This window comes from Neovison vison, chromosome 7 (genome assembly GCF_020171115.1).
Source record: "Neovison vison isolate M4711 chromosome 7, ASM_NN_V1, whole genome shotgun sequence".
In the NCBI taxonomy this organism is placed as follows: domain Eukaryota; kingdom Metazoa; phylum Chordata; class Mammalia; order Carnivora; family Mustelidae; genus Neogale; species Neogale vison.
This window is the reverse complement of record NC_058097.1, coordinates 99,665,852-99,737,940: the sequence shown is the minus strand read 5'-3', so window position 1 is coordinate 99,737,940 and position 72,089 is coordinate 99,665,852.

Genomic DNA, 72,089 nt, shown 5'->3' with positions numbered 1-72,089 from the left:
TGCACAAACCACAGGCACGCGTGGGGAGATCACACATCAGGGCACATCACCCAGGTCAGATTCTAACCATTTTCCCATGTGACAATTTTATGTGAGCTGTAGAAGCTGTTGTAGAACAGACTGGAAAGTTCTATTCCTTCCTCAACCAACAGTATTTTTCCAGTGAACAGATTGGCAAGATATCCTACCTCATCCAGTTTTTCAGAAATCCAGACTTCTGGATGCTTCCAAGGTGACCTTGGAATGATCTCCATTTCAAGCAGTCAGGAGGAAAAAGGGCTCTGAGAACCCTTTGTAAAGGTTTTCCTGGGCCAACCTTTGAGGACTTGCTTATTACTTTCTCTCACACATTCCATTGTCTGGAATTTAATCTCATGGGCACACATAATGAAATGGAGCTGGAAATAAGGTCAGCCCTCCAGCCATGTTCCCAAGAAGATGAGAAGAACATGGATTTGGGGGCCAGTGGCAATATTTTTTGCCACAAAATTATAACTGAAACTGATTTTATTACAAAGCCTAGATCTGGGTTCCTCCTCTCCCAGATGATTGAACTTGCTGCTCTGCAAAAATGGACTGTCCCTACAGGGTTGGTTATAGTACCGAGTGCTTTGTCCAGAGATGGTGGTAAGGTTAAGACTCATGTTCTTAGAGAGGTTATTCATGCACATTTACAGTGTACTCTGATGGCAAGAATTTGATGTCGTAAAAAAAAAAAATGGTATGCTTATATTTAACATCTTTTGTTCCTAAGAACTTCTATTGTAATAACTTAAGGTTAATACTATGGTTTGATAGATGAGGTGGCATGCTGGATAGAAAAAGCCTGAGATTACACTAGAGAAAGTGTGACTCAAATTCTGACCCCACCGGATTCCATCTGTGCAATTTGGGGCAAAAGAATTGATTGCCTTGTGCCTCAACTTCCTCACCCATAAGAACAGAGATGGAAACACCTACCCCATAGGAAGTCAGCTTTATAAATCACAGGCTCAGTAAGAACACCAAGGGCTTTGGAACATGAACAAATTACTTCAAATCAAGTGATGTTGATTCCAGATATGCCATTTCTTATTTGTGGAGTCTTGTCCAGATTATCTAATCTCTCTACACTTCGGTTTTCTCATCTACAAAATAGCAATAATGAGAATATGGTGTATCCGCTCTTAGGATGGATGGTTGATGTCACCCAGTAGCATGCCTGGTGCTTTCACCCATTTAGGAAGCGTTCATCAATTGCCCACAGGCAGAACAGAGAACAACTGTTCTCTGTAACATGAAGAAGGATAGTAGCCATATCTTTTGTGGAGTTTACCTTCTATGGAATTACGGAAGGGGAGTGGTGGATATAAAATAAGCAAATAAACAGACATGAAAATTTTCAATAGAAATTAGTAAAGAAAGAAAGAAAATACACCAAGTGATAAAATGCAAAATGACTTGGGCTTGAGTAGGGCTCCTTTCCATAGGATGGTCATAGAAATCATCTTTCCAGAGGCCATAGTTGATCTGAAAACTGAGTGATGTGAAACAGTAGAAGAAGTGAAATTAGGAAGAGGAATTTTCCAGGCGGAGGAAAGAGTCCATGCACAGGTCTTGAGCTTGGAGGGAAAAGGCCATTGTGGCAGAAACCTATTTGCAGGTGTGTGAGCAGGAAGACCAGAATGAGACTGGGCTCTGGTCCAGGTCAGACGCCCTTGGTGTTCTGAACTAGAAGGGTGCCAGTAGAGACTGGGCCAACTGAGAGGATACAGGGATGCCTCGTGGAGACGTTGCTCCTAGAGTATATGTGAAAGCTGAAAGGGCACATCAATTGAGGATGACTGCTGGAGTCTGTAGGTCAGTTTTAAGTGGTAGTTACGTATCAGTGCCGTTTTTCAAAAAATAAAGACCTGATTCACTCAATATTCATTTTCCTTTCTGAATAATTGCCCTCTCTCTGTCCCCCTTTATTTTCCCGTTCACCTTTTGAGGATGCTTGGAAGCTTCTGAGGTCAAATGTTTAATTTTTCTTCTCCTGTTACTTCCTGTGGGGAACTGGGGGTATCGTGAAGTTGCTACAGAGAATAAAGAAGGTTTTAAAAATAAACCCTAAAGGAAGGGACTTCCAAAGACAGTGACATCTGTGTCATGATCTGTGGAGTGGGAATCCATCAATTCTTTGAAGTTAAAAATAAAGAAGGTAAAAATGAAAGTGTTCTTGGATTTGCTCTCAGTATCTTTAAAATAATGCCTCGGACAGTAACCAAAACCTGCAAACAATGTTCTCCACCCCCCCCCCCCGTTTTTGATAATTGCATGCCAGAGAAGGAAAAAACAGAATTCTTCTGAATATATAAGTAAGAAATACCAAAAGGAGGAAAAGAACCACTAGTTCTCATGATTTTCCCTTCTGCAAATTTTCCATACTGTTCCCCATTTGGCAAAAGTGAGAAAATAGTTCTGAATGGGGAACAGCAGAAAATAACATTCAGGTCCCAGAAAACCCACTTGAGAATTAGAATCCTTGCCTTTTCCTGTGCAACTATGGGTTTGCTATTGCCTTCAAAACAACTTCATTATGCTAAGATCTTTCCTTCTCAAAAGAAATGTGTTAGTGATTAGATAAATACAATTATAGTTGAATGTGAGAGGGATAAAGTGAACAGAAGGTACTTAATTGTGGAAAATAGACTTTCTTTAATACCTCAATTCTCCTCTGTACAGTCTACTAAGGATAAAACCATCATAAAACACACTCACATAATTCAATATGACCCTTCAGGATTAATATAAATTTCAATATAGCAAAACATTAAACCAACTTCTTCTAGCCAGTTTAAGTGGGGGAATGAACAAGCCCATTGCAAGTAATCATGCAGAAATATCCACAGATATATTTGACCATAAACATATCACCCCAGAAAATGAAAATGAAGTACTTGTCTGGTCCAGATAATTGGAGTACTTTGCATGCCAGAGAGGCAGGCATTCGACCTAGATAAATATAAATTATTTATGTCTAACTCAGGGTCTCCAAACTAAGCTTTGTCTTTAAAATAGTAGTTTCTTAGTGGAGGGAAAATGTATTGGCTTCAAAGCCTTGCACCTTGCAGAGCTTTCTACTGGACTTCCATGTCTTTACACAAACAGCACAACCATTTTGCCCTGAGGTGATCATGTGGTCCTCCGGAATTTACTGTTGTGAGGCATGAATATTGGTGATTGCTATTCATGTCAGAGACATTTCTTCTTCCCTTTCTTTTTTTTTAAAGATTTATTTATTTTGGAGACAGAATGCAGGGGTAGAAGGTGTGTGGGGAGGGGCAGAGGGAGAGGGAGAAGCAGACTCCCCAATGACCGTTGAGCCCAATGTGGGATTCCATCCCAGGACCCTGAGATCATGACCTGAGCTGAAATCAAGAATTGGAGGCTTACCTGACGATGCTACCCAGGAGCCTCAAGATATTTATTCTTCTCTATCAAATTATGAAAACAAATGCCTCCTTGTGGATAATGATATTATTAAGTATCCTACTTTGGTTAAGTTCAAAGTTCATCATGCATTTAAACAATTTAAGCCCATAAAATGTCATGTTGATTATTAAAAAGTATATTGTAACAGTATCCTGGCACTTTTTTTCTCCATGATTTTATTCTGTTGCTTAAAATTTCTTTAAAGCCAAAGAGAAATTGGCATAAAGAGATCGTGGGTTGCTGAACCAACACATGTCCCATCAAAGGACCTGGAGTCCCTGGGGAGAATGTGAATGAAAACCTCTTCATAGACATCCAGGTAAAAAAGTTACAACTCCAACTGATGATCAGTGCATTTCTCAACAGAATCCCTTCCTTTCCTTTCCTTTCCCTCCCTCCCTCCATTCCTTCCTTCCTTCCTTCCTTCCTTCCTTCTTTCTTTTCTTTATTTTTTTAAGATTTTATTTATTTATTTGAGAGAGAGAGAGCGCAAAAGCAGTGGGGAGAGGCAGGGGAGAGGGAGAAGCACACTCCCCACTAAGCAGGGATCCTGGCACAGGGCTCCATCCCAGGACCCTGGGATCATGTTCTGAGCCAAAGGCAGATGCTTAACGGACTGAGCCACCCAGGTGCCCCCAGAATCAGTGTCTTAACAAGTGGCTGTTTTCTCAGAAATGTCCTCATCTCATTCTATGCTGATGGAACTGAGAAAAAGCTTCAGTATGGCCTGTGTAGGGCAGTGAGAACCACTCATGAATGTTGCCCAGCTGAAGAGGGGCCCTGCTGCCTGGAAGTGAGTGTCAAAAAGAGGCCAGCAATTATGCAGTGATTCCAGGGTGGGAGGGGGCCAGATATAGACAGACACCTGCCTTGGGGCAACTTCCTCCCACATTCTCCTACGGGCCTGGTCCTAACTTACCATTCCAAGTACCAACTGAGTGTGTGCATGGGATTAGCCCGCAGCATTCCTGCTAACACTTTAGGGTATTGTGTTTCTCCGTGATTGGCAGGATCATGATTTTCTGATAGGAAATTTGTTCCTGATCCTTAAATTTTAAAGGGCAGTGAAGAGACTCTTCCACTTCTTCCTTCTCCCTTTTGGAAACAGTGATGAACTTTTACTTGAAAAAAATCAAAACCTTTCCCCCTATCTTATGTGTTTGTTCATGGATGCAAAAGATAACCAGAGGAAAACTCCCTTGCCTGCCCACACACCCAGATTCCCAAAGCCAAGGTAATATTCATGTCCTGGTTGGTATATTTTTACAGGTGTAAGTAATAGAGACCCGTTTAAGCTTGCTGGTGGGGAATCCCACACCTATCTGAGTTCGGGAGTGAAGTGTCCTTTGGCCTCCCTGAGGTGGAGCCTGGGACCTGGGAAGTGGGCGACAGAGGCCACTTGCCTCCTGCGGTTAGGGTCCTGCAGCATCCAGCTTCTCCTCATCTGTCCCCAAAACACCTCCCCCTGAGATTCTCCTCTTGGGCAACTTTCAAAGATTTGGGGCCTTTGAATGGCCTCCATAGCCTCAGTTCTATAAACATTTCAGAGCAAGTATTTATCACTGCATAGGCCTTCCTGTGGTATCTGTGGTTCCAGCTGCGGATGGACTGTGTTTGGTGCACTTCTGGAGCTGGAACTCTTGAAGGTATAGGTCAGGGCCTGTAGGGAGGAGCCTCATTTGCTAAAGGCCCTGGGTTGGTCTGATCCCTTGCCCAGGAAGTACTCAGGGTGAGTGTCGTCCAGAGAAGGGTGGGGGGCAGGGAGAGTGACTATATCCAGTCCTTTGTTGTCTCACCTGAGGCAGTGGGCTGGGTCACTTCAGGAAGATAAGAGCAGAGCAAGTAACTGGCATTTTGAATTTAAAGACTTCAAAATTATGCACTCAGCATTTCATCTCATGGCAGCTATGCCATTTCTTTGTATTTCATTTCATAATAGAAATCTAAATTCATGTTCTATTTGGTATAGTCATTGATGCTATAAGACAAATCAATATCCATAAACACATTTCCAGAGGGAATGATAAATTACCATTTTCCCAAGGTTTTCATTGAGTGGGATGCTGAGCTGGGTATGGGACATCCTAGCGTTTGCCGGTATGTAAACAAACAATGCAAGGGTGGACAGGTGTCCCTCTGAAAACTAGGATGAGATTACTTCCTGTGTTCATTAGTTTTGAAAGAAAAGATGGTGGTATGTTTTACACGTGTTGATGGATAGGTCATATGAGGTCAGCCCGCGCGGTATGAGAGTGCATTATTTATTTGAGATTATGTACTGACGTAGCTTTGAGAAAATGTCAGAGAACTATACTGATTAAAATACGGGTGTGCTTGTGTGCGGAGTCTTACGCTTGCCGCTGGGGACTCACATTGACGCTGTGGAAAGAACCCGTTGGTTTAACTTTTGTTCTTTAACTTGTTAGCAGGATGGTGTTGAACAAGTCAGTTGACCATTCTGGGTGTCGGCTTCTGTGTTTCTAAAAGGTTGGATCAAATAATTTGGTGTCTATTTAAGCACTTCGTGAGCTCTAAGGCATTACCAAACAGAAAACACTTAATTGCCTTTCGAGATATAGGTAAAGGGACAGTGATCAGAAGGACCGTCTCATTCAGTTCCATGCTCTTATAGAGACCGTTGATAAATGGGTAACGTGTTGTCTTAAGATCACTACGAGGATTGAATAGCATAATTACACCTATGACTTGTGTTACTTATTTACTGCAGCATTGAATCTTGTGTTGTTGGACAGAACGGATTTAAAAATATGTATTTGGGTGGAGTTTTCAGAGCTGATGCAGTCTTCCCACAATGTTTTGTGAGGAAAAAGAACAACTAATGAAAAAAAAAAAAAGATGTCTACCACTGTGCTCTCAAACATGAAAGTGTTCCTCACTAGGTCAGTGTGATCGGGGAATGGCTAAATAGACAGGGCTTTGCTTGGTCAGCCCAGATTTAATCTTGTTTCCACAGAAACCTCCAGTATTCAAATACACTGCTTCTTTTCTGAAATATACTTACATACAAGTCAAACATTATGATGAAAAGATGAGGAGAACACTTTCCCACTTAAATTCTAGAGACTATCACATCTCTATCCTGATGCTGTTTCTTTCTCCGTCTTTTATTGAGTTGAGTTAACCATCATTGGTTATTTTTTTTAAAAGATTTATTTATTTATGAGAGAGAGAGAGAGAGAGTGCAGGGGGAGCGGAAGAAGGAGTTGGGGAGAGAGTCCCAAGCAAGCTTGGTACCAGTTGTGGAGCCCAACACGGGGCTCCTTGCTGGGCTGATCCCACAACCCCGAGATCACAACCCCCGATGAAACCAAGAGTCAGAAGCCTAACCAATGACACACCATCCTTGGTCATTTTTTAGCATCTCATTCAGGCTATGGGACTAGACAAATGGTAACCTATTCTTTAGGCTCTTACCAGTTTGTTCCAGATGCCACTTCCACAAGCAACAGAACGTGCAGAGCCTGGCATGAGGAGTCGATCCCTCTTGTAACTTAGTGCATGTCGCTCTTGTGGGCTGTGCCTGGCTGGCCTTTGAGAAGCCCTGCATGGGATTTCCATATTCTGCTGTGAAGACTTCCAAGAGGGGTTGCCCAGTCCTTGGACAGCAAAAGGTTGAGACCCATGACTTGGATGTTCTGTCTTTGGAGACAAGGTTGCTGAGGTGTAAATTTAGGGTCTTATGCATTAAGTAAAAATAGCGTCCAGTGCTAATGGGACTTGGGGTTGTACAGGGCAGAAAGCGTGTGATTCCACGTGCCTCTGCTGTGGTGGGCATCCTCTCTGTGAGGGCTGCTGCGAACCCTGAGCCTGGGCTATTCTGCAAGATGGACGAAGGCCACAGGGAGCACACTCTTCCTCCCTCATCTGGGTCTTTCGTTTTCCTTTGCAGGAGTGCTTAGCCTCCTTGGAAGTAAACCTTGAACTGGGTCCACGTTGTCATTTTTATCCTCCTTGATCCTGGACCCAGACACCAGTGTGCTCTAATAAGTTTAAGTATTCTTCAAGTTTATTTTAAGCTACTTTAAGTTTATTGTTTAATGGAGGCATGAAAAGAATTCCTGGAAATATTTCTCTCCATTCCATCCCTCTCCTGCTTTTGGCAGTTTTCTATGTCAGAGGCAAATCTATGTTTGCTTTTGCTCTGATATACATTTTCTGGTTCGGGTGGATCACTGAAGCAACACGTATTTTTTCAAGGGCATATTTCTTTTAATGGCAGAAGTAATTCATTTTGGGTAAAACATGAGCAGGGAACCTGTGGGCTGAGAAAAAATTCTAGCTGGATGCTTTATTTCATTTAGGCTGGGGATTTCTAAAAATACAGACCTATGGCTGACCTTTTCATTTTAAATAGCCACATTGTTACTTACTTATTCAGATATGCGGATGGTGGTGTGGGCGGGACGGTAATATTTTTATTGGCATGAAAACTGAAAGTTCTGAGATATATTTAGCTCTATATTGCTGCTTATTATTTCTACGTGGCCTGTGTCCCCTCTTAACCATAAAGAAGCAATCAAATGGGGGAGGGAGGCTTCTCTATTGGTAATTTTAATGACAGCCAATTTAACTCTAACCTTTATTCACAATTCAATGTGTAGAGCACGCTAGGTTGAGTAAGATGTAAAAGATGTAATGACCCAGAAATCACGGTCTCAGGTTAAAATGTGTCAGTAACTTCTTTTTGCACTTACAGTGACATCAGAATGTCTTAATGTGGCCCAAGGCACCCACCATCTGGATCCTGCCTTGCTCTCCAACAGTGGCTGTTCTCATTCTCACCCTTGCTCTCCACACTTGAGCCCCACCACGCCTCACACACCTGAGCCTTCTCACAAGCTAATAATCCCTGTGTGTGAAATTATTCCTTCGCTATTTTTTTAAAAGATTTTATTTATTTATCTGAAAGAGAGCGCACAAGCACGGGGGCAGCAGACGGAGGGAGCAGCAGGCTCCCCACCAAGCAGGGATCCCAATGCCGGACTCAATCCCAGGACCCTGAGATTATTACCTGAGCTGAAGGCAGACGCTTAACCCTCTGAGCCATCCAGGTGTCCCCTCCACTCTTTATTTAGGGGTTTCCAGTCTTTTCCATGTTCGTGTTATTGCAGTGTGGAAGTCTCCCTGCTAGTGTCTGGACAGGCTCCAACCCTTCTCCTCACTACTACCTTCTGAGTTGACTCTATTTTCCTTACTGTGCAGTCACTCCTGGTGTGTGTTTTATTACTGGTCAACTTTGTTACAGTTCCTTCTCTCCAAGGGATAGTACAGTGTGAACAGTAGGGGTCAAGGTCCAATTCTAATATGACTTCTACTGCTCATACAATTAGGGGATAGATATTTAATTCTTCTGGTTTCAGTTCCTTCACCTGTAGAGTGGGGAAAATAAAAATCCCCCCAATATTTTTTTAACAATCTGTACTAATTTGGTAATTTTTTTTATTAGAGCATTACAGTGAAGACATGAAATTACAAATTCACACAGTAGATTTAGTCATTAAATAATGAAATAACACAAATACTTTTAGTGCGATGTGCCAACAAAGTCTAAATGTTTATCGTTGATTAAGATTCAGATTTTAGATCAAAATTGAAACTAAAATTGAAATAATTTGGATGATTCTGTGATGTGCATAAAGGTTGAAATGAGCAAGAGAGGAGGAAGATATCTGCATATACATCATTTCGTAAACATTTTAAAAATCAAAGAAGATAATCATGTTTTTGCATGGATAAGTTAATTTTCAAACCTGTGAGCAACATGGACAGAAAATACTTAAGTGACAGAATTGGGTTTTTTCAAGCAACAGAAACTTTACAAGCAGTAACACTTGCTTGTGTTAAAGCAACATTGTGTTAAGACAGACAGTTCTAGGTTAAAAGAGTTGCAGAATGATGTGGAGTTCACTACTCATTTGCCCAGTACAATTTCCACTTACCTACTTCCTCCAGTTTATTAAAAACCCAGACAAACACATTATTTGAATATTAATTTCTCAATATTTAGACTATATGAATTGACTAATTATTTTCCATATACCAGAAAGACATAAAAATACCAACATAAAGTATTCTGTAAAAAGGTAGAGATAAATGAATTAACATATGCAAAGTATTGAAAACAGTATTTCACCTACCTTGAGACCTCAACCAATTTCAGCTGATAGTATCAGATTACTGGCTATGTGAGTGTCCAGTGTCATGAACAAGGCCTGGCACATCTCAGCTACTCAATAAAATTTGTAAAGTGAATGAACAAATGAATTAGTGAATGTTTGAGGCACCAATAAGGGAGTAATCCCAAGAGCCCTGGTGTGGCAGTCAGAGCTCCTCAGTGCTAGGTCCATTTCCACCACTGTTTTCTATGAATTGGCTAATGACTTGACTTTCTTTCACATCCATGTCCTAATTAATAAATGACATGTTCAGACTAGATGACCTCTAAATATTTTGTGACTCTACATTAGTCACATAGACCCTGAGTTGAACAATTTGCTCTCCTTAGAATCTAAGAATTCTCTAAAAAGACTTACAGCATCTACCCTGCCCTGATCTTCCTGGGTTTCTAAATGATTTCTGATCATCTGGAATCTACTGTAGGCACACAGACAGAACCGCACCTGACTAAGTCCACTTGAAGAGTAGTCTTCTGGAATTGTCTAAGGGTTGATATGTATAAGAACTGTACAGAACTCAACAAACGAAAGGAACTGCTACTTTTCAAGTGGCTATGATATTTCAGTTTCTACCTAGGGTCCCTTGCATATATTTTGCTATTTAATGCACCATCCCTATGGTATAGGTATCTTATACCCTTTTTACAGATGATGAAACTGAGGTATGTATTAACCCATTTGCCAATGCTGAAGGTGAATTAAACCCTTGGGAATTTATATTTTATTTTGTTATTTTATTTTATTTATTTTTTATTTTTTTAAGATTTTATTTATTAATTTGACAGAGAGAAATCACAAGTAGACGGAGAGGCAGCCAGAGAGAGAGAGAGGGAAGCAGGCTCCCTGCTGAGCAGAGAGCCTGATGCGGGACTCGATCCCAGGACCCTGAGATCATGACCTGAGCCGAAGGCAGCGGCTTAACCCACTGAGCCACTCAGGCACCCTGTTTTGTTATTTTATTTTAAAATTGAAATATAATTGATATAATAGCCTTCTGTTAGTTTCAGGTATACCACATCATGATTCCCTATATGTGTATATTGTAAAATGATCACCACAGTAACTCCTGTTATTACTGGAATTACTGTAATTCCAGTAATTCTGTACTTGTAATTACTAGTAATTAATTACCACCTGTAATTACTAAATTCTTTTCCTTGTGATGAGAACTTTTTGGTCTATTTTTTTTAGAAACTTTCAAATATATAATACAGTATTATTAACTATAGTTACCAGACTTTACATCATTATTATTTTAGATTCTACATGTAAGTGAGCTCATGGTATTTGTTTTTCAATGTCTGACTTATTTCACTTTGGATAATACCCTCAAAGTCTGTCCATTTCACAGATGCCAGAATTTCCTTCTTTTTGGTGGATGAATAATATGTCATTGTGTGTGTGTGTGTGTGTGTGTGTGTGTGTGTATACACATCACATTTTCTTTATCCATCCATCTACTGGTGGACACTTAGATGGTTTCCAGGTCTTGGATATTGCAAATTTGTAATGAATTTGGGGGTGGAGATAATTATAAATAATGCTACAATGGACGTGGGGATACTGATATCTTTTCAACACAGTGATTTTATTTCCTTTATGTATATTCTCAGAAGTGGAATTGTTGGATCATGTGGTAGTTCTATTTGCAATTTTTTGAGAAAATTCCATACTGTTCTTCACAGCGGCTGCACTGGTAGACATTCCCATCAACAGTGCATGCGGGTTCCCTTTTGTCCACATCCTTGCTGACCCATGTTATTTCTTCTCTTTTTGATAGTAGATAGCCATCTAATAGTGGTGAAGTGATACCTCTTTGTGGTTCTGATTGGCATTTTCCTGATGATCAGTGATGTTGAGCACCTTTTCATGTGTCTGTGCCATCTGGATGTCTTCGGTTTTTGCTATTGAGTTGTATGAGTTCTTTATATTTTGGATATTACCACCTTATTAGCTATACGGTTTGAAAGTCTTCTCCCATTCCATAGGCTGTCTTTTCATATTTTTGATAGCGTCTTTTCCTTAGCAGAAGCTAAAAAGTTTGATTAGTTCATTTGATTGTTTTGCTTTTGTTGCCTTTGCTTTTGGTGTAAGAATCAAAAAAAAATCATTGCCAAGATTGATGTCAAGGGGTTCATACCCTTTGTTTTCTTCTCACTTCTCACCCACCCTTCTCACTTGAAGGCTTACCTTCAAGTCTTTAATTCACTTTGAGTTTATTTTCACATGTGGTCTAAGAAAGTAGTCCAGTTTCATTCTTTTGTATGTGGCTGTTCATTGTTCCCAGCACCATTTGTTGAAGAGGATGGCCTTTATCCATTGTGTATTTTTTACTTCTTCATCATAAATTAATTGGCCATAATATGTATGGGTTTATTTCCAGGCTCTCCATATTGTTCGATTGATCTATATGTCTGTTTTATGCCAATATTATACTGTTTTAATTACTATGCCTTTGTAATACAGTTTGAAATGAGTAAATTTGATGTTACAAGCTTTGTTCTTCTTTCTCAAGATTGCTTGGACTATTCATGGTTTTTTGTGGTCCCATACAAATTTTACGTTGTTTGTTCTATTTCTACAATCTACAAAAAAAAATGCCATTAGAATTTTGATAGGGATTGCATTAAATCTATAGATTGCTTTGGGTAGTGTGGTCATTTTAGCAATAGTAATTCTTTCACTCTGTAAGCGTAGAATATCTTTCCATTAATTTGTGTCATCTTCAGTTTCCTTCATCAGTGTTTTATAGTTTTCAGTGTACAGTTAAGTTGGTTCTTTTATTGGTTAAGTTGAATCTTTTATTTGATTTGTTTTGAGAGAAAGAGAGAGCAAACAGGGGGAGAGGCCGAGGAAGAAAGAGAGAAAGAGAGAGAGAATCTCAAGCAAACTCCACACCGAGTGCAGAGTCCAGGCTTGATCCCATGACCCTGAGATCATGACCTGAGCTGAGATCAAGAGTCAAACTCTTAACCAAGTGAGCCACACAGGCACCTCTGGAATCTGCTTTAGAATGAGTGGGTGAATGAGAAATTATAGGAATGAAGGAGTGGACTAAACACAGCAGCTGTAAGCATATTCTTAGTGAGAAGCAAGGCATCTCTTGCCTGGAGTTCAATAATTCTCCATACACTCAGTCTTCACTACACTTCACTTCCACCATACTCTTCCCTTTGATACGACTTTTGAGACTCATACAAGATTTTCTATATCTAGGAGTGAGAGTAGAAAAGTACCAGGGAATGTAATTTAGTAAACATCTAGCTATCTTATATACACCATAATTTGAGACCCATTAATCTAGTCTTTTAGTTTCTTCCATTATTTTTTCCTACCTCTCCCCCATTCAGTCTAACTGTACTTCCCAATTTACACAGCTATGAAGAAGCATTTTATTATACTAAAGACTCTCTTGCCACTGCATTCATTCAATGTTTTGTCCTTTTGTTTTATCTTTTCATAAAATGTTGAATCAATGTCACCTGGCTTATCTTGCTTTTACACCTGATCTCACGGATGTTGTTAGAGAAATTGCCAGGTGGGAAGCTGGAACCTACTAATGAGCCATGGTCATCAACCCACCTGGATTCTCAGAAGCAATTTCATTCATCCTTAATCTAGTCTATCCCATTACCCATACACTTTCAACGCAGAAGCATTTCCATCCTCTTTAAGCCTCCTTCTTTCTGCCATCCTCTTCTCTTCTGAAGTGCTGTGCTTGCTTGTAACCCTGAAGCTTGGCCTCAGTGCTCCATCTGCCTGAAGTGTCCAACCCTAGTCTCCCTTTCCTAGCTCATAGCTACTTATGCATTATATTCCCTTCAAACGTTTCCTCTGCGTGAACTCTTCCCAGACTCCCTCAGATGGACTTAACCAATTGTATCCTTTGAGACACTATTCAGATTTCTATTGTAACACTGCATTTATTGTCCCACCGGGACACTTGGAAAGTGAAAGGATGCTAGGAAAATTACATTATCCAATATGTTTAAAATTAAGACTATCCTGCAAAAAATGGAATGTGTGGTCCTTCTATTTATAACTCATATATCTCTTTATGTGACTGTTTTCTCCTATTAATATCTTCATTGACAGTGCTGTTTTTATCTTTTACTGCTAGCATAGATCCTGGCACCTAGTCTGTGGTTGGCTGAGTGAATGAATGACTATACTTTGAGTCTGTAAAGAGCATCAAAGAGCAAAAAGCACAGGGTCCAGACACCCTATGGATCAGGCTGGGTGGTGCGTGGAGCGGGGGTTCTCGGTTTCTGTTCAGCCATCTTCTTGCCCCTCACCTCTTCTCTGGCACGTTACTCATTCTGTTTATTCTTCATCATTCTGCTTTTGTTACTTGCTCTTAAGCTGGAGATCAGGAGTTGAAAAAGATATAAACAGAAATAGCTCTTAAATGTCAAATAAAAACATGCTTCTCACAAGAGCTTTCATAACATCGAATATTTCTTTTACTTTTGTTCTCCTTTGCCACATATTTTAGAAGAAGATCAAAGATATTTTCCCCACAATTGCCATATCTAAACATATTTTTTACTTCTGTGCTTGCTTTGAAGCAGAATTATCAAAAATATGCTGTTAATCTTGGCCTCCTTGTGCTCCGACAGTCATGCCACACTCAGTGAGTAATTATAAAATAACTTAAATTGTTGGCCATGTTTTTCTCTGCTCTCATGGTACCATACCTTCATCCACTCCCCAATTTACCATGCGTTGAGTCCTGAAGTTAGGACACTGTGGTAGATGCTGGGGATTTAGAGATAAATGAGATGTAGGCTCTGCCTACAGTGAGTTTACAATCAAGAAAGCAGTTGCCCCTGATGGTGGAAACCACTCACCCAAAAACACTGCTTTGTGCTTTTGTTGTTGTTGTTGTTTTCATTGCTTTGTGCTTTAACTTTACCCTTCACCACACCCTCCCTTTACCTCACTCTTCCTCCGGAATATTAGAACGTATCCATCAGCTACAACACTTGCCAAAAACTTCTTCGGGAACTGACATATAACTCGTGGTAATAAGTCATAATATCAGCACTAGTTTAGATAGAGGTTCAGAAAGGCTATAAAATGCAGTGGTTGACTGGTGATGGGTGGGAGGCCGGGAGGAGGGGCACCAGGGGACAGAGAGAGATGATGGATTTATTCGTTAGTGTGATTGTGGTGACGGTTTCACAGGTGTTTCCATAAATCAAAACATATCCAATTGTAGAATTTAAATACATTCAGATTATTACATGTCAGTCATATGTCTATAAATCTGTTACAAATATTGAGGCTTTAATAAGATGGCACTTTATTTCTCTCGTATGTATATTTGTTCTATGTAGTCGTTCATAGTTCTACTTCTCAGGTCGTTCAGGGAGCCAGATTCCCTCCATCTTTTTGTTTCTTCATCTTCCTTGAATGTTACCCTCATCTGTGTGCTCAGAGTTGGTTTTCTGCTATGCCTTCTGACATACCTCATGGGGAGAAAAAGCCACGCTTCAGGGAGAGCCAATGATCTTAAATCTGAGGTAATATGGAAGATGCACTGGTCCCTTCTACTCATATTTCTTTTCCTAAATTTAACCGTAAAGCCACAAACACCTGTCTGCAAGGAATTTTAGGAAATATGGATCCTAATCAGATGGTTCTGTATCCAAGGAAAACTTGACTAGAAAGGAAGAAAGTGAGAAGGGGATTTGGTGAAGCAACTAGCCATCTTCACAGTAACTTTATTTATTGAGTGCATACTCTGTGCTAAACCAAGTTTTAACTGACTTATTATGTTAGCTAATCTCTTCTTCTCAACTCTTCTGTGAGAAAGCCACGACTATTTGGCTGACCCAAAAGTTGAGTAAAACACACAGGGACATACAGGTTGTACGCTGTGTAATTCCATGGCCTTCAATCACGTAGACTATTGGCTGGAAGCAAGTGCTGGAGTTGTTTCATGAATGCTCTTCACAACTGGGCTGTATGGCCAGGTCTAAGACTTGGGAAAGGTTAGCAAACTTCTCCAGTCACTTGCATAGGTGGTACGTGGTGGAGCTGGGATTCCAGTATGGCCGGGACAGCTCCACAGTCTGTGCTCTTACTCACCATGCCAAGCCATGGGCCGCCATGTTGGCAGAGACCATACCTTCATTTATTCCACTACCCCTTTATTTGATACCGACGCTGAAATTTGTTATTTTAACTACCATTCACAATGGTAGTTAACATGAACAATGTGGGGTTTAGGGCACCAGCCCTGAACAGTAAAAACCTTGTATAACTTTCATCTCCCCCAAAACTAAACTGCTAATTGGCTACTGTTGACTGTTGATGTTACCAATAACATCAAAGAGTTAATTAACACATTTTTAAAAGATTTATCCATTATTATATATATAGAGAGAGAGTCTGAGGAGGGGTAGAGGGAGAGAATCTCAAGCTGACTTCCTGCCGAATGTGGATCTCATGATCCTGAGATCACTACCTGAGCTGAAACCCAAGAGTCAGATGCTTAACCAACTGAGCCACCCAGGCATCCTGACATTACTATTGTCCATTATGTGCATTATAATTCTGAAAATGAAGTAAGCCAAACAAAATAAAATGTTAAGAAGATCCTAAGGATAAGAAATATACATTTACAGTATTGTAATGTATTTATGGAATAAATTCAGTGTATCCAGTAGACTGACACAGTTCAAATCACATTGATTCAAGGGTGAGCTGGAATTCAGCTAATTCCACTTACATTTCCTCCCTATACTTCTAAATTTTTTTTTATTAAATGTATTCAAACTAAAAAAAATAGTTTACCCATGCCTCCACTTCCAGACTCTGCCTTTTACAACCACCAGTCTGTTCCCCATTATCTGTGAGCTTAGTTTGGTGGTTTTGTTTTTTGTTTTTTGTTTGTTTTTGTTTTTTTTTTTCAGATTCTACATGTAAGATCTTGTTACTTGTCTTTTTCAGTCTGGCTTATTTCGCTTAGCGTAACACCCCCAAGGTCCACCCATGGCAAGATTTTATTACAGTTATGGCCGAAAAATATTCCATTGTATGTACACCACGATTTCTTTATCCATTCATTTACTAATGGACATCTGGGTTGTTTCCATATCTTGGTTATTGCAAATAATGTTGCAGTGAACATGGGGGTGCATGTATCTTTTCAAATTGACATTTTTGTTCTCTTGGGATAAAAACCTAGAAGTAGAATTTCTTGATCATAAGGTAGTTTTATTTTTAAGTTTTTGAAGACCCTTCATACAGTTTTCACAGTGTCTGCAGCAGATTGCGTTCCCACTAATTGTCCTCAAGTCTTCTTTTTCCTCAAATCCTCGGAAACTTGCTATTTCTTGTCTTTTTGATCCAGTCATCCTAACAGATGCAGCGATAGCTCATTGTGGTTTTGATTTGCATTTTCCATGATAATTAAGGATGTTGGCCATCTGTATGTTGTTATTGGAAATATGTCTAATCAGATATTCTGCCCATTTTTAATCATTTTGTTTTCATTTTTGTTTCTTTGTTGTTGAGTTGTATGAGTTCTTTACATATTTTGGATTTTAGCCACTTATCAACTATATAATTTGCAAATATATTCTCCCATTCAGTAGGTTGCCTTTCCATTTTTTCAGTGGTTTCCTTTACTGTTCAGAAGCTGAAAGTTTTATGTAGTTCCATTTACTCACTTTTGCTTTTGTTGCTTTTGATTCAAAAAATTATCACCAAGACCTCCATTAAGGGCCTTACTGCCTAAGTTTTCTCCTAGGAGTTCTGTGGTTTCAAGTCTTGTAGTTGAGTCTTTAATTCATTTTTAATTGATTTTAGTGTATTGTGTAAGTCAGTGGTCCAGTTGCATTCTTTTGCATATGGCTGTCCAATTTTCCCAACACTATTTATTGAGGAAACAGTGCATTCCCTTACTGTATATTCTTGCTTCATCACCATAAATTAATTGGCCATATGTGTGTAGGTTTATTTCTGGGCTTTCTACTTTTTACTTTTTAGGTTTATTTGTCTGTTTTATGCCAATACCATACTGTTTTAATTACTGTCCATTTGTAGTATTGTTAGAAACCAGTAAGTGTAATGCCACCAGCTTTCTTTTTCTTTCTCAGGTTTGCTTTGGCCACTTGAGCTGATTTTTTCTTTAATTGGGACTTCATAGGGGAAAAGTCTTACTTGTCAGATCAGTGGTTGGAAGTTCTTTTTCTATAAAGGACACATAGTAAGTATTTTAGGTTTGCAGATGTATGGCTTCTGTCACAAAGACTCAAATCTAACAGTATGGTGTGAAAGGATCCGTAAACAATATGTAAATGAATTACAATGACTGTGTTTCAGTAAAACTTTGTTTTCAAAAACAGGGACTGGGCCAAATTTGGTTCCCAGGAAGTAGTTTCCATTGCCTAGATTAGATGGGAGTTTTAGTTCAATGCAGGATGTGTTAGGGCACATTGATATTTGGGGCACTCCTCACAGAGAATGATAACAACTTTTATCTACATCTACCATCTTGATTTACTGCTGACCCAGGGACACAGGAGCTGTAGCCCACACCACAGCCGTTGCCCTGAGCCCTGAGCCACCCTACTTTATACCCAAAGATCTTAACTCTGAAATTTTAGACTCAATTTCTAGGTTTGAAACATTCCCAATCCAATCCTGTTAAGTCTTTTACTTTAAATATAAAGAAATTAGGTACACCTGGGTAGCTCAGTTGGTTAAGCATCTGCCTTCATTTTAGGTCATGAACACAAGGTCCTGGGATATAGCCCCATGTTGGACTCTCTGCTCTACTTCTCCTTCTGTGCCCCCCCCAAATAAATAAAATCTTTTTTTTTTAAAAGATTTTATTTATTTATTTGAGAGAGAGACAATGAGAGAGAGCATGAGTGAGGAGAAGGTCAGAGGGAGAAGCAGATTCCCCATGGAGCTGGGAGCCAGATGCGGGACTTGATCCCGGGACTCCGGGATCATGACCTGAGCCGAAGGCAGTCGTCCAACCAACTGAGCCACCCAGGCGTCCCGCAAATAAAATCTTTTTTTAAAAAAAATCAAGGAATTATTGTAAAAAACTAACTCTCCTAAGAGATGTACTTTTCTCTTTTCATTGGGTGCCTTCCCTTCTAGCACATCGTACACTCTATGTCCTTGTTTACTGAGTAAGTCTTTAACATACTTTGTCTTCTTATGCTTCCTCCAGCCCATCACTATTGCCATTGTCTCGAATTTGAAGACTCTGCTCTCCTCTCTGCTTGGTCAGTCCCCATTCATCTTTTAAGACTATATGGCAAAAGTTACTGCTATTCTGAAGCTTCCCTGCTGACCCTTCTCCCATTTCAACAGCAGATTATTTCTGCCTTATATTTACTCCTAGAGAATGTCTTCCTCTACCATTAAGTTAGTTGTGCATTTGTCTTTCCGGTGAAGAGAAACTACCTTGACAAGTAGAACTATGATTGTTCATTTTCATGTCTCTTAGGTCTAGGATAGTGTGGGTCATAGCAAAAATACAAGGCATGCTGTTGGATAAATAAAAGTGTTATCTGTACTCAGCAATGTCCTGTGGAGTTCGAGTGACATGGATTCAGTGATAATTGATAGATGCTTATTTTAAAAAAACTCCATTAATCTTATGAATTTTCGATGAATTGCTATTCTTTATTAAGAGCTGTTGAAATGACTCAAGGATGAATAAAGGAGGGGGTGAACTTGCCACCACAAAGAAAAATATTCAAAAAGAAAAATGATAAGGGGCAAATTTATAAGATTTTATCATTTTCTAATTTAATTCTGATACTTTTGATTGGCTGGTTAAAACCCATCAGTGATTGCTCATTCTCCCTCGAAATGAGGGCCGGACTCTTTAGCACATTGCGGCATGTCAGCATCACTTGGGAAGCTATTGACAGTTGCTTGTGTTGGACCCCAGCCCAAAGCAGTTAAATCAAGATCTCAGATGGAGACACAAGAATCAGCATGCTTTGATTCTCACTGGTGATAGCAATAGGCAGCCTAGTTTATGACCTATAGTTACGATTCACACCCTTAGTTATTTCCCATGGTAAATACTTAAATTTTATCTGTAATGCAATGGGAAGTAGCATGACCTACCTTACATCTTAAAACAATCAGTGTAGATGACAGAGGGGTAGAAGATAAGTGAACATGTTAGGAGGCTGCTGATATAGGAAGTTATCGTAACACTCTATGATTCTAGCGGGAAAAACAAATGTTTTCCTCCTTAATTTTTAGTTACCCATGTAATTCGGTTAATGAGAAGAACACATTTTAAGAGCATTCTAGTAAATCGCTGTTTTATTGTGCATGTATGTCACATTTGCCATGCCATAATTTCCCTTTTAGTTATTGAAGGACCTCATGCACACTAAGCATTACATAATTATGTCTGACTTGCGAACATCTCACATGTGTTATCTGAGACAGCCCCTGCCTTATAAACTTTTATGGTGCATTTTAAGGCATGTAAAATTTAATATGATTTTGAATAATCACTTTCATTTAAAATTTCAGTGGTTAATATGCACACAAATTAAAGTTTATTAAGAAGGTAAATGCATAATCAGCAAAGGGGCAAGATAAAATGCTGCTGAATTAAGGAAGAAACATTTTTATTACACATTTCATTATGTTTCAATGTGGCTTCTGCACACTGATGCTTGTAGCTGACTCTCCTGTTCTTAAAAGCCTGCCAAGAAGTGCTGTGAAGCTGCTTCTTGTCTTTCTCTCCAGATCTAAGTGAGGCTTCCTCTAACTGAAACATCCCAGTGAGGCATGGCTGTCCCCCACCATTTGTTCACCCGCTAAATGTCTAGGAGCACCCGCTTTGTGCCCTGCACGATAGGAAGTCCTGTCGTCGGTGAAACTAGCACACTCTCTTCCGTTCTGGAAAGTGGAATCTGGAGCATCGATGGTCTGGTAAATTCAGGTACTCATTGAATATGCATGGAGCTTCTGCAATATTCAAGGTATGTTTCTATGAGTGTGGAAACTTAGAAACGAACCTACCACACCCACACACATACAAAAAACACTTCAGAAATAACAAACGATAGGGAGTTAAATCAAGTATATGAATCAGTGGCCCATGAAGTCAGAATTGTTGTTTGTGTCTAGGCATAAAGGTATCAAGCTCTGAGAGTGAGGAGGAGAACGAGATGACATCAGATGGAGGTGTGTGTGTGTCTGGGGAGGGGGGGTCAGGGAGGACTTTGAGAAGGCGAGGCATTGGGTATGGACCAGGAAGCATGTGCGGGACTGTATACCCAGACAGAAGGGCAGCATCTTCCTAACAGTCCCACGAGCAAAGGCAGGGAGGCAGAGAAGAGCAGAATTTAAATGGAACTGGTATGATTCTAATAAACTTGTGTGACTCAAATGCAGTCTTATTACCTCAAAAGCTCCATGCTTTCACTTGAGAAACAAGTATAGGGTGAATGACTGTTTTCTTGGAAGGTTTGGCACTTTAGGAAAATGGACTCTGATATCAAAACAGCCTTCCCCCCAACACACAAGGTACATTCAAAATTAATAAAAGGCAGCCCCTTTGCCCCTAAATTATTCATTGACAAGTAAGGGCTTGCTTAATGGTGTTTGCTGACCAAGCCTAATAACTTTCTGTAGCGAGGGTCCCCCTTTCCCCGAGTGCTCTTCCTTCAGAGACTCTCGAGCGCCACATTTATTCCTGGTGTCAGAGCCGTCTCCTGTTTGACGTTGTCCTGTCAGTCCAGACAGCATCACTGAGCGGAGGCTGTGGGCCTGTGGACTGAGGGGCGCTCAGCGCAGAGCTGATGGTTAGGGCATGGGGCATCTCCGGATCATTACAATGGCCACCTTATGGTAGTGTTTTCTGTGTGCAGACGCGCTCCAGAGAACTTGACGCCCGTGAACATGGTCATCGTCACCTCAGCTAAGTGAGGTAGATACCACTATCTCATTTTATTTTCCTTTCTTAAAATATTGTATTTATTTGAGAGAGAGAGAGAGAGAGAATAGGGGGACGGGCTGTGGGAGAGGGAGAAGCAGAGTCCCCGCTGAGCAGGGAGCCCAGTGTGGGACTCCATCCCAGGACTCTGGGATCATGACCTGAGCCAAAGGCAGACACTTCACCAACGGAGCCACCCAGGCGCCCCTACCTCATTTCACAAAGAAGAATATTGAGGCTCAGGCAGCTCTGATGTCTTTATTATTAGGATATTAATAATCATATTAGGATATGATTAAACTTGTGCTCAATCCAGGTCCACCGAAAGCAAATGTTCATATCCAAAACATTCTGCTGTTCCCCATAAAAGTGAAGACCCTGTGCAGAGCTCCAGTCATCTGCCTCAGTTCACCCTCAGGCTTCAGTATTAATAGTGCCCAGCTTCCCTTAGGGGCCCAAGACTTTCTTAACTTCCATTGTCCTTCTGTCTGAATTTAGTATCTCTTGAGAACAGACTTACATGGGCAGTCTTTAGAGCAATGAGGCATTGGGAAGAAGCCCAAACTCCTCCAACAAAGGGAGTCATCAGTAAAGCAGCAAAGCGATGGCCCAAGTGCCTGACTAGCACAATATTCCAGCCGCATTCCCCTGCATCAGGGGTCTGGAGGTCTAGAGCAGAGCCATGCAGATCCGGGGAGAGAGCCCTGAGATCCGGGGAGAGGCTGCAGCGTGTGTACCTGGAACCATGGCATGGGCGGAATGCTGGACAAACAGTGCCGGACAGAGTCAGAGCGCCTTGTGAGAGAGACTTTCCTGCGGGCACACTGTTTCTCAGGACAGGAAGTCGCAGTTGTCCCAACAGCAGAGCCAGAATGAGAGAACACCGAGAAGGAGACATCTGAGGATGCGATGCCAAGTCATCATGGTCCCAGGGAAAAGAGAGCTATGGCTGGAAACAGAACAAGGTCCGGAAGCACTGTGCAGAGACTGAGGCTGGCAGTTCCTCCATCCAAATGCCCAGCCTTACTGAGTCACGGCATCTTGGCCCTGCAGGCCCAGGAAGGGCGTTTGGTAAGCGTTTCTGCTGCGTCATTTCTTCAGCCTGCCCTCGCCTGGCCATCATCCGGCATGAGGCTCCGTATGGCGACCCAGGTCAAAACAGTCCAGGCAGGGCTCCCCCACTTCTAATTCATTTCTAAAGAAGCTTGTAAGGCCTTAGAGACAACACAATCAAGGGAAGAAAGTTTGGTGTTTTTAAGAAAAGTGAAAATTGTCCTTAGGAAAATATTTTAGAGTCTGAGGTCAGTTTGGCAGAAGAGCAGTCATCAAGGCGTCAGCATTTCCATGTCAAAGAGACGCAGAGCTAATGAGGGACATGCTGGCCCATTTCTGCATTGCAATTTTATTTAACCGAGCTAACAACTGTTTGTGGGTGCAGTGAGGTCAGCTCTAAATTTGTGTGAAATCCAGGCAGAGAAAAAATAAAGTCCTAGTAAAAACATTTTTCTAAGTCCCTGGAAAATAACATTTTGCACCCCAAAACTGTTTGCCGTAAAATATTAGTGAGTATGCAACACTGACATCTTCATACCCAATACCTAAATGGAGGACGTGTTTCTCCGTGCTTACCTAATACCGGCACATTCAATGTGCAATGCCCAGATAAATGAAATGTTGTATGTGTTTGAGAATATAAATGGGTTGCCACAAAAGGTCATTCCCTTCTAAGAGGATACACAGGGAACGATTTAAATTGAAGCTCATTTGGGCGGACAAACTTGTAGGAAATGACCTGCGCTACTCTTGAAATGATCTGATATTTTTCTATGACTGCAATTTTTGCAATCATGTTTAATATAAAATAATTATCCCTCAATGCATCTTAATAACTTTTAGTATGACTTCATAAGGATGGGATCTTCGTGTAGGGAAAATTCTATTTTTTTTTTTTTTTGTACAAACACAGAAGTTATTTTAAATGCATTAACTTCATTCCGGAAGTACAATAATTTTGAACTTGAGCGATCTTAGAGATTGAGCAGCACAGTAGCAAACAAGACACAGATTTTAGTCTCCAGGTTTACAGCACAGTGAGAGATAAGGACAAGAAAACAAAATCAACACGTGTGTTGGACATCCAGCATGGCTGAGCTCTCTGCCTCGGAGTAGACAGGGTGGACCTGGCTGTCGAGGTATTTTAGGGTCGATGTGCTAAGAATTTGGATGGTTTGGTTAGAAAAGTGTGCTACCATTTGGGTACCTGTGTGCTAAATAGGAGAAATTTATTTATTCGTCGGTTTTTAATGGCTTTATTTTTCTGACCAGCCTCTCACCAGTTTCAAGGTGAAAACAAGTGACTGCCTTTGTGAGCCCTTAGGAGAGCATTACGCTGTGCTCTAAGGAACACTGGGCTTGCAGCCGGGGTGAGCTGCAGGTGCATAGGAACGGCTGACCCACCACTTCTCATTTCTGCTCCTTCTTCTCTGCTCTTCTCCTGGGTTGTTATCTAGTTTGAATTTTTGTAGTAATGATATGGGGCACAGCTGGGTTGTGGAAACTCTCAAGAGCTGTTACATAAACATTGGTGAGCCACTGTTTTTCACAGAATTGATCTATATTTTCTCTGCATACATTTCCCATGAAACAGTATCTGTGCATTTGAAATCGTAACAAAAGAGAATTATATATGTTTGGTTATTATCAGATGTAGTAACCCATCCATATGTCAGAGAAATACACTCCACTCTCTGCTTAAGAATTATTTCTTGGTCTTAGAAAGAAGGAAGCTGAACAGAAAACGCATGCATATAAATAAATAGCATGGAAGCCACATTATTGTTTGTTCCAGGCAAGTTGCTTATAATAGTAATGAGAGGTACCAGATACTGATAATGCATGCAGAGCTATTTTGCTTTTGCGTCTAATTATTTTCAGTGCCGTGTGACTCATTAATAATGGGCAACCGGCATAAAACATCCGCATGGCTCTGCCATTGTTTGTATTTGAATTGTGAGGACTGACGATCCTTGTCCTGTGGTTAAACAGGAGAAAATTAATTTCTAAGTGGTCCTTAAAAAATGATCAAAAGACATATATGCAAAATGTGTCCATCTAAAGTATGAAGACTGTCAAAACAGGTTCTTCCAGGAGGAATAAGAATATATACATGATTTAGCTTGATAAAAATCTATGTTGTTCAAAGTTAATATCTTTCAAGTGAATGAATTTATGAAAAATGCAAAACCAGAGGATAGTACTAAGAATAAATTAATTCAACTTAATTCAAATTATATATTAAATATGCCTTATGAGTGCAGTACTGAGCTCACGTCAACATTTCTCTCTGTCCTTTACTTAGCTGGTTTGGTTTGAAAAGACCCTACTTCACAGCATTACAAAAGCAGAAGAGGCATTGAGAGGCTGAATTTACTTTTGAAAGTCATGAGGACACTGAGTATAATTATGGGCAAAACATACTGAGCAACAGGACAGCATAATAACAGTAATGGTCGCCGGCACCACCATATTCCGTCACCATCATCATCGCTGTATCGCCGTCGTCACCGTCACCACATTTCATCCCATCATCACCATATTGCCATGTTCATCAGAATGCCCTGCCATAACCTTTTTATCTTCTTCTTCAGCATATTCTTCCCACACACTTGTCGCTGCATTCTTTGTTTCCTCTTTTGTTAGCAAAGTGTAGTTGGCACACAGCGTTATGTTGGTTACAGACCTACAGCCTAGGGATTCCACAAGGTCCATGAGGCCCATGTAAACCCCAGACATAGCCACCCCCTGTCACCAGACGATGCCATTACAGTGCCTGTGCTGCACCTCTTACTCCCCTGACTTGCTCATTCTGTACCCACACGCCTCTGTCTCCCACTCTTCACTACGTTGTTAATACAATCTCTTTAGCTGGAGTAGAATGCTCTTTGGTTTAGGATACCTTTTGTCACCTTAGTGGGGATTGAAAATCCCATTCCAGGGACTAGGAGACAACTCACAAAGGTTAAAAGCCAGATAGAAATGGACTAGGGAACAAAGAGCAAGAACAGGGCAAAGACAGTTGTTCAAGTCAGTTGGTATGGGTTCTGAGTTTAATTTTATTGCAAAATAAATATTATCTTAGCGCTCTGTGAGCCTGGCCTGAGTTACAGGAGGTTGCTGATTGGATCATTGGCTCACTTATTTGCTACTTCTCCCTCTAAAAATATGTTTCTGAAAGTAATGGTGACATTTGTTTTTTGCAAAGGAGAGATGGATGGAGTAGTTCTTGAAACCTTTTCAGAAATAAAACGTAGGTAGTCTGACATTAGTATATAGTGTGTTTCCTCCCTGAACCTCTAGTTTCATTTGGATGCCTCAGGGGAAATGGCCAATGTTTTCCAATAAAACATACATTTTCAGGGGCGCCTGGGTGGCTCAGTGGGTTAAGCCGCTGCCTTCGGCTCAGGTCATGATCCCAGGGTCCTGGAATCGAGCCCCGCATCGGGCTCTCTGCTCAGCCGGGAGCCTGCTTCCTTCCCTCTCTCTCTGCCTGCCTCTCTGCCTGCTTGTGATCTCTCTCTGCCAAATAAATAAATAAAATCTTTAAAAAAAAAAACAAAACATACATTTTCATATCCTTCATCAGTTAGTTTAACAAATAATTCAGTGCTTCCTCTGGGCCAGGCCCTGAGCCAGGTCCTGAAACTGAGTGGTGGGCAAAGCCAATATGCTGCCCTTATGGAAATTAAGTCAGCTACTGGATCCGGATTAAATGTTCTTGTGCTGTGTTATTCAGAGGCCCATATTTTACCTCTTCCTGACCCTCCATTCATGTTACAATTGTTTTCTGCATAATTCCGTACTTTACATAGTCTACTTTACCATTGGTCGTCTATCCACTGAGTTGCTCCCAAAAAGTTTATTTGGGAAAACACGTGGGCTACTCATGAGATGAAGCTAAAAGGGCGTGGTTGAATTTTTCAGACCTTGAAGGAAAATTAAACAGACTGTTCCCTGAATGGCCCTCCTGAGTTTATTTCCCAGACTGATCATGCACTCTGCTGAAAAGCAGAGTAACTTACTTACAGATTAATAATAATAAAATTCAAGAATGATGGGTATGAATGAAGTGGCTGAATAGGAAACACTCTAGGAACCTCAGGAATGCTATAAATGTAAAAAAAAAACATGTTTTGTGGCCAAATGGATAAGCAAAAGGAATTGACACAGCACATTTTTAGGTGATCACTAGAAGCTGCAGGTTTTGTCACATAGCATTCTCGGTCACTTACTTCTTAGAAATATTCTTCCAACCTACTTTATTAATGTTCCAAAATAGAATATATACATGGGATCACCAAGAGATTTCATATCTTCCCCTTCTGTTGGATTCTATTATGAATCTTGATACGGATAAGTCTTGAAAATGCCTAGAGCATCAGAAAGCCCTCCAAACCAGTGGGGATATTCACACGGAAACAGATGAAGCATGGTAGAGTGGTATAGGCCCATTAACCCCAGATCATTTCTTTGACCGTGAATGGCTTATGTTCAGCTGTCCACAAGAGCCTAGTACAGAAGTAAGAGAGTAAGAAGTCCCGGGGTTCGTCGAGAGAGATCTCTCAAGTTAGGTTCTCCAGAAGCAGACCCCGAGGAAGCAGTTTGGGAACAAATAGTTTATTTAGTTTATTTCAGAGGTGAATCTAGGAAATTCTAAGAGATGAGTAGGTTAGTACCTTGAATCCAAATCGCAGAAGGCCAGACAAGGGTGTGCTCTTTTGTAGGTTTGTCCTACACATGAGGAATAACAGGGCTCAATCCCCCTGAAGCTCACAGGAGACACCATAGAACATTTTCTCAAGTCACCGAACCGAAGGGTGAAATAGTTGAGATTCTTTCCAGCTTCCCATCTGTCATTGATTTGATGGCTGCTTGCAAGGACATTAATTTCCTGGCACTTTTGGTTTGTGCTGCATGAAAAGTAAAAATAGCCCTAAGCAACTGCGGTAAGGAAACCTCATCTTTTAGGGTGAGATCTAAGGGCACACGAGCTTTGCTACCACAGCACCTATTGCAGCTGAAATACACGTGTCATAAGGGGTAGCAGAAAAAGTGTCTTTTCTCGTGCATCTGGGTTTGAATCTTGATTTGTTTGCTTACAGGCTATGTAAACTTGGCTAAAGTCCTTGCATTTTTATGGCCTCAGTGTCTTCATTTATAAAGGAAGACAGTGAGCCACTGACTGCCTTAAAGGACAATTGTAAAGATTAAATGGAACAATGGATGTCCAGACTCACGGAAAATGGGGCACTTACAAGAGCCGGACGACGAGAAATCTGTTTATTTATTCAGTAAATATTTATTAAGTACATACTATGTGCCGGGTCTGTAGCAGATTTAAGAGCAGAGATGAATACAAAAATACACAACTTCCTGTAGCTGGGAGAGATACATAATGAACAAACACACTTACATAATAACCTGCTGTTCTTCTCAGGACCCTCCTGTGCTCTCATTCCCCAAAGTGACCTCTGACTCCTTCACATCACTCCTTTCTTTTTAGGGTGCTTGTTCCTTAGCTAGGTCTTCCCCACAGCTCCCCTGGGACCTGGTGCCCTCTCGGTTGCTCAGGGGTCACTCCAAATGCCCCCCCTCCCTCCTGTCAAAATATGTACACCCCGTTGTATTTTCTAGAAAGGTACTTGCCGTTTATTTGTCATAGCAGAAAAGTTTGGAGAAACTCATTCTAACTATTATTGACAATATAGTTGTACATATAGTATAACTGTATGTACAGTATTAGTGTATAAGATACAGCATAATGGTACAGTATAATGAATGTACTATAAGGTATAATATAATGTCTCATCTTCCTTTCAGACTTTTCTGTCTTTAGAATTTCAAGTAGTAGAAGAGGTTATTTTGATCAGAATGGTGATCATCTACTCTTTTGAGGGAATGCAGAAAAAGATTTTATTTTATTTTTTAATTTTTATTTTCTTATTTTTAAAAATTTTATTTAGTTATTTGACCGACAGAGATCACAAGTAGACAGAGAGGCAGACAGAGAGAGAGGGAGGAAGCAGTCTGCCCACTGAGCAGAGAGCCTGATGCAGGGCTCGATCCCAGGACCCTGAGATCGTGACCTGAGCCAAATGCAGAGGCTTTAACCCACTGAGCCACCCAGGCACCTCCAGAAAAAGATTTTAATTGCTCGCCTTTGGATGGGCATTTTACCTCCCTTACTCCTAGAAACCCCCCTGTGAGATTGCTATTAGTATCGAGTATCAGAGGATATGGGTAAAGGAGACAGTGGAGTTTAGAGAAGCATTGAGTTGTCCAAGGTCATGCAGCAATGGTCCTTAAAAATGGGGATTCAAAATGAGCTCTAACTACAGCGCTTTTCTAATTCATGGTACCACCTGCCCAACACATCTGTGAAGAGCTTCTGCTTTTACTTAACTGCTCAGGTAAGATGATTCTGTGACAGGTTTCAAAGTGGGGTCCATGCAGAAAATGAGATTTCTGGAATGAGTAATTAGAGGGCACACTTGCTTGGGAACTACAGGTGGGAGTTGGAGAGGAGGGTCCTTTCTACACACCCTTGTGGATAATGATTGCTGCATGGTTTGGTTAGAATTTGGAGGAGGAAGACTATTTGGCAGAAGATACACAAAGTGAAAGGGGAGATGCCATTTTCCATTAAGCAGCAGAGATGCCATCTGGGTGTTATCTCCAGACACTGTGCTTTTTAGACACAGAACACACACATCGCTGCAAACAGCAGAGGCGCGCTTCTCAGTGTTCTCTGCTGGATGGGCTGAGCTGGCTCGGAAATGGGACATTTTCAAAGAAATGCAGTTTTATTATCTTCAGATATATCTGCCAGAGCTAGGAGCGGGTGAATAGGTGAGGGAAAGACTGTGATACAGGGAAAGAGAAAATTCAGCCTGAAACCATGCTTTTATTTTACTATCACTTTGTGATCTTGAACATGTTTCTTTTACTACTTTGATCTTTAGTTTTCTATAAAAATTGAGATTATATTTGAAATGACATGTACTTTATAAAGCTGGATTTTTAAAAAGATTTTATTTATTTATTTATTTGGCAGAGAGAAGGAGGGAGGGAGAGAGAAAGAGAAAGGGGAGGAGCAGAGGGGGAGGAACAAGCAGACTCCATGCTGAGAAGGGAGCCTGATGTGGGGCTTGGTCTCACAACCCCGAGATCACAACCTGAGCCGACAACAAGAGTTTAGATGCTTGTCTGACTGAGCCACCACCCAGGGGGCCTCCACAGCGCTCTTATGAAGGCTAACCTTGATAATATGTATGCTACTTCGACGTTCACAGCTTGGTTAAAAATGAAGTCAAATCAACCTGAGTAGAACTTTCGCTAACTCCCTATTTCCCTCTCAGTTATTTTCTGCATTCCTCAAATGGTGTCTTTCAAACAATTATGTATCAAAGGTGCTACATACTCTGGGCTTCACTCCCCTTAAACTGCATAGACACCTCTGGCCTGGATCACCCTGAGGTCTTTCTAGATCTGATAATATTCCTAAAGTGATAAGACAATAACTTTAGGAATGAGAAGAAGGAACTCTTCTCTTCTCCAAGTTGGCTCAGTTAGAAAAATCCCCATATGTTACATAATTAGTAGATCCTGTCTGTCCTCCCTCCCCACCCATTTCTCCAAAGTCATGCTATTGAACTTCTGTCACACTGTCACAAGGGGGCAGAGCCAGGATTCAAAGTCCAGTGTGGTTCAGAGCCCTCAAATGCTCAGCTGCCTTTGCTGGACAATTGAAATGGCCTTTCAGATGAGATAGAGCAGGTAACCCCACAGAGAATTCAAAGAAAACTCTGACCCTCACCTAACTGGCCTATGATTACAGGAGATCCCAGCTCACATCTAAACACCAGCGGGGTAAGGTGGAAACTCATCTCAGTGCTTCTAGTACTCTCTACAATTTCCAGTTTCTGTTAGCCATGTTAAGGCACCAACTCTCAAACCAAATATTTTCTTTTGTCATGTTCCTGTTCTCTCCAGCAGTATCTCCTTCTGCTACTATTTAAGTTAGAGTGACAAGCCTCTCTAGGAATTTTTACTCTTTCTACTCAACCCCCTCCCTCTAATGCTGTAATTTTTGCCTTTTTGATTTCACAGTTCCCTAATTTGGGGATTGCATTTCCTAGGATTAAATTTATACGATTTAATCCCAGATTAAAAAAGAGGCACATGGGTGGCTCAGTCAGTTGAACGTCGGTTTCTTGATTTCAGCTCAGTTCATGATCTCAAGGTCATGACATCAAGCCCACTACGTTAGGCTCTGTGCTCACTGGGGAGTCTGCTTGAGATTCTCTCTCTTCCTCTGCTCTCCCCCTCCCTATGTTCTTCTGCATGCTCTCTCTAAAATAAATAAGTACTTTTTAAAGAATGTACAAAAAAGCATGACCTAGAACCTTGTCAACTGGGGAATCTTCATTGGATGGAGTTGATCTTTGACATTCAGGTCAGTTCTTAGACACACTCAAGGCAACAGTCACAAGAATCACATATAAATCAAATCATGGTAGGCATGTTAGGGTAATTCTCCAGGCTCTGCTTCTCAAATTCAACTTCAACATTTTGGTCTTTGTTCTTACCTGGTTTCCTCTTTTGGACCTTTTTTTTTTTTAAAGCACATCCCCAGTGCCTTCATATGAAATCCTGTTTGGCTGTTTGGACTAAATGTTTGCATTTTTGATGAGCATCTTTTTGAATATACTCTGTTTAGTTTCCTAGATCTTAACCATTACTCTGACCCAGATTACCAGGATAATCATAACTGCTTTTGCTATTATTAGACATCACAGTGTACCACAAACTGTTCTGATCAGCCCACAAACCTTTCTAATGTTCACATCAACACTTTACACTCAGTAACCCCTCGGGCTCTTCACACATATGTGTCTTATTTCTTTCTTAGATTCATATTTTTTTCCTTTCATATTTCCTTCTTATTTCCCAATATAAGCCACTAGGTATGGCAACCAGATGTTATATTCTGTGATCTTGTATATTTTTTTTAACTTCCAATTAACCTTTTAGACCATGTGACTTGAATTTTCATAATTTTTCACACACCGACTATATCATCAGTTAAGAAATACTCTAAGACCTCCACCTGCACTTAGAGGTGGGTATAAACTTAGCTTCATCTAATCTCCCCATCATAGTGTGCATTTGAAAGATGGTTTTGATTTTCCAAAGTACGATCTTTAGTCCAAATCAAGGCTTATGCTTGTTCTCTTACTCTCTAGTACTGGAGAGGACTCTATCAGTCTCTAGACAGGCTCTTGCTCCTCGCTTTCGTTCACTTGATTAGCCCCCAGCTGAGCCCAGTATGTTCACTTTCAGAAAGACAAAGGTGATTGCCGTATAGAAGACATTGTCTTTGAGCTTATGGGGCAGGGTGTGGGTGGGGGGAGAATACCAGGACTGACTCCTAGTCTTATAGGAACCCCCAAAGTAATGACGACATCAGGTGACGAAAGCTCCTGGAATCCTGGGTGGGGCAAGAGGGAAGTGATCTTTTCCCTCCCAGTGATTATAATGAAGGAAGACATTTTAAATGATCCTTGAAAAATACGTAGGTAAGAACAATAGTTAACACAGATGGTATGTAATATGGCACAGTTTGGATTTAGGTGATCTGACATCCCTATGCTTGGCTCTTAACCATTGTTTTCTAATGCCTCTGCATAATATTTAATAGGCAGGGGAAAGATAAATTTCTTCCAGGAACAACTCAATGAAGACATTGGCGCTGAGCTCAGAGTATGCCCCTTTTGATGGAAACAAGTGTAACCTCATGGGAAATAGCAAGAGATGAAGCTAGAAAGATATTTGGGGCTGATTATTGAAGCCTTTGAACATTTTGCTAAGAATTTTGAGAATTATTTCATCCTTAATTGATTCAGCAAATTTATACGAGCATCTATTAAGTATGAAGCCTTAGCAGTGTGTTAGTGAATAAGGTGGTGTTAAGCAAGTGAGCAGGAGAAGACTGTATTAGAGTAATTTCATTTTACTTGTCAAGAACAAAAACCAGTTTGAGTAGATTGAAGAGATTAAGTGGAGTCAATGATGTATTATACTCTTAAAAACAGATTGTGATGGGAATTACAGAAATAGGAGAGGATCGTAGGGAGGCTGGAGAGAAGGATTGGGGGTGCGGTGGAGATTTGGAGAGTGTGTAGACGGAAAAGTAAGAGAAACTGGGGAGGGATAAATTGAATAAAAGTGGCAATAATTCAAGGGACCTGTAAGATTGTACAGATGGAGGGCTTGACCTCAGAGCAGAGCAAGGCAATCCCTCTCCCAAGATGGGATTAAAGATGGTAAAGGTGGGTAGAACCACAGCCACAATTTGAGCTACGAGAGGGAGGTTGAGGACCTTCACTCTTACTCACTAGTATGTTTTAAAGGAAGGAGGCTGGATCATTTGATGGAACTGTCAAGGGAAGAGTTAGGGCCTCTGGACACTTCATGATGATTGTTCTGGAGACAGAAAGAGCGGCTCAGCTTGGGATGGGTGGAGGAACTGCGGAGACTTATTCTGGGCCCAGTTTCACAACCACAAGTTCACAAGAAGGGCTCATGATGAGTTTTCACCAATACCACATTGACTACAAAGAAAACTGAGTGAAAATAAATCTTAATAACCTCTGAGCATGTGGAGCAGTGCAAAGTGGGAAGGCAAGTTCGATATTTTTATCTTTCAAAAGAGCTGCAGGCAAGGAAAAGTAGCCTAAAAGCAAAAAAAAAAAAAAAAAAAAAAAAAAAAAAGAATGCAAGTTGTTATTATCCTGGAAAGTCAATGGTGTGTAATAAGAGATGGGCTTTGATTTTTCTGTTTTTGAATACAGGGTATAGGTTTTACAGGTTTAGATTATGGTGTTTTACGTCAATGTAATATAGTTCTGAAGATGAGGAGGCTTCTCTGCAAATGATTCCGGGGCGCTCACTACTCAGCGCTATTGACCATCGGAAAACCACCAGAGTCATCACCGTTCAGAGCAATTTCCCATGCATTAAATACTGCGTCTTCTTCCCTTCCCACTTTTCTTTCATCTCTACTTCCTGTCTTTTTGCTGCTGTTAATATGAAATATGATTTTTCACACATTTTAGTTAGGTGGTGATCATGATTCTTTGGCGATTACAGTTTCTGAGTTGGCTAATGCCTGTAGGATTATCGTAAGACATTTATACAGCTTCACTTTTTGATAATGTTTAGTATTAACAGACAGTGACGTTAATAAACTGTCAAATATCATGGAGCAAAAATTGAATGAAGAGTAATGCATACATTAAAGGACAGAAGTCTACATAGCTACCAAAGCCAATTCCATTATGACTCCAATCCTAGTACATTGCTTTGTTGTCCTCCAAGGATGGTTTAAAATCAATGCTCAGCCTGTGATTCACCCACGTTAGAAATCATCCAGAATTTCTCAAGGATTAACATCATGTAGCTTTTTTCTTTGCTTGAGTATGGATTACTAAATCTTCTGGTTGACATAGGGAGACAGAATGCAGAAAGAAAATTTATTACAAAATGAAGTGGAGCTTGACTAATTACAAAGCCATAAAAAATGAGGTTGGAGGGCAGTCATTGGGGCTGTAGTATAGGGAGTCAATGTCTTACAAGGTATAGGGGTATAATGTTTATATTAAGAGGAATGATAAGTGTTACTCAGCAATTCCCTGAGCTTTAGACAGCTGAATTTCCCCCATGTTTAGCACTGAATCATTGAGGTGATTTTTTATTTCCTACCAAGTTGATTCAACATTCTAACTACATCTAAGTTTTTCTCTAGACCCGTGCTCAGCCCTATTAGACATAATATCCTCTTTTAATAATAATTCTCTACACCAGTGCTCAGCCCTATTAGGCTTAATGTCCTCTTTTTATAATAATTACTTTTTTATGCCTTCTCTACAATTCTGAAATGAAATTAATAGATAATAACCAATCTACAAGCAAAATTTTCAAAACTCAATGTAATGCTGTAACTGTATTCCAGGGATGTAACCTCTCTGTAATTCAAGGGAGGGTGGTGTTTTGTCTTCTTATACCAAGAGATGCTTGTTATTTTGGAAAATCATGTCACCAATGGAAATAGAACTTACAGAATTTGAGGACACCACTCAACTGCAGTCATCTGCTTCTGAAGTCACCTATAGACTCGAGCATTTGGCTACTTTAATATGTCTTCAAGTGTAGTCATGCAAGAGCATTTATATATTTAAGTGTTCATTCTATTGTAGCAAATTATTCCCTTTGATTTCTATGTAGAACATTTTTTGCATTTTTGAAATTATGCATGTTGATGGGTTACCTACCTATAAACTTCATTTCGGAGTAGTTAAGCAGATGAGGACTTTAGTCATCTCAAGATTCAGTTAAGGCTGAAGGTTCCACCTCATGTTTCTCTGGATTTTGGTTTCTTGTCCACGGGGGCTGGAAGGGACAGATGGGGAGACTGATGACCTGTTTCTTCTATGTTGGCCTTTCCATAAGGTTGCTCACAACATGACAGCTTGATTCCCCCAGGGCAGGTGATACACCAGGGAGAGAAAGAAGGAGAGTGGGAGAAATATCTTATTTGATCTGGGTTTAAAATTTTTTTTAATTAAGTTCAGTTATCCACCCTATAGTACATCGTTAGTTTTTGATGTAGTGTTCTGTTTTAATTTAGTTACTACCATTCCAGCATTTCCTACCGTAATTCAAGGAAAATGTGCAATACTTGCTGAAAGGGCTCTGAACATCCCAAGTAATTTAATCAGCATTTATGGGATAACATGTTCTGGTGGAAGTACTGCTCTAACAACCCCAAATCCTGACTTCTCACTACAGTGCTGCTCTATTACTCATCCCTTCACTGGTCCCTTGGGCAAGTCACAATGTTTTGTGACATAACAAGAAATAGTCTCTGTCTGTGTTTCCTGATACAGAAATCCTAAAATTCTTATAATTTCCTGAGTAATAGGGGTGCTGAAAACATCTTTTGTTCTAATATTTGGTCTTTGACCCTGGTTCCTGACAAAAGAGCTCCTAAGACCCTTGGAATCTCCGGAGTGATGAGTGTCTTTTTGTATGCTAATGAGATGACTGGTGTCTGGAAGCCCCTGGACAGCTTCAGGATGGGGACTAGTCACCAGAAAGACCAACCCAGGTTTAGAGCTTGGGAAATTCTGGTCCCATCCTGCAACTTCTGTGGAGAAGAGAAGGGCTGGAGTTTTGAGTACACAGACAATCATGCCTATGGGATGAAATCTTCATAAAAATCCCATAACTATATGGTTTGGAGGGCTTCTGGGTTGGTAAACACATGTATGTGCCAGAATGATGCTGAACCCCAGTTCCATGGGGACAAAAGCTAATTTGTTCAGGGCCCTTCTGGACTTCACCTGGTATAAGTCTTTGTCTATATTCTTTTGATAAACAGTAAACATAAGTATTTCCCTGAGTTCTGTGAACCATTATAATATCACTGAACATAAGGCAGGCTCATGGGAACTCACAGTCACAAGGACGGATGACAACTTGGAATGTGCCACTGAGGTTTGAACTGGAGTGGGGCAGACTAAAGGGATTGAGCCCTTAAACTGTGAGTCTATGCTAATTCCAGATAGTGTCGGAACTGACTTCTAGAACTTGTAGTTGGTGTTGGGAGAGTTGGAAAATTGGTCAGTGTGGGAAAATACCCTGACTTTGGTGTCAGAAGAATGGAGCTTCTGTACCAAAACTGACATGAATTCACTCCTTGGTGAGCCCCAGGTAGAAAGGACACTGGGTGGAGTTCTCACACAAAGGAAATTTTATTTGCAGCAAGTAAGATCCAAGAGAATAGTTTTCAAAGCTCTGACTACCCAAGTGGGGCTGAGAGGATTTCTTTTATTTGGAGTTAGGATGAGTATTCAGAAAGGGGAGTTGTGTCATCCTATGTAGAGGTGGGTGTAAGCTCATACATGTGTACTTAGGAAACATGTCTATATATGTACCGTATGTTAATGTACTCTCCTTTGGCAAAGACTTTAACATTATAATGAGGTAAAGGTAACTGTCAGATACTCTAGCATCCATCCCTGGGGGTGTGAATCAGTGGTTGAGCTCAGATTGGTCTAGGTCACTGGAGCTCTTTTTGGTGCTTGCCTCCAAAAGATAAAGTTCACATTCCTCTGAAGAAAGGAGATGAGCAGGGGTCTTGCTGGTGACTATTTTAACCTCATTAACCCTACAGGGTGTGGTTTCATTTTGTCTTAATCTTTAAGTCTGGTTTTGATCATTTATGTAAAGGAAACCACGATACCCACATAAATTCCCAAGGGGTTCCTTCCATGATGGGTTTAAAAAAAAAAAGGTTGTTGAGATACCTTGAGAACTGCGACATGTCAGACAACCTCAGGGGTTATTATTATACATACCATTGTTTCTATGGGGAAGGGCCTTCCAAGTTCAAAATAGCACTCATATAAATAAACTTGGGAAACACAATGCGCTTGTGTATTGGGAATTTCCTATATTTAAAACCCATGTTTATACAGATAAAATTGTCTGTGTAGTTCATGCCTAAGTCCTGATAAAGAGGTTGATGTGGAAGTATTTTTAGTCTGGTTAAATTTCAAGATTTTTGCCTGAATTATTTTTCAAATGAGATTCTCGTGCCACTGTAACAGAGAAAAGAGACAAAAGAGAAGTGAAGCTAAAAATCCGCTAGAACAAAAATTCGACTTCAGTATTACCAGGAGCCTCATAGTACTGAACATACAGTAGACAGTTAATGAGTTTCTTTCATGTAAGGTAGAAGAAGTTTAAGGTCACCAGCAGATAGCCATGGACGGTACAATATGAAGAGAGGAGAAGCTCCGGCTGAACAGCAGCAACATGAAGCTCTCAAGATCGCCTTCGGTGCAGATCAGTGCGAATACCCGTTTCTCCTCACGGTCCTCGTATTCTGCATCAAAATCCTTTCTGAGTTCCTGTGCCTATGATGCACTGTGTACAGCACAGAGACCTTTCAGACATTACTTAGTAATGAGCTCCTCAAAACACAACTTTCCCAATAAAGTCAGCAGGAGAAGCTCTGTTGGTTCTACAAGAACCTGCGTGGATCATTCACGAAAAGCAGCTTTTAACAAGCTGAGCTAAAGCTTTAAATACGTCTGGTGTTGAATATAAAGTCCAAGCCTGATTAACTACTCACTCCTGAAAATCCAGATTCCAGATGTAACATGCAGGCAGAGAGCAACGAATGAGCAGTCCTGGTCAAGATACGTGCTCGGAATTTTCCACTGTCATGACCGTGATCGTCATCATCCTCCTTACTGTCCATCTAATCAGCGAAGCAGTGTGGTGGTGTTCTGGGTTCTGCAAATAGCCCTATTGCCTGAAAATATGAAATCCAAAATTAGTTTACAGACAGATGATGCATATGGGAATTTTGCAGATAAATGGATTTTCTTTTAATAGGTGCCTATTGAAGTGGGGCTGGAAGTTGAACAGGATAATAACATTTTTAAATTTAGCTGGTGTCGACCTGCTCTTTCCTAGTACTGCTTTTCCCTTGGACTCGTCCCTAGGATTATTTAATTTCTTCTCTCCTATCATCCACACATGAAATATATCCAGGCTCATGGGTGGTGCAGTCAATTAAGCGTCCCACTCTCGATTTTGGCTCAGGTCATAATCTCAAGGTCGTGAGATCAAACTCTGCAGAGCTCAGTGCTGGGTGTAGATGCTTGCTTGAGAGTCTCTTTCTCCCTCTCTCTTTGCCCCTCCCCCCACTGCTCTCTCTCTCTTAAAAAAAAAAAAAGAAAAGAAACATTATATTCAAGTTCGATATCTCATATCCACCTTCCTTAATATAATCTCTCTAATGCATTCCCATTGTTTAACTTCCATTTATATGCTGAGGATCCCAAAACGTCTAGATCTACCCAGGCATCTTTCCAGATCAGTATACTTAGATATTCCATTGGCTTTTATGACCCTTTAGCTAAACTGCTATAACCTGTCATTCCTTTATGCAGGCTCAGCGTCCTTTACCTTACCTTCTTAGAAGTGATAGACGAGGTATTTAAAAAAGGAATTGATCCTTCTTAATGTGGAAAAATAAGAAACAGAGTTATCCATACTGTGAGAAGTTCCTGAAAGACACCAAGCAGAAAATGGCCTGAAATTGACTGAGTGATGAGTGAATTGTTGAGAAAAGTCCACAAGGAGTTCAGAAGGCGAGCCACACGCAGAAACGAAGAATACCAAGGAGAGGAGAGGGCCCAAGGGAGATCTGTATAATGGTTTCTTGAAGACTTCCACTGAGAGCGGAGGGTAATATTGGGCCTTTTAATGTCTTTTTTGATTTCACCATCCTCACCACCTTCCCAACGATGCTGGAGTCCAGTGACGAACTTCAGAGGGATTTCCCATCAAACAAATACAGTAAGCATAGTTCTAGGCCCTAAGAAGAGAAAGAGGAGCTGGCCACCTCAATGTGGTTACCAGTTCCGAATTCCATCCTTTCTGCACAGCAGTGAGAGGCAGGCTGAGGTAAACAGAAACTGATCCTTGAAAGAATAGGAATCCTAAGGTTCTTAAGGAAAACCAGTATCATGAAACAGAGGTGTTCAATAACAGAAAATCTAGCAACCAGAGAAATAGTAATTGTAACCATCAGGAAAGCCATAAAAATACTTGGCTGTCCTCAGGTGTGTAATGAAGATCTATCCATTGTGTCTAGTAGACTTCTTTAGTGTCAGGCCTCAGAAACAAACTGAACTAAATTAAAAAAAAAATTATCAGAAGTAGATGAAGACCTAGACAACCAGGCTTAAAAATAGAACAAGAACTACAAGGACAAGGGGAGGGACCATGCACGGGGAATAATTCTGCAAAGATCCACCTTCAGCTTAAGATGATCCACACATTTTTATCTCTTTGATTCCCTTTGATTAATATTCATGTCAAAGGAGAGAGTATGATTTGCCTTGCTTAGACCATGCGGCCACCCCTTGGTTAGGACAGGGCAGGGACCTTGATTTACAATTCCATAGAATCTGTAAGATGGGGAGAGGTGATTACTGAAAATAAAATCGGTGTTCTCAAAACACAAATAGAACAAATAGAATCACAAATAGAACAAATAAGTGTAAGCATCCATGAAATGGAAATGGGAAGTAATGAAAAAAATAGCAAGAATTGGGGAAAGTATGATCAATTGTATTTTTAAAAACTGGTGGATTTATGCTAATGCAGAATGGACACAGTATAACAGTGAATTTTTGGCTCTGTGATTGGGCCAAAGGAATCTCCCAGAATTAATTTCTATAGCACAAAGAGATATAAAGTAGTTGGTTCTAAACACTACCTAGTAGCAGTTAAAGAAACACGAGACAGAAAGATTGGTGGGAAGAAATAATTAAGTTTGTTGTGTAATATATTCATTATCATTTCAATATATTTTCTGATTTCTATTATCATTACTTCTTTGACCCACAAATTATTTTACTTTCTTTAGTTAGATTTCTGATACTCAATTTCTAGCTCAATCCTACTACAGTAAGAGCATATCCTCAGAATGGGTTTCAATTCACTTAAATGCGTTAACTCTTATTTTATTGACTAGAGTATGAAAGCATATTTTTATTTTTTAAAGATTTTATTTATTTATTTGACAGAGAGAGAGAGAGAGAAAGATCACAAGTAGGCAGAGAGGCAAGCAGAGAGAGGGGGAAGCAGGCTCACTGCTGAGCAGAGAGCCCACTGCAGGGCTCGATCCCAGGACCCTGAGATCATGACTGAAGGCAGAGGCTTAACCCACTGAGCCACCCAGGCGCCCCTGAAAGTATATTTTTAAATATTCCGGTGCACTTGTAGAGAATTTCTGCTCTGCCTTGTTGGATACAATTTTCTGTGGATGACTATATGTTTTCAAATTTATTAATTTTGTGGTTTAAATCTACATCATTATTTATTTCATATCGACTTTTATTTGTTACTAAGAGAGGAATGCTAAGCTTTTGTCAGTGTTGTGACTTGTAGTATTCAATGTACTGGTCTTCTGTTATGACAGTTTTAGCTCCATAATATTTCATATTTTTGAGGCTATTGTTAAAGTTACTTTTAATTTCAGTTGTGGATTATCCATTTTTTGTATATAGAAATACAATTGATTTTTTATATTGATATTGTATCATGTAAACTTGTTCAACTCATGTCTTAGTTCTAGTAGCATTTTAGTTGATTTCACAGGATTTTCCAAGTAGACAATCATCTCATCTATGAATAACAAATATTACTTTTTCCTTTCTCATCTACATCTAAATTATTTCTTTCTGTTGCTTTCCGTTGCACTGGAAAGAACCTCCAGTACAATATTCAATAGAAATGATGAGAGTAATGTCCCTGTCTTGTTCCTGACCTTGGGAGGAAAACATCTGTCTTTCACTATTAAGTATTATATTAGTTGTAGAGTTTTATAGATTCTCTTCGTCAGATTGAGGAAGTTTTCACATACCTGGAATTTTCTGAGACTTTTTATCAGGAATGGATTATTGAATTTTTTTGAAATGACTTTTTCACATCTATGAAGATGATCCTATATTTGCTTGTTTTGAATCTATGAATGTAATGAATTATGTTGATTGCATTTCAAATGTTAAACCATTCTTGATTTCTGGCATAAACCCTGCTTGGAAATGATATATATTATTTTTGCATGTGCAATATATTAGATCTAAGTTGCTATAATGTTATTTTAATCTGTATTCACAGGGAATATTGATCTATAGTGGTTTATGTTTTTGTTTGGTTGCCTTTGTCTGTTTTTTTGACAGAGTAGTATGGGTCTCATAGAATGAGTTGGCAAACATTCCTTCTTTGTTTTTCTGAAAGTTTGTAAAAATTGGTAGTATTTCTCACTTCAGTATTTGCTAGAACTCAGTAAATTTGTCTAAGGTTGGAGGCTTTTTTTTTTTCCTCCTTCTAGGAAGATTACCAATTCAATTTCTTTAACAGAACTATTTAGGTCATCTATTTCTTAAGTAAACTTGATCCAAAAAATGTGTCCATTTCATCTAATTAGCCAAATTTTTTGGAATTCAGTTGTCCACAACAGTTTCTGAACTTCTTTAAAATCATGTGGCATATGTAGTGATGTTATCTGTGTATGTACTGATTTTCTGTCTGCTGATTCTGTCAATCACTGGGAATGTAGTATTGAAATACCTAGTTACAACTGTGGTTGTGTTTTTGTCCCCTTGTAGTTCCATCAGTTTTTATTTCATTCTTGACGTTGGTAATTTACATCTTTTCTCTTTTTTCCCCTGCCTAGAAGTTTATCAATTTTAATTGTCTTCTCAAAAAAACATATTTTACATCACTGGTTTTTCTATTGCTTTTCAGTTTTCCAGCTCATTGACTTCTACTCTGGGCTTTATTATTTTATTTGTTCTTAATCTAGGTGTCGTATGCTCTTTTTCTAGTTTCATAAGGTGAAAGCTATGGTCTAGTTGACAATTTCCTTTTCTTTATTTTGTAGATATTGCCATAAATATCTCTTTCAAGACTGCTTTAGCTGCATCTCACTAATTTTAATAAGTTGTGTTTTTAAGTTCTTTAAGTAAAAAGTACTTTCTAACTCCTCTTTTGATTTCTTTTCTATTAGAAGGGTGTTATTTACCTTACAAATACTTGGGGATTTTTAAAAGATATTTCAGTTATCAGTTTTAAATATGATTCCATTATGATCAGAGAACACAGTTTGCAGATTTATTGAGAGTTGTGTTATGGGCCACAATATGCTCAGTGAGCACATGAAAATAACATATATTCTGCTGTTGCTAGGGGGAGTGTTCTGTAAATATCAATGAAATTCGCTTGATTGATAAGGTTATTCAAGTCTTCTGTATCTTTATTGAATTTTTGTCCACTTATACTAATTACTCAGAAGTGTTGAAACTTTGAATTATTGTGAATATGTCTGCATAACTTTGTACTTCTATCAGTTTATGTTTAATATAGCTGTGTTATTAGGTCCATTAACATTTAGCATTGTTACAGTCTCTTGAGGAATTGACCCCTTCATCACTTCAAAATAAAAATTTGAACCATACAAATATTCTTTGAACTATGATCTATTGTATTTGATATTAATATAACCACTCTAGCTTTACTTTCATTAATGTCAGCCTGATGTAGCCTTTTCCTTCATTTTACTTTTAACACATTTTTGTCTTTATATTTAAAGTGGATTTCTTGCAGCCTCATAGAATTAATTCTTGCTTTTTAAAATTTTTTTTAAAAATTTGTGTAACAATCTCTGTCTTTCTATTAGGGTGTTTATACTGTTTATATTTAACATGATTATTGATATAGTTGTATTTAAATGAGCAATCTTTCTATTCTTTTGTATTTGTCTTATTTGTTTTATATTTCTTCCTCTTTACATTCCCAGAGTGCAACTCTTTGTTGTGTATTTTAGTGGTTGCTTGAAGATTTATAGAATATATCTTTAATTCATCCTTGCCTTTGTGTGATATCATACTATTTTCCATCTAGTATGCAATCCGTGTAACACTGTACTTCAATATTTCCTCTCTTGGCTTTTTGCTGTTGTTGTCATATATTTTCATTTCTACATGTATTACAGACTCTACAATACTTTACTATTTTTGCTTTAAGAGAAGCTAAATTTTAAGGAGATTTATATAGAAAATATTTTATATTTACTTTTGTAGTTACCATTTCTGGTGTGCTTTATTCCTTCATGTAAATCCAAATTTCCATTTTGTCTTATTTTTCTTCAACTGAGGATGTTCTTTAAGAGACATGAGTGTCTGCTGTGTGATGAATTTTCTCAGCTTCTCCATGTCTGAAAATTTATTTTGCTTTTCTTTTGAAAGATATTTCAAACAGTAAAGAATTATATGTTGACTTTTTTTTCTTTCAATGCTTTTAAATATCATTTCAGCATTTATAAGGTTGTACTGTTCTAGATGAAAAAACCTTTCAGTCTTGTCTTTGCTTCTCTCTATGTAATGAGTCTTTTTTTTTTTTTTTTTTTGGATGCTTTTCAGATATTCTCTTTAACCCTGGCTTTAAGCAGTGTAATTATCATATGCCTTGGTGTTGCTTCTTTTATATTTCTTGTGTTAGGGTCTAGAGTTTCTTGGACCTGTGAGTTTATAATTTTGTTCAAATTTAGAAAAAAATTACCATTATTTCTTCAACGATTTTTTTGTCTCCTCTCCTTACCCTGTACTACCAATCCTTAAGGGATCCCAATTATAAACATATTTGTCTACTAGAAATTGTCTAAAGGTTTATGAGGTTCTGCTCCTTTTCAAAAAAAAAATCTTTTTAAATCTCTATTTTTATTCTGGTTAGTTTTTATTGCTATTTCTTCAGGTAATTTAATGTCTAATCTATTTTTAATACTACCCAGCTTATTTTTTTTTTAATTTCAGACATTATAGCTTTCATCCCTAGAAGTTTAATTTAGGGCTTTTTATTCCTTCATGTGTTTAATTAGCATATTTAATATTTCCTCTAGCTTCTTGAACATAAAGAATACAGTCATAATAATGGTCTCAGTGTCCTTGTGTACTAATTCTAGGCTGTCTACCATTTCTTTTCTTTGTGGGCTGTATTTTCCCACATCTTTGTCTTCCTGGTAACTTTTTATTGAATGCCAGATGCCATTAATTTTACCTGATTATGTGCTGGAGTTTTTATATTCCTATCAGTATTTTTTTTTAAGATTTTATGTACTTATTTGAGAGAGAGAGAGAACAGAGGGAGAGTCAGAGGGAGAAGCAGACTCCCCTCTTAGCAGAGAGTCCAACTCAAGGCTCTGTCCCAGGACCCTGAGATCATGACCAGAGCCGAAGACAGATGCTGAGCCACTCAGGCACGCTCCTATAAATATTCTTGAATTTTGTTCTAAGACATGGTCAGTGTAGTTGTTAAGAGCTTGCTTTTCTGAAGTCTTGGCTTTAAAATTCCTCTAGTAGAACAAAATCTGTGTTTACTCTAGGGTTCACTTTTCCCTATTACTGAAGTGATACCCTTCTTGTAATTGTAACTGATGTTCTCTGAATCATGAGATTTTCTGTTCTGCCTGCTGGAAACAGGCACTATGCTCAGCTCTGTGTGAGTTTCAGTTATTATTCTGTTTGCATTGCTTTTGGGTGGATTTGTTGTTGTTGTTGTTTTTCCTCTGATTGCAGCTGTTCTTTTCAGACACACATGTTGAGCAGGAGTCCCATGAGCCTTCATGGGGATACTCTCCAGATACCATAGTCCTCAAGTTTGATTGTGCCCACGGGGACTATGGCCCTTCCTTGCCTGGTGCCCAGTGTCTTGAGTGTCATGACTGTAGATGTTTTGTTTTCCTCCTTTTTCTTTTTTAGTTATTTAATACAGGGATATAAATCTAATCTCTGTTTCTTCATCTTGATTAAAAGTGAATACACACACACACACACACACACACACACACGGAAGTTTTTAAAACACAATTTCCTGTTCTCTGTAGATACTTCTAAGTTCCCTTTCACAATGCTGTACATAGTAATCCCTTTTTCATTGTAATATGCGCTGGATGCATTTTAGCACTGAAACCTTTCCGGGTCCATTTCTGCAATCTTCCTTCTGTCACTTCCTGAGCATGGCACCTTCTTCCATGTATGCTTAGTTATCTTTCCTGCGAGTTTATCATTTTCCTTTTTTTTTTTTTTAAAGATTTTATTTATTTATTTGAGAGAGAGATAGTGAGAGAGACCATGAGGGAGGAGAAGGTCAGAGAGAGAAGCAGACTCCCCGTGGAGCTGGGAGCCCAATGCGGGACTCGATCCCGGGACTCCGGGATCATGACCCGAGCCGAAGGCAGTCATCCAACCAACTGAGCCACCCAGGCGTCCCTTTAAAATTAATGCTTGACCCCTCTGTGGTTTAGAATCAAAGTGGCTTTCTCCAGAGATAATATGGTTTTGCTTCTGCTAGGTATAGAGTGGGTACTATCAATTTAGAACCTCTGTAAGCGAGAAGGTTTTGATTCCACGTGAGTAATGTAAGGTTTCTGGTGTGTGTGTGTGTGTGTGTGTGTTGCTCTGCTCTGTGGTCAGGCAACTTTCCTTGCAATGGATGGAGTAGTGGGCTGGGCAGTTTGTGTCTGATTTGTCCTTGTGAGGAGATTATTTCTCTTGCAGTCTGAGATTTAAGGAGAGAGGTTATCTCATTACAGTTTCTACGCTAGAAGCAGGCTCTGAATTTTAGATCCTATTTCCAGTGTCTACTGGGGCCATCAAGACCATTTTTTTTTCCAATTTATTTATTTTCAGAAAAACAGTATTCATTATTTTTTCACCACACCCAGTGCTCCATGCAAGCTGTGCCCTCTATAATACCCACCACCTGGTACCCCAACCTCCCACCCCCCCGCCACTTCAAACCCCTCAGATTGTTTTTCAGAGTCCATAGTCTCTCATGGTTCATCTCCCCTTCCAATTTACCCAAAAGCACATACCCTCCCCAATGTCCATAACCTTCCCCCCTTCTCCCAACCCCCCTCCCCCCAGCAACCCACAGTTTGTTTCGTGAGATTAAGAGTCACTTATGGTTTGTCTCCCTCCCTATCCCGTCTTGTTTCATGGATTCTTCTCCTACCCTCTTAAGCCCCCATGTTGCATCACCACTTCCTCATATCAGGGAGATCATATGATAGTTGTCTTTCTCTGCTTGACTTATTTCGCTAAGCATGATACGCTCTAGTTCCATCCATGTTGTCGCAAATGGCAAGATTTCGTTTCTTTTGATGGCTGCATAGTATTCCATTGTGTATATATACCACATCTTCTTGATCCATTCATCTGTTGATGGACATCTAGGTTCTTTCCATAGTTTGGCTATTGTGGACATTGCTGCTATAAACATTCGGGTGCACGTGCCCCTTTGGATCACTACGTTTGTATCTTTAGGGTAAATTCCCAGTAGTGCAATTGCTGGGTCATAGGGCAGTTCTATTTTCAACATTTTGAGGAATCTCCGTGCTGTTTTCCAGAGTGGTTGCACCAGCTTGCATTCCCACCAACAGTGTAGGAGGGTTCCCCTTTCTCCGCATCCTCGCCAGCATCTGTCATTTCCTGACTTGTTGATTTTAGCCATTCTGACTGGTGTGAGGTGATATCTTATTGTGGTTTTGATTTGTATTTCCCTGATGCCGAGTGATATGGAGCACTTTTTCATGTGTCTGTTGGCCATCTGGATGTCTTCTTGGCAGAAACGTCTGTTCATGTCCTCTGCCCATTTCTTGATTGGATTATTTGTTCTTTGGGTGTTGAGTTTGTTAAGTTCTTTATAGATTTTGGACACTAGTCCTTTATCTGATATGTCGTTTGCAAATATCTTCTCCCATTCTGTCAGTTGTCTTTTGGTTTTGTTAACTGTTTCCTTTGCTGTGCAAAAGCTTTTGATTTTGATGAAATCCCAAAAGTTCATTTTTGCCCTTGCTTCCCTTGCCTTTGGCGATGTTCCTAGGAAGATGTTGCTGCGGCTGAGGTCGAAGAGGTTGCTGCCTGTGTTCTCCTCAAGGATTTTGATGGATTCCTTTCTCACATTGAGGTCCTTCATCCATTTTGAATCTATTTTTGTGTGTGGTGTAAGGAAATGGTCCAATTTCATTTTTCTGCACGTGGCTGTCCAATTTTCCCAACACCATTTATTGAAGAGGCTGTCTTTTCTCCATTGGACATTCTTTCCTGCTTTGTCGAAGATTAGTTGACCATAGAGTTGAGGGTGTATTTCTGGGCTCTCTATTCTGTTCCATTGGTCTATGTGTCTGTTTTTGTGCCAGTACCATGCTGTCTTGATGATGACAGCTTTGTAATAAAGCTTGAAGTCCGGAATTGTGATGCCACCAACTTTGGCTTTGTTTTTCAATATCCCTTTGGCTATTCGAGGTCTTTTCTGGTTCCATATAAATTTTAAAATTATTTGTTCCATTTCTTTGAAAAAGATGGATGGTACTTTGATAGGAATGGCATTAAATGTGTAGATTGCTTTAGGTAGCATAGACATTTTCACAATATTTATTCTTCCAATCCAGGAGCAAGGAACATTTTTCCATTTCTTTGTGTCTTCCTCAATTTCTTTCATGAGTACTTTATAGTTTTCTGAGTATAGATTCTTAGCCTCTTTGGTTAGGTTTATTCCTAGGTATCTTATGGTTTGGGGTGCAATTGTAAATGGGATTGACTCCTTAATTTCTCTTTCTTCTGTCTTGTTGTTGGTGTAGAGAAGTGCAACTGATTTCTGTGCATTGATCTTATATCCTGACACTTTACTGAATTCCTGTATAAGTTATAGCAGTTTTGGAGTGGAGTCTTTGGGGTTTTCCACATAGAGTATCATATCATCTGCGAAGAGTGATAATTTGACTTCTTCTTTGCCGATTTGGATGCCTTTAATTTCCTTTTGTTGTCTGATTGCTGAGGCTAGGACTTCTAGTACTATGTTGAATAGCAGTGGTGATAATGGACATCCCTGCCGTGTTCCTGACCTTAGTGGAAAAGCTTTCAGTTTTTCTCCATTGAGAATAATATTTGCAGTGGGTTTTTCATAGATGGCTTTGATGATATTGAGGTATGTGCCCTCTATCCCTACACTTTGAAGGGTTTTGATCAGGAAGGGATGCTGTACTTTGTCAAATGCTTTTTCAGCATCTATTGAGAGTATCATATGGTTCTTGTTCTTTCTTTTATTGATGTGTTGTATCACATTGACTGATTTGCGGATGTTGAACCAACCTTGCAGCCCTGGAATAAATCCCACTTGGTCGTGGTGAATAATCCTTTTAATGTACTGTTGAATCCTATTGGCTAGTACTTTGGTGAGAATTTTTGCATCTGTGTTCATCAAGGATATTGGTCTATAGCTCTCTTTTTTGATGGGATCCTTGTCTGGTTTTGGGATCAAGGTGATGCTGGCCTCATAAAATGAGTTTGGGAGTTTTCCTTCCATTTCTATTTTTTGGAACAGTTTCAGGAGAATAGGAATTAGTTCCTCTTTAAATGTTTGGTAGAATTCCCCCGGGAAGCCATCTGGCCCTGGGCTTTTGTTTGTTTGGTGATTTTTAATGACTGTTTCAATCTCCTTACTGGTTATGGGTCTGTTCAGGCTTTCTATTTCTTCCTGGTTCAATTTTGGTAGTTTATATGTTTCTAGGAATGCATCCATTTCTTCCAGATTGTCAAATTTGTTGGCGTAGAGTTGCTCATAGAATGTTCTTATAATAGTTTGTATTTCTTTGGTGTTAGTTGTGATCTCTCCTCTTTCATTCATGATTTTATTTATTTGGGTCCTTTCTCTTTTCTTTTTGATTAGTCTGGCAAAGGGTTTATCAATTTTATTAATTCTTTCAAAGAACCAGCTCCTAGTTTGGTTGATTTGTTCTATTGTTTTTTTTGTTTCTATTTCATTGATTTCTGCTCTGATCTTTATGATTTCTCTTCTCCTGCTGGGCTTAGGGTTTCTTTCTTGTTCTTTCTCCAGCTCCTTTAGGTGTAGGGTTAGGTTGTGTACCTGAGACCTTTCTTGTTTCTTGAGAAAAGCTTGTACCGCTATATATTTTCCTCTCAGGACTGCCTTTGTTGTGTCCCACAGATTTTGAACCATTGTATTTTCATTATCATTTGTTTCCATGATTTTTTTCAATTCTTCTTTAATTTCCTGGTTGACCCATTCATTCTTTAGAAGGATGCTGTTTAGTCTCCATGTATTTGTGTTCTTTCCAAACTTCCTCTTGTGGTTGAGTTCTAGCTTCAGAGCATTGTGGTCTGAAAATATGCAGGGAATGATCCCAATCTTTTGATACCGGTTGAGTCCTGATTTAGGACCGAGGATGTGATCTATTCTGGAGAATGTTCCATGTGCACTAGAGAAGAATGTGTATTCTGTTGCTTTGGGATGAAATGTTCTGAATATATCTGTGATGTCCATCTCATCCAGTGTATCATTTAAGGCCTTTATTTCCCTGTTGATCTTTTGCTTGGATGATCTGTCCATTTCACTGAGGGGAGTGTTAAAGTCCCCTACTATTATTGTATTATTGTTGATGTGTTTCTTTGATTTTGTTATTAATTGGTTTATATAGTTGGCTGCTCCCACGTTGGGGGCATAGATATTTAAAATTGTTAGATCTTCTTGTTGGACAGACCCTTTGAGTATGATATAGTGTCCTTCCTCATCTCTTATTATAGTCTTTGGCTTAAAATCTAATTGATCTGATATAAGGATTGCCACTCCTGCTTTTTTCTGATGTCCATTAGCATGGTAAATTCTTTTCCACCCCCTCACTTTAAGTCTGGAGGTGTCTTCGGGTTTAAAATGGGTTTCTTGGAGGCAACATATAGATGGGTTTTGTTTTTTTATCCATTCTGATACCCTGTGTCTTTTGATTGGGGCATTTAGCCCATTAACATTCAGGGTAACTATTGAGAGATATGGTTTTAGTGCCATTGTATTGCCTGTAAGGTGACTGTTACTGTATATTGTCTCTGTTCCTTTCTGATCTACCACTTGTAGGCTCTCTCTTTGCTTAGAGGACCCCTTTCAGTATTTCCTGTAGAGCTGGTTTGGTGTTTGCAAATTCTTTCAGTTTTTGTTTGTCCTGGAAGCTTTTAATCTCTCCTTCTATTTTCAATGATAGCCTAGCTGGAAATAGTATTCTTGGCTGCATGTTTTTCTCGTTTAGTGCTCTGAAAATGTCATGCCAGCTCTTTCTGGCCTGCCAGGTCTCTGTGGATAAGTCAGCTGCCAATCTAATACTTTTACCATTGTATGTTACAGACTTCTTTTCCCGGGCTGCTTTCAGGATTTTCTCCTTGTCACTAAGGCTTGTAAATTTTACTATTAGGTGACGGGGTGTGGGCCTATTCTTATTGATTTTGAGGGGCGTTCTCTGAACCTCCTGAATTTTGATGCTCGTTCCCTTTGCCATATTGGGGAAATTCTCCCCAATAATTCTCTCCAGTATACCTTCTGCTCCCCTCTCTCTTTCTTCTTCTTCTGGAATCCCAATTATTCTAATGTTGTTTCGTCTGATGGTGTCACTTATCTCTCGAATTCTCTCCTCATGGTCCAGTAGCTGTTTGTCCCTCTTTTGCTCAGCTTCTTTATTCTCTGTCATTTGGTCTTCTATATCGCTAATTCTTTCTTCTGCCTCATTTATCCTAGCAGTGAGAGCCTCCATTTTTGATTGAACTTCATTAATAGCTTTTTTGATTTCAACTTGGTTAGATTTTAGTTCTTTTATTTCTCCAGAAAGGGCTTTTATATCTCTGGAGAGGGTTTCTCTAATATCTTCCATGCCTTTTTCAAGCCCGGCTATAACCTTGAGAATTGTCATTTTGAACTCTAGATCTGACATATTACCAATGTCTGTATTGATTAGGTCCCTAGCCTTCGGTACTGCCTCTTGTTCTTTTTTTTGTTGTGAATTTTTCCGCCTTGTCATTTTGTCCAGCTAAGAGTATATGAAGGAGCAAGTAAAATACTAAAAGGGTGGCAACAATCCCAGGAAAATATGCTTTAACCAAATCAGAAGAGATCCCAAATCGTGAGGGGGGATTTCTCCCCCCTCACGATTGGGTGAGGGATCTCCTCTGATTGGGATCTCCTTTGATTGGGATCTCCCAATCTCTTCTGATTGGGATCTCTTCTGATTTGGGGATAAAAAGAGGTTCAAAAAGAAAGAAAGAAAAAAAAGAAAAAAAGAATTAAAAAAAGAGATTGAATTAAAAATTCAATCAAGAATTTAAAAAAGAATTAAGAAAAAAAAGATTGAAGAGATTAGGATCTCTTCTGATTTGGGGATAAAAAAAGGTTCAAAAAGAAAGAAAGAAAAAAAAGAAAAAAAAAGAATTAAAAAAAAGAAAATGAATAAACAAAAGTATAAAAAAGAAAAATATATATATTAGATAATCTAGTTAAAAAACGTTAAAAGAGAAAAGGGTAAAAGTTATAAAAAATTTTAGCAGAAGAAGAGAAAAAAAATGAAAAAGAAAAAAATTAAATTAACTGCAAGACTGAAAAATCACAGGCAGAAAGCCATGAGTTCCGTGGTTTGTTTTCTCCTCCTCTGGAATTCTGCTGCTCTCTCCTTGGTATTGAAACTGCACTCCTTGGTAGGTGAACTTGGTCTTGCCTGGATTTCTTGTTGATCTTCTGGGGGAGGGGCCTGGTGTAGTGATTCTCAAGTGTCTTTGCCCCAGGCGGAATTACACCGCCCTTACCAGGGGCCGGGCTGAGTGATCTGCTCGGCTTTGCTTTCAGGAGCTTTTGTTCCCTGAGCGCTTTCCGTAGAGTTCTGGAGGACGGGAATACAAATGGCGGCCTCCTGGTCTCCGGCCCGGAGGAGCCGAGAGCCCGGGGCCCCGCTCCCCTGTGCGCCCTCAGCGAACAGCTCCCAGTAACTCGCGTCTGCCTGACCTCCGGCCGCGCTCCGAGCTCACCGAGCCTGCGACCGGTTCAAGGCAACTCCGAGCTGCGAGCTTACTGTCGGCTCTGTCTCTGCAGCCGGCTTTCCCGTTCCAATATCCGCAAGCTCTGCGACACTCGGACACCCCCGATCCTTCTGTGACCCCGCAGGACCTGAGGTCACGCCGACCCTGTGTGGGCTTCGCCCCGGTTTAGCCTCCGGAGCGATGTCCCTCAGCGGAACAGACTTTTAAAAGTCCTGATTTTGTGCTCCGCTGCTCCGCCGCTTGCCGGGAGCCAGCCCCTCCCCCCGCGGTCTATCTTCCCGTCGCTTTGGATTCACTTCTCCGCCAGTCCTACCTTTCAGAAAGTGGTTGTTTTTCTGTTTCTAGAATTGCTGTTCTTCTTATCTTCGATCTGCCGATGGATTTGCAGGTGTTTGCAGTCTTTAGATAAGCTCTCTAGCTGATCTCCTGCTAGCTGAGGTAGTCTCAGCCTGCTACTTCTCCGCCATCTTGACTCCTCCCATCAAGACCATTTTTATTAATTTATCTTGAAGTAATAGATGAACCCAAGTTTTCATGTCTTCTCATTTATACTCCACACCAGCTGCAGGAAAGCCACATTCCTGCTTCTTGTATATTCTCCATTCTGGTATACAGATTTGCAGAGTGGGTCCCTTGTAGGAACTGGCATCCTTGCAGAATTGCAGGTACCACTCCTCCCATTTTTCATTGGCCAAATCAAGTCACATGGATTTGCCTGCCATCAAGAAAGCAGGACTGCAAATAACCCTTTCATTGGGAGTCTTAATGGTAATGATGGGAATTTTGTGATGCTTTTCACATGATTAGTTTATCTTCTTCCAATACTTTCTGTTGATTCAGAAAATTGGTTCAAGTAGCCAAATCTTCCTTATGACTGAAAATAGAATGGTTTCATTGCCTTATACATTTTTTAAAATTGTGGTAAAATGTACATAACAGAAAGTTTTCTATTTTAACCATTTTAAGTGTACGATTCAGTGGCATGAATTATTCACATTATTGTGCAGTTATCATCACCGTGCACCCGTAGAAATGTTTTCATCTTGCAAAACTGAAACTGTGAACCTATTGTTTTATTTATCCATCTGAAAGAGAGAGAGAGAGAGCAAAGGGAGGGACAACAGGGAGAGAGTCTAAAGCAGAGTCCCCGTTGAGTGAGGGGCCCGACAGAAAGCTGTCGGTCATTATTTGACATGACCTGAGCTGAAATCAAGATTGGGACGCTTAACCACCCATGTACCTAAACTCCCTTTTTCTCCTTTCTGCCAGGCCCTAGCCGGACCCATCCTACTTTCTACTTCTGTGAACCTAGTTACTCTAGGTAGCTCATGTAAGTGGAATCATATGGTATTTATCCTTTTGTGACAAGCTTGCTGCATTTAGCACAGGACCTTTAAGGTTTATCCATGTTGTGGCATGTGTCAGGATTTCATTCTTTTTTAAGGCTGTGTAATACGCCATTGTATGTACACACTGCATTCTGTTTATCCATTCATTGTCACGAGCCCTTTGATAGTTTCTACATTGGGGCTTTTGTGAGTAATACCGCTATGAACACGAGTGTGCTGAGATCTGTGTGAGTCTTCACTTTCAGCTCTTTACAGTGGGTCCCCAGCAGTGCGAATGTTGGGTCATGTGGTAATTCTACTTTTCAGTTTTTGAGGAACCTCCATACTGTTTCTCATAGTTTCTGTGCTATTTTATATTCCCACTGCAAGTGCAACAAGGATTCCAATTTCTCTTCATCTTTGACAACACGTCTTTTTGCTTTTGATGATAACTATCCCAAAGGTATGAGTGGTATCTCACTGTGGTTGTGATTTGCATTTTCCCAACGATTAGTGATGCTGAGCAGCTTTTAATGTGACTGTTTGGACATTAATGTATCTCTTTGGGAGAAATATCTATTCAAGTTCTTTGCTCATTTTTAAATTGGATTATTTGTTTTTGAGTTATTGAGTTGTAGGAATTCCTTATATATTCTAGATATTAACCTGTTATTGGATATATGATTTGAAGAGATTTTCTCCCATCCCATGAGTTGCCTTCTCACTCTGTTGGTGCGTGTCCTTTGATGCACAAATTTGTTACGTTTTGTCATTGTCTAATTTAGCCATTATTCCTGTGCTTGCCAAGCAGTTTTTTCCTAAGACAAAGGAATTAAAAGGATAAAGTTTCATTTACATAAGGTTTATTAGACTCTTCTGCATTCTGAAAAGCTCATCTAAATATTTACACTTTAAACACAGTTGTATTTTAGTAGAGGAGAATTTTAATTGAGGCATTTGGTATGACCCAAAATGGGGCCTTGATTTACCATATTTTTCCCTTTTTGACAATGTTTACAATAACAAGAAAGAAAACACTTAAAATTCCTTTGGCATTCCACCTTTAGATTGTCAGCACTCTGAAAGGGCAGACAGACATTCATGAATTTAAAAAGGCCTACAATTTTCTAGCAATTTGATTGGAAGAGCTTAATTTACTGTGAGTCCCTCTGTTTTTCTCATTGGAGTAAAAAATTGAATTGACAAGTTTTATTCTCAATACTTCATTTTTGGGTGAGACCAAGGACTTCCAACTCCTGTTCCTTCATTAAGGCTTAAAGCATATACTGCAGTGTTTTCAGGAGCAAAAGCAACGTAAGAAAACATTTGGTGTTGTGATTGCATGGGTCAGGAGGGTACTTAAAGCTACTGTTTTCTGCTGCTAAATGAATACAATTTTAAATATCATGCCCTTTCTTTTTACTTATTTAAAAAAAAAAAAAAAGCTGCTCCCCTAGGAAATCGTCTTCAGAAAGCAGTGATATAAACAGACTATTTTGTATATTAAGAAGTTATACAGAAAATTATGTTTGTGTCTAGAGTACACTTAAACATTTTTATGAAATGCAGTATTACTTATTCTTTTTGATAAGTGTGTCCTTTGCCCAAAATTCAAGCATTGATGTTTATTGAAATGTTCTTAGTATTCCCAGAACACACCTTGTTTGTTGAGACATTTGTTGAATAGCAAATTGAATAACAAATTGAGACGTTTGTTGAATAACATTCCAGTACTATATACTTTCTACTGTTAAGAGCCAATATATCAAAGCCAGTGAAGAATGGCAGGGAGTAGAGGCACGTCACATGGCACAGTCGGAAGAAGAAATATTGGGTGGACTTTTCTGTTCTTTTCCTGCATTACATTTGTGGGTCAGAATTAGGTTAGTTAGGAATAAGGGGCCAGCATTGCTTTTAACTTTTCTTTGTATTTCTGTGTGTATTCTGCTCTTTCACATTTATTGGACATTTGCACACCTGATACATTAGAAGTAGCAGCTGACTTTTTATTTTTCCCTTCAAGAAAATTGGTTTTGAACTTGAAGAAGTAGGTTCCATGAGAGAATTAGCCTACTGACTTAAGGTCTGAACTAGGACTACTGGACTGAGTTCAGTGCAGGAATAAACATTGTGTTAGAATTTCACTTCTGAAGTTTTCTGTTTCTTTGTTTTAGTGAAGTCTCTGTCTTGAAAATGACTTCAGTAAATGGACATTCCCTAAAACTTTGTAGAAATAGTTATCTGAATTCTGTAAGTCTCCTATTTCACACTCAGACCAGTCATTTTGTGTGGCATTGCTAAGTGTTGAAATAGGCATTTGGGGGTGAAGAAAACCAACCTCATTTTATTCTAAACATCAATTTCATCTGATAATAATGTCACTCTAAAGCAGATATTTATTGTATTAAGACCAAAGGACAGGGGAGAATAATCTGTAGATGAAGGAGAAAAAACCAAACCACTTACACCTCACCACATGAATATAGAAAATGTTATAGTTCAGGGAATTATAGTTGCTTCAATCTGGTTGTAAGTATTTTTATATTAAGTTAGTTTCTATAATGAGAAGTGTTAAAGGAACATTAAACACTGAAGACGCGGTAACATGGAGTTCGGAGGGAATACATTATTTAAAGAGAACCATGAAAATACAGAAGGTTTTTCGGGGAAGAAATACCATTTAAGTTGAAGTTGTACAGCATCTAGTATTAACATTTCAGAATTTAGGGACATGGGAAATTGTAATTTGTTGAATGATTAAATATATTATTTGATATTATTTAATTCAACCTTAAAAATCACACACCTAAAGATTTCTGTGTTCCAGGCACTATTTCAGATGCCTCACAATGTGAATCATTTGTTCTTTATTACAACCTCATGATGGAGGAGCTACTTTTGCCCCCATTTTACAGATGATGCTGAAACATACACAGTACCTGGTTCTTTACAACCTGGATGGGGCATAGGCTGTGAGTCACAAAATTCAAAGTCCATGCTTCTCATAAGTACATCATACAGTCTCTTGGAAATGGTCTGTTGGTAATTGGAAATAAATTCCGTTACTCTATGTATTATGTTACCTTGAAAAATATTAAGAATCAGGGCACCTGGGTGGCTCAGTCACTGAAGCGTCTGCCTTGGGCCCAGGTCATGATCCCAGGGTCCTGGGATTGAGCCCTTCATCAGGATCCCTGCTCAGCAGGGAGTCTGCTTCTCCCTCTCCCACCTCCCCTACTCATGCTCTCTCTTTCCCTCTGTCAAATAAATAAGCAAAGTCTTTAAAAAATACATTATGAATCAGAGCTTCAAAATTTATTTCTTACCTCAAACGTTATCTGATACTTTAACAATTTTCACCTCCCATATGCCTGACGCAGTTATTCTGTGGTATTCATAGGACGTGACTGTTAACCATGTAGCTGATTTTCATATGTATGTTATGGAATTTCTTCATACTGCCAACTGTACAAACTTTTCAAGGAAATGTGTTTATTTTATATTCTGCCTCTAGTGTATGAGACATTTTTTTTGTTATTTAGAAAAAGCTGATAATTTACTATTCAATAAAGAAGTAGTAAATAGAAAGAGAGAATACACCTCTGAAATTCAATTATCCTCCTACACACCTAAACATTGCATTCTTTGAGTAGAAGTAGAAGTGTATGAGTAAAGGCATCACGTTTTTCTGTTCAGATTTAAGTGATTGATACTTTATGAACATACATTCTCACAAAATTATCTCCATTTTTTTTCTTAAGTTTTAATTTAAATTCCAGTTAGTTAACATATAGAGTAATCTTATTTTCAGGGCTACAATAGAGTGATTCAACACTTCTATACATTGGCCGGTGCTGGTCATGACAGGTGCCCTCCTTCATGCCCATCACCTGTTTCCCCCTCTCCCCCAACTGCCTCCCCTCTGGTAACCAGCAACATGTTCTGTTAGTTCAGAGTCTGTTTCTTGGTTTGCTTGCTATCTCTTTTTCTCCCTTTGCTCATTTGTTTTATTTCTTAAATCCCACACATGAGAACACCTGGGTGGCTCAGTCAGTTAAGCGTCTGCCTTTGGCTCAGCTCATGATCCCAGGGTCCTGGGTTTGAACCCCACATTGGCCTCCTGGCTCAGCAGGGAGTCTGCTTCTCCCTCTTCCTTTGCTCCTTCTCCCTGCTTGTGCTCTCTGTCAAGTAAATAAATAAAATCTTAAAAATTTTCCCATGTGAGTGAGATTATATGGTATTTATCTTTCTGTGACTTATTTCTCTTAGCATTATACTCTCTAGTTTTATCCACATTGTTGCAAATATGAAGTTTTCATTCTTTTTTGTGACTGAGTAGTATTCCATTATATATATTATATATATCTCCATATATATATATATATATATATATATATATATATATATTATCCATTCATCAATTGATGGAAACCTGGGCTGTTTCCATAGTTCGACTATCACAGATAATACTGCTATAAACATCAGGGTGCAGGCACCTTTTCAAGTCTGTATTTTTATATCCTTTTGGTAAATACCTAGCAGGGCAATTGCTGGATTATAGGTAATTCTATTTTTAACTTTATGAGGAATTTCCATATATTTTTCCACAGTGGCTACACCAGTTTGCTTTCCTACCAACAGAACATGAGGATTCCCCTTTCTCTGAATCCTCTCCAACACCTGTTGTTTCCTGTGTTGTTAATTTTAGCCATTCTGACAGCTGTGTGGTGACATCCCATTGTGATTTTGATTTGTATTTCCCTGGTGCTGACTGATGTTGAGCATCTTTTCATGTATCTGTTGGCCATCTGTGTGTCTTCTTTGGAAAAATGTCAATTCCTGTCTTCTGCCCATTTTAAAATTGGTTTATTCATCTTAGAGGTTTTGTGTTTTATAAGATCTTTATATATTTTGGGTACTAACCCTTTTTCAGATATGTCATTTTCTAATATCTTCTCCCTTTCCATAGGCTGCCTTTTTGTTTTGTTGATTTTTTCCTATGCAGTGCTGAAGCTTTTTATTTTGAACAAGTCTCAAAGTGTCTCTGTTAATTATTAAATAACACTTCTATGCACTTGCTTTCAGAGCTCTTTTCACATTGTCCCCCACTAGTTCCCACTCGTAGTTCCTTCATCCTCACACAGGTGTTCTGCTCCAGAACCACATCTCATGTTGAGGTCAAGCTGTGTGTGGCAGTCCAGCTGGATTTTGACCACTGGCTTGTTTGTAGCCCTCCGGGTTTAAGTGATTTTTCACCTTTCTTTATTTGGGGACCCCAGATCAGGCAAGTGATAAGCGCTGAGGCTTATTAACTGTGTAGCTTGATTTTTGTGTGACTGACTCCTCCTCATTAGGAAAGGTAATCCCATTTACTTCATATTCTTTGAGAACTGGTTGATATATGTTTAAAATATGCAATGTAAATAAGAAAGTATGTATCCGTGTTTCAGCTTCCTATGGTTGCTGTAGTTAATTACAATAAATTTAGTGGCTTAAAACAATACAAAATAATTCTCCTAAAGTTCTGGGGCCTGGAAATCCAAAATCAGTTTCAATGGGCTTCAGTGAAGTTGTTGGCAGGCTTGGTTCCATCTGGAGGCTCCAGGGAACAACCTGTCTCTTTGACTTTTCTAGCTTCCGGAGGCCACCTGTGTTCCTTGGCTTGTGTCTTTCTTTGTATTTTTCCAACCTTTTTCCCATTTCCTACTTCATTTTCTGTAGTCACGTCTCTTTCTGCCCTCCTTTTATGAGGGCACTTGTGATTATATTTAGGATGAACACAAGCAAGCCTTGCTCATATCCACATCTCAAGAGCCTTAACTTAATGCCACGTGTAAGTCCCCTTTTCTAGGTAGGTAGCATGCATGATTTCTGTGGACGGGACATGGATATCTGTTTTTCAGCTGGCCACGTATAGCATTTTCAGATCCTCTCTTTCTTATCCTCACAAACATAGCTGACTTGACCTCCAAGTGGCACTAAAAATTGTCCCAGGATATTCCAAGATAGACCTTTTAAGGAAAGCCTTTAAAATCAGATATAAGATGTCTCGGACATGGTCTGTTATGTACCCCAAGTTTAGCAGTATCTATTCTCCACAACCTCCGACATTCAGATCTTTAGACGATATTCTGTTTTTCCAAAGGGCTATTTGGTATCACCATCGTAAGACATATGAGGGACAGAATATCCAGGGAAGATGGCAGGGTGGCCTATGTTTTACCATCCAAACCAGGATACCTGTGAGAGTAAAAGAGGAAACATTAATAATTATAGTGGGATAGCAAACTTAAACTTGGACAGTTGAACAAATGAGGATATAGAACTGCCCTATCCAAAGGCACCAATTACGGTGAGTCCCTCCATTGGTGCCAAGAAGGAATGTAGTTAGGAAAACCACAATGCTCTGCATTCTTTGGTTCTTAAGGATTTTTTAGCATATTTTGCACAAGATTTCTGAAAACACTGGGTGTACATAAAATGCATGAATTAATTGAGCATCCTTGCTTAAAAACTACTGATCTTCTAAAGGCACTATTACGAAAATGAAAAGCCAAACCACAAGCAAGGAGAAAATATTCATGTTGTGTTTATCTGACAAAGGGCTTGTAGCCTTAGTATTTTTAAAACTCCTGCAACTTAGGAATAGGTCAATCAACCAAATTTTTAAAATGTACACAGAATTTTGATAGACAACAAAAGAATATATATAAAGGACCCATATGGACATGAGAAGATCAATATCAATTGTCATTAAAGAAGTAAAATTGTAACAATGAGCTCAGCTACACACTTTCCAGAATGGCTAAAATTAGTAACACTGAGAATACTAAGTTTTTTTTTTTAAAAGATTTTATTTACTTATTTGATAGAGAGAGATCACAAGTAGACAGAGAGGCAGGCAGAGAGAGAGAGAGGGAAGCAGGCTCCCTGCTGAGCAGAGAGCCCGATGTGGGACTTGATCCCAGGACCCTGAGATCATGACCTGAGCCGAAGGCAGTGGCTTAACCCACTGAGCCACCCAGGCGCCCCAAGAATACTAAGTTTTGTCAAAGACTTGAAACAACTCGGTCACTGCTGGCAGGAATGTAAATACACTGATAGTTTGTAGGTTTTTTTATAAAGTTAAACATATGAATGCAATATTACCCAGAAATTACAATCCTTGGTACTTTCACAGGAAAAGTCAGAATATGTTTACACGAAGGTTTGTCAATGAATGTTTTTGGCAACTTTATTGTTAACTGTGTCAAAGTGGGGAACACTCCTGGTGGTCAACAGATAAATGAGTGAACACATCATGGTTTATTCTCACAGTGGAATACTATAAAAAATGAGATTGAGTGAACTACTCATACTTGCAGTAACACGAGTCTTACACACATTTTGCTGAGCAAAACCACCACCGCCAACAACAACAAAAGCCCCGCCCCCAAACAAAGGTATGTACAGTATGACTTTATGATTCCATTTGTTGATTAGAACAATCTAATCTCTGGTGACAGAATGTAACTTGGTGGCTGCTTGGAGTTGAGGGTAGAGGGTTATTGTCTGGAAAGAGGCATGGGGGGGGATTTTGCAGGTGATGGAATTGTTCTAAATTGGGACTGTACTGGTGGCCACAAGAGTATGTAATAGACTCATTAAAACTTATTAAAATGTTTACATAAAATGGATGCATTTTATTGTATGCTTATTATACTTCTCAAAACATATTTGTATCTATTTTTGTTATGAAAGTTATGCATTCCAGTGTTATTTGTGGAATTTAGAAATACAAACTAGGTAAAGTATGACAAATAATCTATTCCTTAGAATTCACACAGAGATGCAGTCTGATAGCATGAATATACCATATTTATGCACCTTGTTTTATCTTTCCTTTATCTTTCACTCCCTGTTTATTGATTCCTGAATTGTGTTGCGTTCAACCTTAACTTCCTGGGGTCAGAGACCTTCCCACTTGTTCTGACAATGTTATACTTTCCCTTAGGAAAATAAAGGCAAGCTCTACTTTTCAGGCTTAATCTGAGTTGTGCTCCCTCATTTGTAAAATATAAGTAATGGAACTCAGTTTATAGAACTCATCTTTTAAAATATTTTATTTTTTATTTAAGAGAGAGAACACAGTGAGAGAGTGAGCTTAAGAGGGGTGGGAAGGTAGGGAATCCAGGGGTAAAGGGGGAAGCTGAGACTCCGCACTGGGCAGAGAGCCAATGGCCACAGATACAGGCTGGGTCCTCAGGACCTGAGCTAAAGGCAGATGTTTAAATGACTGAGCCGCCCAGGTGCCTCTAGAACTCTGGATTTGTTATCAGAGAAGCTTTCCTAAGATTCTGTGTTCTACATCCTCACCTTCAGTCTGCTTCTTTGTTTGCTTCTTTTTTTGTTTCAAGATGAACCCAAACTTTATTTTTTTATTTTTAAAAATGTTATTGAAGTATCATGGCATATGATATCTTGTTAGTTTCAGGTGTACATCATAGTAATTTGATACATTGTAACTTTATACATCAGGTTATGAGTCCCATGGTAAGTCTAGTCACCATGCAAAGTTACAATATCACTGACCGTATTTTCTGTGTTGCACTTTATATCCTGACGTCTTATTTATTGGATAACTAGAAATTTGTACCTCTTAATCCCTTCCCCCATTTTGTCCGTCCTTCCTGCCTGTACCCATCAGCTTATTCCCTGTATTTATGAGTCTTTTCTGTTCTGTTTTGTTTGCTCATTTGTTTTTTGATTCCACGTAAGTGAAATCAAGTGGTATTTGTCTTTCTCTGTCTGACTTATTTCACTCAGCGTAATAAATGCCCTCCAGATCCACCCGTATTGTGACAGATGGCACGGTCTCTTTTCCGTGGCTGAGTGATATTCTAGTGTATGCACACTCCATATCTTTATCAGCCACTGGGCACGTGGGCTGCTCCTGTGTCTTGGCTCCTGCCAACAATGCCGCAGCCAAGAGAAGGGCGCACGTCTCACTTCTGTCTTTCTAGCCTCATTTTAATTGTTGTCTTTGTCCCTTTTCTCTTGGCATCGGTTGAGTCTGGTCCTCACCCAGCTCCCCACTTCTCACATGTCCATTCTCTTCGCTTGTTGCAAACACTACAGACTGCACTGCGAGGCTTCTCCTTACCTGTGGATACATCTGGGTCTGGCGCCCCATCTTTATTCTTCGAGTAGAGCTTGCGTTCCAAACCCCAGATCCCTTTATCCTGGGGAAGTTCCTTCAAGCTCTAATTTTAGAGTTTCAGCGCTTCTTTCTTCCTTCAGTTCCCTCTTTCCTTGTTTCTTTCCACCCCTGACCTCCAACGAGGAGAGCCAGGACTCTCGGTTGGAAGGAAATCTTTGGATCCTTCCAGTTCCTGGGTGCCCAAGCTGCGACTCAGACTGACTCGGTGACACCGGTGTCAGGACCACTTGCCTGTGATCACTGGGCTTTACTCATGGACAGAGGCACAGCGTATGCCGAGGGGCATCATCTCACAGCCTTGATCTCACCTCCCGTTCTTCTTACTCCCCCCACCCAGCTTAACCACATGGCAACAGGCAGCTCAGGCTGCTTCTCATTACTTTACATCTGATTGAAAGCAAAGTTGCTTTGATTACATATATTCGTTATAAAGTCCGTTATCCAATCCCTTTGTGTAGTAATAGATGATTTAAATAGAAATCATAAAAAAGCTAAATAATGAATAAAATAATAAATATAAACATAAAACTTAAATAAATAAAATATACAAAATAAAATAATAAAGTTAAAAAAAAGTAAAATGGTGGTGTGCTTAAGGTTTCATTATGCAGTTCACAGATCAGTTCAGTTTCTACCTTCTGAAATTTGATCTTTAAAACTAGCTCTGTTCCTTTTTCTCTGCTTTAATACCTTAGCATTCTGAGTAGATATAGACAGAATAGCTTTGAAACAGTGACTCACGGCAGGTTTTCAGGGGGACTATATATAAGAGAGCAGAAGAAATGTGAGCAACACATTGTATGTATTTGTATTTGAGGCTGTAGGATGGAAATACACCACAGATTAATGCTCAGAGCTTTATTTCATTTGTAAAGATATGGTTTTGTCCTCTGTCAAAAGGGGAAAAAGAGGGAAAATTTACCCTTTCTGTCAGAGTATTTTTATGGATTTAAATATACATGATTAATAATGTATAAGAACATCTGTAAGCACAGAAGTGCTATTGAAATGCCACCTATTTGGGGCACTTGGGTGGCTCAGTGAGTTAAGCCTCTGCCTTCAGCTCAGGTCATGATTCCAGGGATTGAGCCCAACATCAGGCTCTCTGCTCAGTGGGGAACCTGCTTCCCCCACCCCCATCTCTGCCTGCCTCTCTGCCCACTTGTGATCTCTGTCTGTCAAATAAATAAATAAAATCTTTTTAAAAAAAAGGAACTGCCACCTATTTTATTATATTTTTATGGGGTATTTAATCCTTTGGATCAAAACTGATGGGAATAGATTTATTTGTAATCTAAATGCCAACAGTGAAAATTCACATAGAGAATTACAGAGCAATTAGATAATAGTTCAATCAAAGTTGATTCAGTACTGCCAAAGGTATGGATTTACCCTGTATCAAACTTACATATATATATACACACACACACACACATGTATATATGTTTGTATGTATGTATGTATGCATATATATGTATACAATATATGTGGCTGTTTTTTTAAAAGTCATTTTTGCAATAGAAAACGTAGAAACAATCAAACACTCATCTTCAGAGACTGGGTAAATTGTGATACAGTCATGTAATCTAATACTAGTATCCTTTCAATAGAATGAAGGAGAAAGAGTGAGAACAATGACCACAATAAATTAGGCAAAAAGAACTAAAAAATAAGCCTGATCCCATTTATGCCAATGAAAATTAGATCGACAATAGATAGATTGACAATAGGTAGTTATGCAGATTCTCACGTGCACACAGATGTACACAGTTCACCAGAACATATACCTGTTAACAGCTAACTCTGGAGAAATATTTCACTTTTAGTATTTCAACCTGGTTATTTGAATTTTACAATGTAAAAGTTGACCTTTGCAATAAAAATATTAATTCAATAACCAATTAAAAATGAAATTTCCATCTCAAATACCTAAACGATATTGCCATAAGCAAACACATTTAGGATAGCCAGAAGATTGCACTCTGGAGCCTGGTTTGTTAGGGCTAATAACGTGGACTCGGTGGTCTCTCTTGCTCTTCTCCTGCCGAATATCCGCTTGACTCTGACCTCCCAAACATCCAAAATACTTGTAAGTTCTCGAATGAACCCTACAACTGCATGCCTCTTTGCTGTGGCAAGCTATCTGGGGAATTATTTTCCCTTGTCTTTATCTGGATAGCTAGTCATAGTCATTCAAAACTGTGCCTCAGTATCAACCTTTCAAGGAAGAGCTTATCAAGTCGGTCCCAGAATCCTGAGTTGGACTCCCTCAATTCATGGCCCAGTAGTAACCTGGCGTACATCTATCCCATCACTTACCTCTGGACTGTCATGATTTACTTAATTGATTTCAGTGTGTCTGTATTACTGGAAGAAGGAATTCTGTATTACACTACCGATCCCAACAAATACTTTTTAAACAACTGAATGAAAATCTATGAATATCTTGACCTTTCATTTGGTTCCTTTGCCAGGGACAAGGAAGCATGAGATACTCTTGATTTTCAAACTAGATTATTCTATTTACACTTTTGAAAGATCTTTCCAATGAAAAAGTGTAACTGAAGAATGCTGGAAAGATCACAGAGGAATATGGAGTAAGGGACCCGAGTATCTATCTTGTTAGTTTAAATTAGCTTCTGTGAAATAGAAAGAACAAACTTTACCTTTCAGGATTCTTATGTGGATGAAATAAAGCACTGAACATAGAAGCACTATGTAAATTATTATGAAATAAGCTATTACTATATTCAGTAATAGCAATATAAATTTAGAAGAGCTTAGTTATTCCTTAAGGCAATTTGGACAAAGAGTAAAAATGCATTACACTTATTATTTAACAGAGACCTGTCCTTTTTGGCCTGAATTTCACAGTTGACAATTCTTTTTCCATTTCTAAAATTTAATATTCTGAATTGACATTATGATAGTACCAGATATTGAGACAGAATTGTACAGGAAATTGGCAATAACTGTTAAAGAAAGAAGGCTAATTACTACACTCTGTACCTTCAGCACAATGTTAAAACTCTGACAACGGAAATGGGGAGGTTTGCTCATCACTACGGCAACGATTTTCAAGTTTGTTTTGCTTTTCTGAAAATGTAACCAGTCAAGCGCAGTTAATTTAACTTGAGCAGAGTGAAAAATTGATTTTTTTTTTTTTTAGTGAGGCAATTAGGCTTAAAAAAATCAAGTTAAATAATGATAAGCACAGTTTAATTTGTTGACAAATCTTTAGGAACTGTATTTTGAGTTATAGCAAACAAGGAGTTGACTATAAAACATGGAAGATGATTTGGCTGGTGGACTGTCCTCGTACTTTTTGGTTGTACTATTCATCTGACATCAAAGATGGTTAGTATAAATCAGTAACATCTTTTGCTTATATCATGACCTCAAGAAAGGCTTGCTGACTATTCCAAAATTACATACTTAGCGTGATCCATTCATCTCACTTAAAATAATATGTTTTTTCTTAAAGAAACCTGTATATAGTCCAAACAATAATTAGAGGCATATGACACTATCTTGGAAATTGAGAATGTTTGAATTCTATTGTTGACATAATCAGGGCTTACAAACAAATAGCAAAGAAGAAACATGGGATGGTGATATTTGAGCTCAAAAATCATTTTCATGGGAAAGTTGTATATGTGTCCTGGCTCTTCAATCACAAATTATGTGAGAACAAGTAAAATAGTGACCATATGTCTAATAAAATGATAATTTACCTTATCTGTGTTCACCAAGGGTCCCTTGACTTTTCAAGTTATGTATTCTTATTTAAATTTATTTATTTATTTATTTATTATTATTTTTTTTACACTAGCCCTTCTACCTTCTGACCTTTTCCTTGTTCCTTCTGCCTGGAATTTTTCCCTCAGCTTTTCACATGATTGGCTTATTTTCTTCCTTGGTGTTTTGGTTCAAGGGTCTTCTCCCTTAGAGGCCTTTTCTGATTACACTGTGAAATGCCCCTGTCTCCCCTCCCCGCATACTCTGGCTTTCATTAACTTGTTAAATCTCTTCCTCACACTTACCATGATCTGTCAGCATAAAGGGTAGGAGCCAGAAATGAGTGAAGAGTGATAGAATGAATGAATTTGTGGATATGATGACTTGGAAGTGTCTTCCCATACTTTGAAAGAAGCAGATTTGGCATTGGGGATACTTACAAGTGTCTTCTAGGGATTTGAGACAGTAATGGAGGTATGTGGGGTAAAAAACATTTTTATCTTTTGTATCCTGATTATGAGTGTGCTAGTGAGGCCCGGGAAGTTCTAGCATACAATAGAAACAAGCATAACCCTTCCCCATAGTTTACGCCCGAGAGTTCAAGGACAGAGACATCGAAGAGAGTTGGTCCAGTCATTGAAGGCTCCCGGAGAGTGTGAGTCAGCCTCAACACGTGTGGGTGAGTGGATTTTGTCTTCTTTTATATGAACACTCAGAAATTTGGTGAGAATTAAGAATCTCACTCTATTTTAAGACATTCTTATTTTAATAGGCCAAATTCCTTCATAGAAGTTAAAAAAAAAAATCTGAGAGCAGGCTTAGGCTAGTAATCCTTTGCTGCTGTATATGCTGCTAACGTCATGTGAATCCTCCATGATGGTAATCCAGGATAAGCAAAGCATCATACGGAATTCAGGAAGGTCCAGCAGCAGCAAATAATATACTTTGATGCACGGTTGGCCAGGCCAGGGTTAATGATGGAAGCTATGGTTACCACATGGTCCCCACTTTCCCAAAGGAGGGCTCAGCACCTTGGACCTGACTATCAAAACATTCTAGATTTCTGTTTCTTTTAATGTTCTCCTCTGTAGTCAGCCTTTGATACCTCATTTTATCGAGAGGTCACGGAGTCACACATGCATTAATTATTGTTTTTAAGTCATGAAAAATACTGAGAGTAGTAAACCCAGTGGTGACTTTTAACCAGTCATACATACGCTGTCTTTTACTGTTGTTGAAAGGGATTTCCTTTAAGAAATGTCAACAGCAAAAACACCTACCGGAATTATTAAGTGCCAGATACCTACATTTAGATCTGATTCTTGTGTTTCAAAGTATGTAAAATTTGTAGATTTTATTTATTCATACGAAGTTGGAGTGGCCTCCAATTGAACCAAATTAGTTGCTCTTTGAAATCAATCGATTATTCACCGAGAGCTATAATATAATACTCTGAAAAGGCAGAGAAGCAAATTAGACAATCTGGTTGATGATCAAATAAGATACTTCATTTACTGAAAAATCTATTTGCTCATATAACTCTATGGATTTTATGTTTGCAGTGTTTCAGTATTTATCACAGCCTTTGGCTCTGCCGTGGTGGGCAGCAGCGTTGTTTCTCTCATTCAGGGCCCTGAAACAATAATGGACTCATTTGAAATGGATGGCTGGCATGCGAAATTGGGCTGTGATAATGAAAAATGTAAATTCGAGTTTTTTTCACATCTCAGGGTAGTGAACTTTCTTCTGTTATGCAGTATAATCAAAAGATTATGAACATGGGAGGAGTCAAGATGGCGGAGAAGTAGCAGGCTGAGACTACCTCAGCTAGCAGGAGATCAGCTAGAGAGCTTATCTAAAGATTGCAAACACCTGCAAATCCATCGGCAGATCGAAGAGAAGAAGAACAGCAATTCTAGAAACAGAAAAACAACCACTTTCTGAAAGGTAGGACTGGCGGAGAAGTGAATCCAAAGCGACGGGAAGATAGACCGCGGGGGGAGGGGCCGGCTCCGGCAAGCGGCGGAGGAGCGGAGCACAAAATCAGGACTTTTAAAAGTCTGCTCTGCTGAGGGACATCGCTCCGGAGGCTAAACCGGGGCGAAGCCCACACGGGTTCGGCGTGACCTCAGGTCCCGTGGGGTCACAGAAGGATCGGGGGTGTCTGAGTGTCGCAGAGCTTGCGGATATTGGAACGGGAAAGCCGGCTGCAGAGACAGAGCCGACAGTAAGCTCACAGCTCGGAGTTGCCTTGAACCGGTCGCAGGCTCGGTGAGCTCGGAGCGCGGCCGGAGGTTAGGCAGACGCGAGTTACTAGGAGCTGTTCGCTGAGGGCGCACAGGGGAGCGGGGCCCCGGGCTCTCGGCTCCTCCGGGCCGGAGACCAGGAGGCCGCCATTTGTATTCCCGTCCTCCGGAACTCTACGGAAAGCGCTCAGGGAACAAAAGCTCCTGAAAGCAAAGCCAAGCAAATCACTCAGCCCGGCCCCTGGTAAGGGCGGTGTAATTCCGCCTGGGCCAAAGACACTTGAGAATCACTACAACAGGCCCCTCCCCCAGAAGATCAACAAGAAATCCAGGCAAGACCAAGTTCACCTACCAAGGAGTGCAGTTTCAATAGCAAGGAGAGAGCAGCAGAATTCCAGAGGAGGAGAAAACAAACCACGGAACTCATGGCTTTCTGCCTGTGATTTTTTAGTCTTACAGTTAATTTAATTTTTTTCTTTTTCATTTTTTTCACTTCTTCTGCTAAAAATTTTTATAACTTTACCCTTTTCTTTTTTAACGTTTTTTAACTAGATTATCTAATATATATATATTTTTTCTTTTTTATACTTTTCTTTATTCATTTTCTTTTTTTTAATTCTTTTTTTTTCTTTTTTTTCTTTCTTTTTTTTTTGAACCTCTTTTTATCCCAAAATCAGAAGAGATCCTAATCTCTTCAATCTTTTTTTTCTGAATTCTTTTTTAAATTCTTGATTGAATTTTTAATTCAATCTCTTTTTTTTAATTCTTTTTTAATTTTTTTTCTTTCTTTCTTTTTGAACCTCTTTTTATCCCCAAATCAGAAGAGATCCCAATCAGAAGAGATTGGGAGATCCCAATCAAAGGAGATCCCAATCAGAGGAGATCCCTCACCCAATCGTGAGGGAGGAGAAATCCCCCCTCACGATTTGGGATCTCTTCTGATTTGGTTAAAGCATATTTTCCTGGGATTGTTGCCACCCTTTTAGTATTTTACTTGCTCCTTCATATACTCTTAGCTGGACAAAATGACAAGGCGGAAAAATTCACAACAAAAAAAAGAACAAGAGGCAGTACCGAAGGCTAGGGACCTAATCAATACAGACATTGGTAATATGTCAGATCTAGAGTTCAAAATGACAGTTCTCAAGGTTATAGCCGGGCTTGAAAAAGGCATGGAAGATATTAGAGAAACCCTCTCCAGAGATATAAAAGCCCTTTCTGGAGAAATAAAAGAACTAAAATCCAACCAAGTTGAAATCAAAAAAGCTATTAATGAAGTTCAATCAAAAATGGAGGCTCTCACTGCTAGGATAAATGAGGCAGAAGAAAGAATTAGCGATATAGAAGACCAAATGACAGAGAATAAAGAAGCTGAGCAAAAGAGGGACAAACAGCTACTGGACCATGAGGAGAGAATTCGAGAGATAAGTGACACCATCAGACGAAACAACATTAGAATAATTGGGATTCCAGAAGAAGAAGAAAGAGAGAGGGGAGCAGAAGGTATACTGGAGAGAATTATTGGGGAGAATTTCCCCAATATGGCAAAGGGAACGAGCATCAAAATTCAGGAGGTTCAGAGAACGCCCCTCAAAATCAATAAGAATAGGCCCACACCCCGTCACCTAATAGTAAAATTTACAAGCCTTAGTGACAAGGAGAAAATCCTGAAAGCAGCCCGGGAAAAGAAGTCTGTAACATACAATGGTAAAAGTATTAGATTGGCAGCTGACTTATCCACAGAGACCTGGCAGGCCAGAAAGAGCTGGCATGACATTTTCAGAGCACTAAACGAGAAAAACATGCAGCCAAGAATACTATATCCAGCTAGGCTATCATTGAAAATAGAAGGAGAGATTAAAAGCTTCCAGGACAAACAAAAACTGAAAGAATTTGCAAACACCAAACCAGCTCTACAGGAAATACTGAAAGGGGTCCTCTAAGCAAAGAGAGAGCCTACAAGTGGTAGATCAGAAAGGAACAGAGACAATATACAGTAACAGTCACCTTACAGGAAATACAATGGCACTAAAATCATATCTCTCAATAGTTACCCTGAATGTTAATGGGCTAAATGCCCCAATCAAAAGACACAGGGTATCAGAATGGATAAAAAAACAAAATCCATCTATATGTTGCCTCCAAGAAACCCATTTTAAACCCGAAGACACCTCCAGACTTTAAGTGAGGGGGTGGAAAAGAATTTACCATGCTAATGGACATCAGAAAAAGCAGGAGTGGCAATCCTTATATCAGATCACTTAGATTTTAAGCCAAAGACTATAATAAGAGATGAGGAAGGACACTATATCATACTCAAAGGGTCTGTCCAACAAGAAGATCTAACAATTTTAAATATCTATGCCCCCAACGTGGGAGCAGCCAACTATATAAACCAATTAATAACAAAATCAAAGAAACACATCAACAATAATACAATAATAGTAGGGGACTTTAACACTCCCCTCAGTGAAATGGACAGATCATCCAAGCAAAAGATCAACAGGGAAATAAAGGCCTTAAATGATACACTGGATGAGATGGACATCACAGATATATTCAGAACATTTCATCCCAAAGCAACAGAATACACATTCTTCTCTAGTGCACATGGAACATTCTCCAGAATAGATCACATCCTCGGTCCTAAATCAGGACTCAACCGGTATCAAAAGATTGGGATCATTCCCTGCATATTTTCAGACCACAATGCTCTGAAGCTAGAACTCAACCACAAGAGGAAGTCTGGAAAGAACACAAATACATGGAGACTAAACAGCATCCTTCTAAAGAATGAATGGGTCAACCGGGAAATTAAAGAAGAATTGAAAAAAATCATGGAAACAAATGATAATGAAAATACAATGGTTCAAAATCTGTGGGACACAACAAAGGCAGTCCTGAGAGGAAAATATATAGCGGTACAAGCTTTTCTCAAGAAACAAGAAAGGTCTCAGGTACACAACCTAACCCTACACCTAAAGGAGCTGGAGAAAGAACAAGAAAGAAACCCTAAGCCCAGCAGGAGAAGAGAAATCATAAAGATCAGAGCAGAAATCAATGAAATAGAAACAAAAAAAACAATAGAACAAATCAACCAAACTAGGAGCTGGTTCTTTGAAAGAATTAATAAAATTGATAAACCCTTGGCCAGACTTATCAAAAAGAAAAGAGAAAGGACCCAAATAAATAAAATCATGAATGAAAGAGGAGAGATCACAACTAACACCAAAGAAATACAAACTATTATAAGAACATACTATGAGCAACTCTACGCCAACAAATTTGACAATCTGGAAGAAATGGATGCATTCCTAGAAACATATAAACTACCAAAATTGAACCAGGAAGAAATAGAAAGCCTGAACAGACCCATAACCAGTAAGGAGATTGAAACAGTCATTAAAAATCTCCAAAC